A 64,756-nucleotide genomic window follows, 5' to 3' on the forward strand; every position below is an offset into this window, starting at 1 on the left:
AAGCCACTGACCACTAATGCTGGGCCGGCCAGTGCCCTCTCTGAGATACCTCTCCTGAATACACACATCACAACGTAATTGTACACAGTGAGCTCGGACACCTCAGCTCGTAGGTCCCTAATAAACCAGGACAGAGTGGCCCAAAAGAGGAGACCCTCCAGGGGATAGAATTTAATTATTTGTCCACAGAATAAATTTATTCTTTTAATGAACATGTATCCAGGATTTGCTTTTTCCCCACACCCCAAACATCACTGACAATAATCGTGCCCCAGCTGAAAGAGAGACACATTTCTCTGGTAAATGCTAATCAAGTTTTCAACTCTTACTGTGCAGAGTAGCTTAGTGAGTGGCACTTAGATACTATATGTGTAAAAATGCCTTCAGAAGAGGATTTCAGGCAGCGTTTAAGGCAGCTGGTGGCCCTTTCACACTGACTCCTTGACCAGTCTGACAGTGCCACTAATGTACTGTATAGTTAAATAAGGAAACTATAAAAGGAGTAATGGCAAATAAAGGCATATTGATCATATTTGATTAACTGGCACGGAAGAGGCAGGCAGACAGAGTAACTATTAAAGTAACCATTCTGAAATTGGCAGCACTGGATGACTTGTACCCAAATGTATTAAAAGAATTGGCTGAACAACTAATGATGATTTTTAACAAATCTTGGAACATTGGAGTAATTCCAGAGAAATGAAAAAAAGCCAATGTTGTGCCAATATTTAAAAAGGATAAACAAGATGACCTGGTTAGCCCAGGGAGGCTCGAACAATTTGTGTAGTGGAGGTGCTGAGAGCCATTGAACTAAACTGTAAACCCTGTATATGATGGAAATCACTTCAAGCCAGGGGTTGCTGCAACATCCCCTGCACCCCTAGTTCCGGCACATATGAGTTAGCCTAACATGGATCCCAGGCAAAATCATGGAAAAGCTGGTATGGAATGCAGTCAGTAAAGCCATATAATTAATTAATTAAGATTCATTAATTCCAATCAATGAGGTCTCATGGAAAATAGATCTTGCTAAACAAATGTGTGATTTTTTTAAGAGATCATGAATTTGGTTGATAAAAGTTACTCTGTTCACATAGTATCCTTAGACTTCAGTAAAACACTTGAATTAGTCCCACATGACATTCTGATAAAACAAAAAAAGCATTAAGAAATAAAAACTAGTTAACTAATAGATCTCAAGAAGTGATTGTAAATGTAAGATGATCATCCATTGGCAGATTTCTAATGGAGGCTCAGGGGGAGCTGCTTATGGCCCTATGCTATCCAATCTCTTTATCAATGCTCAAGTTTTCAGATGACACTAAAATTGGTGAAGTGCCAAATGATGATGACAGGTCAGTTATATAGACTACACTGGATCACTTGTAAAGCTTAGCTCATTTGAACAACTTGTGTTTTAATATAGCCAAATACAAAATCAAATACAAAGAAGGGAGGTCATACTTATAAGATGGAGATTGGAATCCTGAATGAAAAGCTTAAATTATATCAAAACCAGTATCTTTATTATTCAATGCAAGAAAGCACTGACAATAGCAGCCTCTATCTTGTCCCTCTCCCCACGCCCACTTTCCAGTGCTCCCAACAACCCTTTCATTGTAACCACAACACACAGTCTAAAATGTACCCAGGAAAGAGGACCTAAGAGGGCTTTCAAAATTCCTGCTTTGTTTTTGGCTCTTCCTGGTCCCTCATATAGGGATCTACTTACGTTGTTGCTATAAACAATGGTGTGCATGTGGACAATGGCTGGGTGGACAATGGTGTGCATCCCACTGGAACTGCAGGACCTCTGGTTCTATAGATTAGGAAAGGTATAAATAAATTAACAGTGTGATAATAGAGGCCCAAAATTAGAGTCTGGATCTAAATGGCTGGGAAAGCCTCTCACTCAGATCTCAGGAGGGGCAGTTGGTAGTGACGTGGCCAGTTAAACAAGTGTAAGAAACTGACACGGCAGAGTATTCAAAATGAACAGCATGTGAATCAATGTCACACATTTTCTCCCCAACAGAACTCACTGCTGAGCTGCCCTAGATAAACCGCAGCCATGTCGTCGGATGCTGAGATGGCCGTCTTTGGGGTGGCAGCTCCTTTCCTCCGAAAGACAGAGAAGGAGAGAATTGAGGACCAGAACAAGCCTTTCGATGCTAAGAATTCAGTCTTTGTGGTGCATCCCAAGGAATCCTATGTGAAAGGCATAATCCAGAGCCGGGAAGGAGGGAAGGTCACAGTCAAGCCTGAAAAAGGAGAAGTGAGTAAAAACAAGGAATAAGGAACAGCATTTTGTTCCTCCTCTGTTCTTAGCTGATAGAAATGGGTCTCTTCTTTCCTTCCAGACGGTGACTGTTAAGGAAGATCAAGTCTTCTCCATGAACCCTCCCAAATATGATAAAATCGAGGACATGGCAATGATGACTCATCTCCATGAACCTGCTGTCCTGTATAACCTCAAAGAGCGTTATGCAGCCTGGATGATCTATGTAAGTACAGGCTGATGTCTTTCCTGGACTTCCAAACTAACAGCTACACTAAATCATGTGGAACCCCATCACGTTATCTCCCTTTCTTTCAGACCTACTCGGGTCTCTTCTGTGTCACTGTCAACCCCTACAAGTGGCTGCCAGTGTACAACCCAGAAGTTGTGTCTGCCTACAGGGGCAAAAAACGTCAAGAGGCCCCTCCCCACATCTTCTCCATTTCTGACAACGCCTATCAGTTCATGTTAACTGGTGAGTGGCTCAACTCCTGAAAAGTGATTATAGAGTGAAAATTTCATATGAGGAATCACAATCTTCTTTCCGGGAAATATGACATGCAGCTAAAGACACCAAAAACATTCAAAACTAGCAATGTGCAAACACGAATTCATCCAAAGACAAACTGAACCTGACCCAAACATTAGCCCAGCTCTCAGAGAACTTTTTGGAAGTTCACAAGCGTGTGGTTAATGGAAAAAAGTACAGAATGTCCATATCTGCGTCTGCACATTCTGGCTCTAGCTGGGCCCAAAGAAGAACTGTAAAAAATCATGACACTGTTCTCAGGAAGCCTGATTCTTCCTGACTTTGCATCGTGTGTGTCATTTACACTTGTGCAAAGTGGTGCATCAGAATTCTCCACTCCCTTACACCTTGTGTGATAATTCACATGCACTTTGCACTCTTTTTGCACTGATGCTATGCAGATGGTTATAAATTGAGGATCAGGTCGTTATTCTGTATAACTCTTCGCTGTCCAGAGATATAAGTAGCTTCATCAGATTTCTGTAAGAGGATATTCTGTGAAAGGGAAGTGGGTATAAGTATCCTGTGATGGCTCTATTGATCTGCATGAGTTTATATTTATTATTTATTATGGCTAGGATTTTCAAAGAGGCCTAAGGGAGGTAGATGCTGAATTCCTATGGACTTTTAGTTAGTTGCCTGATGCCCTGAGGCCCCTTTGCAAATCCCAGCACTTATTTGTTTCATTCAGTTTTCAGTGAGTTCAATGTTACACAGTAACTCTTTTAAGTCACTTTGCTTCTGTCTCTTTCACAGATCGGGAGAATCAGTCAATCCTCATCACGTATGTATATTTCCCTGCTCCGGTTTTTGCTGGCTTTGCTGTGCATTACAGGAAGAAACTCTTTGGTGATGTGTTCTCTGCTTCTCTGTTTGATTTGACAGTGGAGAATCCGGTGCTGGAAAGACTGTGAACACAAAGCGTGTCATCCAGTATTTTGCAACAATTGCAGTTTCTGGGGAGAAAAAGAAGGAAGAGCCAGGCAAAATGCAAGTGAGTTGGTCACTAGAGAAGGGATTAAGTGTTCTGTTCTGAAGCTGCCATTTGGTTTAAAATGACCTTAATTTGACAATAATTGTTACTTTGTAGGGGACCCTTGAAGATCAAATCATCAGCGCCAACCCCCTGCTGGAGGCCTTTGGGAATGCCAAGACCGTGAGGAATGACAACTCCTCTCGTTTTGTAAGTCTTTTTGACAAAATTGTTCCTAGCCACAAGAGCAATGATGGGCCATATATGTTCCTACCATTAGACTGACAATATAAATGTTGGCTGAGTTTTCACACCTGCGGAAGAGACCCCAGGGCAGCTTTGCAAATCCCACTTCTGGAGTCTGTCTCTGAGGGTTTAAACGAAATAACCTTTTTTTCCTTTAAAGGGTAAATTCATCAGAATCCACTTTGGCACCACAGGGAAACTGGCTTCTGCTGACATTGAAACATGTAAGGGACCACCCTTTAAGGGTCACAATTCTCTGTCTCTCTTTCTTTCTCATGGTGTTTTCTTGTGGCTAATTATACTTTACCTGCCTTGCCAGATCTGCTGGAGAAATCTAGAGTCACTTTCCAGCTCAAGGCGGAAAGAAGCTACCACATATTTTATCAGATCATGTCCAACAAGAAGCCAGAACTAATTGGTAAGAAACGTTTTAACTCTTTTGGTGGAACTGATCACTGAGTAACACCAACTGATGAGCTTTGTTACATGAGCAATTATGGGCATGTCTACACTGCATTGTAAACCCAGGCTCAGACTCAGATTTGAGCCCAACCCCTCCTCTACAGTTCACGCTCAAATCTATCTGACTCGGGTCAGTAAGTCCTCAGGGCCAGATTCCTAGGACCCACATGGGGCGGTAGGTCCAACCTCAAATCCTGCTGTGACTTGAGACCAAGCTCGGTCATTTTGCAGTGTGGATCCTGCACAAGCCTGGGTCCCCAGAAGCAGAAAGTCTGACTCGGGTCTTTGAGCAATATGGAAGCATCAGCATGGTTCTGAGAACTAGGTCATTCAATTGTAAACCTGGGTTTACTATGCAGCATGATGCATATGCGTAAGCTTGGAAACACTGAGTCTGTAGGCATGGGGCCCACAGACCAGGGTTTACAATGGAGTGTAGGCATACCATTAAAGCCCTGTGTTACCCTCAGGCAAGTTCTGGAACAAAAATGTGACCAAAGACCAAACTGCAGCAGGGAAAAATTGGGATCTATTTTTGTTTTCAGAGATGCTTCTGATTTCCACCAACCCATATGACTTCCCCTTTGTGAGTCAAGGTGAGATCACTGTAGCCAGCATCGATGATCAGGAGGAACTCATAGCCACAGATGTGAGTAGCACAAAGAAATTAGCACAGGGATTAATACCAGAGAAGGGGTAAAATGTCTGAGTGCTTTAGGAGCTGAAATCCCATCATAAGTCAATGGGGCTTTGGCTCCTAAATCACCTAGGTGCTAGATCTTTTATGATTGTGTTGACAGAGCGCCATTGACATTCTGGGCTTCAGTTCTGATGAAAAAATGGCCATATACAAGCTGACAGGGGCAGTCATGCACTATGGGAACATGAAGTTCAAGCAGAAGCAGCGTGAGGAGCAGGCGGAGCCGGATGGCACAGAAGGTATTAGCAGAATCTGAGCTAAACTCTCAATAATACAAGCAAAAAAATGAAGCCTTAGTCATCACTTGTGCTGAGCTGGGTGTTGGCACAATCTAACTCATGGGGGAGGTGGCTATAAGGGCTGATCTAAGTTATAGCATATCTACTATAACATACCTGCTACACATGGGTGTAAATGACACATAAGGTGTAAGCATCTCAACCTCCCCATCTCTAAAATGGCCATCTTTGTAAAACAGCTTGGCTTCGCATATGAAAGGGGCAATGTAGGTGTTTTATTGCCTAACCAGCCCCAGGATTGTGCTATGAGATGAGACAGGCAGCGGGGAAGTGATGGCAGGAGAGGGCCAACATTGGGTAGTCATACTAGTTTAACATCATGAAGTTCCATTCTGTCCGAGAAGGCATGCACAGTTCCTGCCTATGCCAATGGGAGCTGCATGTTCATTCTGTGGACACAATTTGGGCCATGGTTTGAAACTGAAGAGAGACATTCTAATTTGTTTCTAGGCCAAATGCTGCACTGAAATACATCCCTTTGTAATCCTGTTGAAGCCAGTGGGGTTGCACAGCATGGAATATGGCCACTAACCTAAGTCCTTTATTCTGATCATTCAGAAATCAGAATCTCTAGACAGGCTGCACAGTAAAGTGGCAAAGAAAGAGCTTCAAAATCATCTTTTCATTCTGGCTGTTCATCTGCTTCTTTCTCCTTTAATATTTGTTATTCAGACCATATGGGATTTTTTTTGACAAATTCTTTCAATCACTTGATGTACAGACCCTCTCAATCAAATGCAAAACAATTAATCGAGAAATAAAGAAATAAAGGAAACTCTAAACTCCATAATTACTGGAGTTATTAATAGTATGTGGTAGCTGGTGAAACACGAACAGATCTCATTGCTCTTTTCTAGTAATTATAAAAGACACCAAAGTCTATTTTTGAGCTACTGGTTCATTCCTCTAACTCTTTGTTTAGTGGCTGACAAAGCTGCCTACCTGATGGGTCTGAACTCAGCTGACCTGCTCAAAGCCCTATGTTACCCCCGAGTCAAGGTTGGGAATGAATATGTGACCAAAGGTCAAACCGTGCAGCAGGTAACTATAGGTGATCTAGAACTCCTGGTTTGAATTAACACATCCGGGTTTCTTCTTCTGCTTTGTATGGTAACTCCAGTCCCTCTCGTACTGGTTTAGGTGCACAATTCGGTGGGTGCTCTGGCAAAGGCGGTCTTTGAGAAAATGTTCCTGTGGATGGTCATTCGTATCAATCAGCAGCTGGATACCAAGCAGCCCAGACAGTATTTCATTGGTGTCCTGGACATTGCTGGCTTTGAGATCTTTGATGTAAGGAGCAGAGGTTTGACAGCAGGTTCTTGGAAGGGATGCTCAGGGGTTCTGAGAACTTTGAGGATTATTTAAAAATTTAAATAATTTCCTGGAAAAGCCTGACTTTTCTGTAGAAACAGGTGTCTCTTGATCTTCTCCCACAGTAGTATGACCCTCCAATGATTTCATTTTTGGGTAGATTTTGTTTGGTACATGCAGAAATGGCAACTACACTGAAAGTGCATTCAAATTGTTAACAGGTGGTGCCTAATAGCAAAGAAATTATCGTCCACCTAATGCAAATTATTGTAGGTGTTCATGGCACCTAGAGGACAGCTCACTAACTCCCAGGCAGGCTTGCAGCCGAGTATCTGGAAATGTTTTAGTAGGCCGGAGGGCTGAGAGCTCAGAAGGATCTGGGCAAGCCCAGACTCTAATATATGATCATGATCAAGAGCATAAAAATGGCTAAGTAGGCCTGGGCCCCAGAGCACAGAAATAACTGGACAAGCCTGGGCCTTACATTCAGAAATGTCTATGAAGAGCTGAGGATCGAATCCCAAAACATCTGGCTAGTTTTAGGGAAGAGAACTCAGAATCCCACTGAAGCCCAGGTTAGTTACACAGACATGATGAGTTGAAAGAAGAGTCATTGTTAGGTATATCAGGTGTGCACAGAATTTTACAAATAGGTATATCTCCGTTTTTGCCTTTGTGTAGTACAACAGCCTGGAGCAGCTGTGCATCAACTTCACCAATGAGAAACTGCAACAGTTTTTCAACCACCACATGTTTGTGCTGGAGCAGGAGGAGTACAAGAAGGAAGGGATCGAATGGGAGTTCATTGACTTTGGGATGGACTTGGCTGCCTGTATTGAGCTCATTGAGAAGGTTCTTATGCTTTATGTGTTGAAGGGTTCTTTAGCGTCTAAAGGATTTTGCTATACTTAAGATAATTAATAAATGCATGCTCAAGTGCATGTAAATTATTTAATATACTCTGAATAATTAAATAAATATATTGGACATTGGTTGTGAAAAGGCCTCAATCCATAATTTTGGGATAGGGTCACAAGGCAGCCACACATAACTGTATGGCAACAATCCCTGTCACTGTTCACTTCCACAAAGAAAAGGACAGAGTAAGTTTTAGAACTCTTTTCAGTTACTTGGACACAGTAACTATTTGAAGGACATCTAAAGAACTGCACGGCCTCACCCCTAGACATAGAAGTTTAGAATGATTCCTGTTTCATTCACTTTAACTCTCTAGCACACAGAAAATCTGTCTAGGACTCGCAAGATGATTTTCCATACGCTATATCTTTATTATTTTCAAACCTACAGATAGATACCATAGGTAGGTTACCCTAATTTTATCTTGTTGAAGGCACATTCACTGACACAATATCCCTTCTGAACGCAACGAAGAGATGCTCACATTGTCTAGGAGGCTGATTTGTAATATCTCTTTTTCCTCTCTCTCCTCATCTGTTGCTGTGTCTTTCAGCCAATGGGTATTTTCTCCATCCTGGAAGAGGAGTGCATGTTCCCCAAGGCAACTGATGTGTCTTTTAAGAACAAGCTCTATGACCAGCATCTTGGCAAGTCCAACAACTTCCAGAAGCCCAAGCCTGCCAAAGGAAAGGCTGAGGCCCACTTTGCCCTGGTGCACTATGCTGGCACTGTGGACTACAACATCACTGGCTGGCTCGAGAAGAACAAGGATCCCCTGAATGAAACTGTCATTGGGCTGTACCAGAAATCATCACTGAAAACATTGGCTTTGCTCTTTGCCGTGTATGGTGGAGATGCAGGTAATTTCTGTGAAATCAGTATTTTCTTTGACACACAGCAGGTGGCTCCTATAGAAATAAAAAATATGCAAAATGTTCATTATCATGAGATCCTTACATTTTAATTGCATCCTTTTCTTGTATTACTCAGAGAGTGGTGGTGGTGGCAAGAAGGGAGGCAAGAAGAAGGGTTCTTCTTTCCAGACCGTCTCTGCTCTTTTCAGGGTACAGTACAGTGGTCATTATAAATCTCTTTTCTATGTGAAGGAGGAAAGAAGACCCCCTTTAATTCTGCAAAGCCTGGTTTCCAGTTAGTTCTGACATGCACAAGCTTCCTTGCTCATAAAGAGCAAAGGGCTGCAGTCCTCAATCAAACAAAACTTCCAGGCAGGTCACTAGGAGTTTTGCCTAATTAACGACATGAGAATAAGGGCCAGAGTCACTGTCGCCTCTGGATGATGTCAGAGTCACTGTCTCCTCTGGATGATGTAAAAAATGATATAAAACAAAATCATTCTCTGATATGGGGCTTAACATGTTCCTTCCCTCTACTTACCCTTTCAGAGGAAATTGATTCAGGGCCACACACTGTGCAGCCCCTCCCCCAAAATGTGGATGTTGCAATGGGGTCGGGTCTGTAGGCGCCCTTCATGTCTCTGATTATAACTGAAGAGCTGACAAGGTTACGAGTGTGTCACTTGTGTCTCACTTTCCTTCTGCCTCTCACTCCCTTCCTTTCTCATCCTCTTAAGCGTCCTGAGTCTCCCCTGCCTGACACCTTGGGTGTCACTTTCACTGGTGCAAAGGAGTACAAAAAGGGTGTACAACACTCCCAATTCAGAATTCCTCCCTCCCTCCCTCGCTCCCTCCTGTGAGTGGCAGTTTCTGACACCCACCTTGTACTCACTTTGTTCAGGTGTCAATGACTAGATGAGGTGGTGGGCAGTGGAGAGTCTGCATTCAGGGCTGTATTTTATCCTCACATGCAGTCCATTAAATTTTAAGTTCAGGATAAACTTCTGATGTTTGTCTCAGATTTTTGAAAGTTGCCTTATGTTTCAGCAATTCCAGTGTCTCTTCTACCAGTCATAATGGCCATTTCCCATAGGCTCAGTTGTACTATTTTTAATTATTTAATTTCAGTTTATTAACAAGTTTCAAAATTACAAGAAGGAGGGAGATACAGGTTAGAATGTCTCCAGCTGGTAAGACCTGACAGCTCATTTGTCTGAATTTCAAATACTGGTCAACAGTTTGCTACAAATCATGATCCCATTATAAACATTTTACTGTATTTATCAGGGCACAGATCTGCATATATCTGCATAGGTGTAACATTGGTTAACTTAAATCTTTGCTTACGGTCTCACAGGAGAATTTAAACAAGCTGATGAGCAATCTGAGAAGCACTCATCCTCACTTTGTGCGATGCATCATTCCCAATGAAACGAAGACACCCGGTAAGAAGAGCCAGTGTACAGAGATCTTAGTGAGATGCAGCCATTCCCTCTGGGCTGCACAATAAGGTACTAATTCATGCTGTGATTTATTAAGGTGCAATGGAACATGAACTCGTACTACACCAGCTAAGGTGTAACGGCGTGCTGGAAGGGATCAGAATTTGCAGGAAAGGATTCCCCAGCAGAGTCATTTACGCAGACTTTAAACAGAGGTCAGACTCCTCCAATCTCTGTTCCATTCTCTCTCTGTGTGGAATAGCTTGCCTTTTCTAACTACTTTAACTATTGTAGTCACTGCAGTGCCCACACATGCTGTGTGTATAGAAGAAATTTAGGACCAAACTGGTATACTCCCAAAAGCAGCAAAAATGCCACACTTTTCCTGTGTGTGGGGAGGGGAATGGGCTGGGTGAGCCGTGGAGTGGCCATGTCAGGTGACTATGTAGCCCTTTAAATATCATAAAGCTGAATTTCATGATGGGTCTGTCTGTGGGACCTCAGGGTAGGGGCTTCATGGGAGGACAAAGACAGTGACAGAGACATGGCCAGTGTGGCCAGAATTGTGAGCAATGTGAGCTTCTTCATATTTTGTTTTCTCCCACAGATATAGGATTTTAAATGCAAGTGCCGTTCCAGAAGGACAGTTCATGGACAGCAAGAAGGCTTCTGAGAAACTACTTGGGTCCATTGATATTGATCAGACCCAATATAAATTTGGTCACACCAAGGTACAAACACTCTGATTCAAACACCGTCTCTTTGTATTTTGTACAGAATGAAAGTGATTGTCTTTAACATTCTCTTCCTCAAGGTGTTCTTCAAAGCAGGACTTCTGGGTCTTCTAGAGGAGATGAGAGATGATAAACTGGCACAGCTTATCACCCGTACACAAGCCATGTGTCGTGGCTTCCTGATGAGAGTGGAATTCAAGAAAATGATGGAAAGAAGGTAGCAATGTACTGTATGTCTGCTGAGTCTGTGTCACCCCACAGGGGTGAAATGAACAAAATTATAGGATGGACTCCGTCTGATTTAGATCTCATTAATCCACTGTATCAAGGTGTGAGTGCTTGGGAGTAGAGCTGGATGAAAATTTTCAGACAAATAATTGATTTGTTGAAAAATGCAGTTTTAGGTCAACCAAAACAATGAATGAATTTGCTGGTAGTTTAGGCCCAAGAAAATGTCCGATCAAGATTCACAAGGGGACTTATGTGCCATTCACAAAACAACCATAGGAGGAGCCCCAGAATACCTATCAGTTAGTTTTGGTTCAACATTAGTTTTGGTTCAACCCAAACTGATTTTTTTAATTTTATTTTTCAGAACTGCCAGTGAACCAACGAATCAATTATTTGCCCAGCTCTATCTGGGAGTGTAAATCAGTCTAACTTGTATACCAAGAAGCAAGAAGAAGGTGTAATAAAGTGTGTGTTAGACTAGGGGTGGCCAACTTTAACTTACACCTTCCAGTTGGGTACTTTTATGCTAAATTCTCTTTGGCTCCTCAGCATGTGAGTTACACCAGTTCAGAGTCCCTTAGACTCCAAAACACTCATCAGAGGGAGTGGGTCAGTTACAGATGTGATGTGTAAAGAGGGAGCAAAAGTTCATTCCGGTTTGTGAGCGTGAGTCAAGACTTTAGTTCAACATGCACATTGAGGAGACCGACAGTGGAGTTTTACTCCCCCTAGACTTTCTGAGGCTCAAGCAGGTCCAGAGTCTGTAACCCTTACAGTAGTATGTTTTCATGTGAGTGGCCCCATTTGAACTCAAATGAGGCTGCTGGCTGAATAAATGGTACTCACAATATTCACAATGCATTGCAGAATCTGGCCTTTAACATTGACCACATATTCTGATTACATTATAGAGAGTCCATCTTCTGTATCCAATACAATGTTCGGTCGTTCATGAATGTCAAGCACTGGCCCTGGATGAAGCTGTACTTCAAGATCAAGCCCTTGCTGAAGAGTGCTGAATCTGAGAAGGAGATGGCCAACATGAAGGAAGAGTTTGAGAAAACGAAGGAAGAGCTTGCTAAGTCTGAGGCAAAAAGGAAAGAACTGGAGGAGAAAATGGTGACCCTCCTGCAAGAGAAAAACGACCTGCAGCTCCAAGTGCAGTCTGTGAGTATCACCAGTGCATTCGACCCTTATTGCACAGTAGAAAGGTCCAAGCTGAAGGTTCCAAATGCAACTTTCCCATGAAGCATCCTATTAATAGCACTGGGATCAGTGTTTGGCCAAGATAAAATATTCCCCGTGTTTAAAATATAAAGTATTGAAAAGAAAGTACAGGTGTATAAATAAATAAATAACAATACTCCCAGTCACGTATGACAGGTCATGCCCTAAAACAAGGTGAGAGCAAGCAAATTCGGAGAAGCAAAGTTATGCTCTTTAAGTACACCTGCCTCATCCAGGGCAACTTAGTGTGACAATGCCAGTGTATTCACAAGCCCTGATGAATTTACACATCTGCTGTACCCTTTAAATGTATTATGCCACTGATGTTGCCATCCCAGGCTGGATTAAGGCAATCTGGAGCCTCAGACATACCATGACAAGGGGCTGTCTGTGGCTCCACCCACATAGCCGCAGCCCTGTGATGTGGTCCCCCCACTCCTCCAACACACACAGTTGAAATGGCAGCGGCAGAGGGCTCCTCCCTTCCCAGAGAAGCAGTGGCCGCAGCATGAGGTCCTCTTTTCCCAGAAGAAGAGGCAGAAGGGGCCTCCTCTCCTCTGGAGCAGCAGGGGTGGATGTAGGGCTCCCTCTCTCTCTCCACAGAAGGAGAGGTGGCAGCACCCCGAGCACTTGCTTTTTGAGCCAGGATGCGCGCACGGCGGGAAAAGCAGGGGCACAGCCCCCCCGTAATTGGTGAGGGCACAGAACTCCTCTGGTGGCCCCAGGGCAGTGGAGGGACAGTGAGCTCCTCCGCCCCCAGGGTGGAGTGGGGACCTGCCCTCTGAGTTTCACGCTGGAGGGCTGCTTGCAATGCAGAGCTCTTTGCTGCAGCGCTGGGCAGCCAGATCCCCTCTTCCAGGAGCCGGGGTTCTCTGGAGCTCATTCACCCCACCCCCTTCTCTGCCTCCACCAGTTAGCGCTGAGATGGCACGCAGTGACAATCCTCTTATCCAATAGTGAGCAGTGCCTCTGGGGGTGGGGCAGGCAAGGAAGGGATCAGTCGAGGGGTGAGCACAGTGTTCCTGGATGGTGGCGGTGGGAGCACAGGGTACCCCGTGGCCGGGCTGGGTAGGAGGCGGGAGCACAGGGTCCTCAGTGGTGCCCCAAGGGGAGGGCGAGCTCCTCTGGCCCAGGGGCAGTGGGGAGGAGCACAGAATGCGCCCCCCCAAAAGGGTCAAATTTTTACTCCTGCACACGCCCCTATCCAGGGTGTCTATCCATGCACCCTTCCACTCTGGCCCCACACAGTCCTCTGCTAGGGCGGTGTCTCTGTAGCCCATCAAAACAGCAGGGCTTGGAGCTCAAACCCCAAAGAGATGACTGGGGCCATTCTGCCCTCTTGGGCAGGGCTGTCCTCAGGCATACGCAGCATACGACACTGCATAGGGCACCCGAAAATTTGGGGCACCACCAGGACAGCAGGTAAGAGCGGGTTGGCACCTGCACACCCAGCGCACGCTGCAGTCTCCTTAGGCAGGGGCCGTATTCACAGAGCCGAATGCACCGGGGCGGCGCGTTCTGTGTGAGGGAGAGGGTACAGGGGTCTCTGAGGGGAACTGTGACTCTCTGCCACTGTGAGGCAGGCCGGGCGGCTCAGTATCCTTTGCTGTCCCTCCCCTACCGGGCTGTGAGCCCAGACTACCGCAGCATCTCCTGCATACGAATGGTGGGAGAGGGGGGAATCTTCTGGGAGTCCGCGGGTGGGGGTAGTGGCTGGGCCCCAAGTCGGGCATAGGGGCACCAGCTTAATAATACTGCGTGTGGCCCCATAAATCCTAAGGATGGCCTTGCTCTCGGAACTATTGTTTTAGGCTGTCTGCAAACTCAGGCAGTTGTCACTGCATCACTTAGACTTGGCTCACATTCTCAAACTGTTCTTCATAACCCCATGGGCTAGAAACGTCCTTTTTTTCCAGACTGTTTGCTGAGGTTTTATTGCAGCCACATGACTCCAGAGTTGAAGCCCTACATACAGGCTTTTAATGCCTATGCCTTAATCTGTCCCTGTGAAAATAATGACTTTTAGAGAAAATTTTGGAGCATGAGCTACAGGATGTATATAAAAAGTTAAGGACATTTCAGTTTTTTCTTTAAAAAAATCACTCAGCAGATGATTTTGCACTGGCTTAACTCCACTATTTCTCAGCCAGGCCTGTGAAGGATTCGGCCTGAGTTTGAACACTATGTTGATGCAAAGGCTAGACCTTGCATACAGATCTGCCTCCAGGGAGCCTCACTGACGTCAGCGGGGCTCTGTGTGGATGCAGAGTCCAGCTGTGTGGAGTCATATGGCAGACATGGGCTCCATTTGCAGGATCTAGCCCCAAATTTTATATTCTCAGTTAAGCCATACTTGAGGTACCTGAGCACTAAAAATGTTTGCCAAAAATATGAACTGCTGAGAGATGCTTCATTTATGGCCAGAAATTGAAAAATATTTGTTTTTCATTTCTGAGTTGTATTGAAATTAGAGAAATTTCAGGCCAAATGGTTGTTTTTTTTTCCAGAAAATTTTAAGTGACTGATAATATGAACTACAAGTGGAAGTGTCATCAAAACCATAACTATAAAATACCTATTCCATGCTATAAAACATGCAGTAAAAGTCATTATGAGATAAACACCAGTTAAAAAAAAAAACCTTTTAGAAAAGATCCTAATAATGGATTCACTGTAGGAATCTGATGGCTTGGCTGATGCTGAGGAAAGATGTGACCAGCTGATCAAAACCAAAATCCAACTTGAAGCTAAAATTAAGGAGGTGACTGAAAGAGCAGAGGATGAGGAGGAGATGAACGCTGAGCTGACAGCCAAAAAGAGGAAACTGGAGGACGAGTGTTCAGAGCTGAAGAAAGACATTGATGACCTTGAGTTAACATTGGCCAAGGTTGAAAAGGAAAAACATGCCACAGAAAACAAGGTATAAGGCAGAATCTCTAACGAACTTTCTAAAATATGACACTGCTGGTTCACAAACAATAATGTTTTGTATCCATTTTCTTTAACTACCTTTGTTCAACTCTGCAGGTGAAAAACCTCACTGAGGAGATGGCAGTTCTGGATGAGACCATCGCTAAACTGACAAAGGAAAAGAAAGCCCTCCAGGAGGCCCATCAGCAGACCCTGGATGACCTGCAGGCAGAAGAGGACAAAGTGAACACACTGAGCAAAGCTAAAACCAAGCTGGAGCAGCAAGTGGACGATGTAGGCACAATAACATATGGAGAGAACAAAACCAGTGTGATGTTAGGCTCTTGTTCACAGAGAATTTATGGCCTTTTTCTGTTTAGCTTGAAGGGTCGCTGGAGCAAGAGAAGAAGATTCGCATGGACCTTGAAAGAGCGAAGAGGAAACTTGAAGGAGATTTGAAGCTGGCCCAGGAATCCACAATGGATTTAGAAAATGATAAACAGCAGCTGGAGGAAAAACTGAAGAAGTAGGTATGGTTTGCAGGGGGTAAACTGCAGATCCATTTTGTTCCAGCACTAACTTTTTTTTTTCCGTGTGAAAAGGAAAGACTTTGAAATCAGTCAGCTCCAAAGCAAAATTGAGGATGAGCAAGTCCTGGGCATCCAGCTGCAGAAGAAGATCAAAGAGTTACAGGCTAGTCATTAATTCTTTCTATTCTGGTCTTCAGAACGAGTTCAGTTAAAAGGAAGCCATCTTTCTTAGGCTTGGTCTGAGTTAGGTTGACATAGTCATGTTGGCCAGGGGTTTGATAAAACCACATCCCTGACTGACAGAGATTTGCCCCAGTGTAGATGCACACGAGCTGTGTTGGTTGAAGAAAGCTTCTGTCAATGTAGGTGGATGAGAGTAGGGAGAAAGGAGGGACAGTTGTATCAGGGCCCTGAGCTCAAGGGACCCCCAAAACATCTTTAACATCTGTGTAAGTAAAGTGAAATGGAAAGAGGTGGACCCAGTGAACATGATGTACCAGGGACCCAGATTTCTCTCAGTGGGTTTGGACGTAGCTACCCTAGTTCAGGGAGGTGGTGTTTCCTTGCCACCAGAATCCCCTGTTGTCAGTGTAAGCTGCATCTATTCTACGGTGTTATGCCAGCAGAACTCTGCTGACAGCCATACTGGTATAGACCCCAGAATGAAGCCACAGTTTTAGTGTTTCCTGTTGTTCTCCAGGCTCGTATTGAGGAGCTGGAGGAGGAGATAGAGGCTGAACGTGCCTCTCGGGCGAAAGCAGAGAAGCAGCGGGCTGATCTCTCCAGGGAACTCGAGGAGATCAGTGAGCGTCTGGAAGAAGCTGGTGGAGCCACAGCGGTTCAGATTGAGATGAACAAGAAGCGTGAGGCAGAATTCCAGAAAATGCGCCGAGACCTTGAGGAGGCCACTCTGCAGCACGAAGCCACAGCCGCCGCCCTCCGGAAGAAGCACGCAGACAGCACGGCAGAGCTTGGGGAGCAAATCGACAACCTGCAACGCATCAAGCAGAAGCTGGAGAAGGAGAAGAGTGAACTGAAGATGGAGATTGACGACCTGGCTAGTAACCTGGAGACTGTCTCCAAAGGCAAGGTACAGAGCTGTGTATTGAAAGTGCTGTCTTTATCCTAAGTGTTATTGCAGCTGAAAAGAACAGAGGATTTATATTTAATTATATCAAACTTTACATGTAAGCAGGGTGTAAAAGAAGGGTAAGAGCTGTACATGTATTACTATGAGTTGGTGTTTAGTAATTTTGGCACTAATATAATGATAACTAACGGGTACTTTTGGTTTATAAGATAAGAACCAAAGGCAGGGTTGAATAAAGTCTAAGGCTGATGGTCAATGTTTTGATAGGAAAGAAACTTGGAATGCAAAGGCCTCTACCTTTATTAGTCCAGGTTAATACCACGTTAGCAGGAAAGACCTTCACAATTATTATTACACTGAAACTTTAATTAAATGATTAAAATTTAAATAATAAAAGAAAAACATTAAAAACTTCTGACAGATCAATTATCTCAACATCACTCTTTTTTGCTTTCCTGTCTTTTTCTCTTTTGCCCTTCCTTCCCTCCCTCTAATCACTGTAAAGTGATGAGTTTTGTGAATAGTAAATACACAATAAATCATGATTTAAAATAAAAATCAAGGACTCTGCATCTCAACTGACAATCTGTTCCTTAATTTAAACAAGTGAGATAATATTTGAATGATTTATGACAATACATTATCACACACTACTACCTATTGTTGTGCATATCTTCTATAATCCTGCAGTCTTAGTGATATAAATCCTTACTATAGAACTGTTTTCGCTCTTAAATGCTGGCTAGCATTTTGTGGTCCATGAGAGTTGCAGATCGTGTGATCTCAGAATACAACAGAGCCAGTTGTGTAGCCTCTTTCCTTTTGCCCATTTCACATATTGCAGGCAAACCTTGAGAAGATTTGCCGCACTCTGGAAGATCAGCTTAGTGAGGTTAAGACAAAGGAAGAGGAGCACCAGCGCTTGATCAATGACCTGAGCACTCAACGAGCTCGTCTACAGACAGAAGCAGGTAAGACACTTATAAGTGTTTGCTTCAAGGTAGAAATTTGACCAGTCTATGCCTGAGAATTGGGATACTTCTGACAATGGTGAACTTATCTCTCTATGGCTTAGACTCTACCTGCCATTCTATGTGATGCCTATAAACACTCTAGATTACCATATGTCAGATCATTACCAAGTAGAAATCCCTTCTTGAATGCTTCATGCTAATAGAATAAAGACTGAAAGATTTTTGTTTTATTTTGAACACATCACTGAATGCATTGCTACCGCTGCTACTGCTAAGAATAATAAGGAAGAGAGGGGAAATGACACACTAATGACATTTGCAGAGGATACTTAATGGGGAGAGTTGCAAAACCCAGCAAGGATAAAAATAATAGAAAGGAACCCAGAGAGATTAGGAAGATGAGCAGGAAAATAATAACACAAGATGCTTTTTGGAAAGATACAACTAATAGATCTATGGGGAAATGAACCAAAGTACATGTACTTGATGGGTGGGGGAACTCTGAGAAACAGGAATGTTGAGAAAGGTCTGGGAGACACACTGGACCCCAGGCTAGATTTACGTTTGCCAACTAATATGACAACAAAGAAACTCAGTGCAGTTTTGTGTGCTGCATGGGCAAATGCATCACGTCACAAAACAGGGCGGTTCTAAACCCTCTCTGTTGAATATTGTGGGGATCATTTTTACAGCAAAGGGTTAATTTGGATGTTCCTTTGCACGTCAGAGCTAGGACTACACTTTGGGTTTTTTAAAAATAATTTTAGGCTTCAACTTTTTAATGTCAATACATGATGTAGACCTTTATTAACTACATGCAAGGCCTTTGAGTATATCAGATTCTTTTGGCATGACTATTGTCAAGGAAATAAAGACTTCCCACAATTCCATGCAAATTGTCCAGAGTCCATAGGCCTTAAAGCACTGCATTCTTTAGTCTGCAAGCAGGGAGAGGTAAGGAGCAGAGACCAAGGTGGGGTGGCAGGGGCTCTTGGGAGGGTAGAGTAAGCTACCTGTTTGAGGCTTCTAGAAGGGGATGGGTCTAGGGGCTCATGGGCTAGGGAGGTCAGGGTGGTATGGTGGGGGGCACCTTGAAGGGGAAGAGGAGGGTCCGGCTGGAGGGGGTGTCTGGGAGGGGAAGAGGAGGATCAGGCTGACTGGGGGAAGCCTGGGAGGGGACGAGGGGGGTCAGGGTGCTGGGGGATACCTGGGAGGAGAAGAAGGGGGGGGTCAGGCTGGTGGGGGGTGTCTATATGAAGAAGAAGAGGGACAGGCTAGCGTGTGTGTCCAGGGATCGGAGATCAGTGGCCGGTGTTTCTGACTCTCAGAGGTGGCAATCCCCTTTGGGTCCCATTAAATCTGGCCCGGCTGTCCCTGCTGTCATGACGGGGGCGGGGGAGGCGGCTGGGCCAGACTTCAGTGAGTGGTGTAGGTGTATGGGGTTGCAGGCTACCCAGGTTTGGCACCGTGGGCAGATAAACTGGCAGGTCTGGCGCCCTAGGCACTGGGTCTCTTCTTAGTGCTCTCCGAATGGCCATGGCGATCAGAGACACCTAAGAGGAGGGGGCTTCTGGGAGGAGTCTGGTTTCTTGGGTCACTTTTTGGACTTCAGCTTGTTCATGTCTCCTTCTGCCTCTTTGTCATCTTGGGGTTCTGGGAGCTGGGCATCTTGGTACTCAAGTCCACCTTTCTTCTCAGGGGAAAAGAACCAGTTTGCTTGCTTGCTCGGCTGGTGAAGCCCAATCCCACAATTGGTGTCTCAGAGTCAGTCCCTTATTTATATAGATTTGGATCCAACATGTGTCCAGAGCCAGCTGAGGCTCAGAGCCCCTTTCCCTGAGGAGCTGGCAGAGTTCCTCTCTGAGCCCTGCCTGTTTTTCAAAGGCAGCGAAGCATCTGTGGCTCAGGAGGCTCACTCAGTTTCCAATGCACTAATGTACTTGCTCTTTTCTGATTTGTATGGTCTCTGGCAAGTTTTGCTTTCATCGAGAACTTTCCCCCTGTATCTGGAGAGCCAACTGGGCACTGTCACGTTAATTTCTAAGTCCCATTTCATAAATCTACCCCAGCAAATTAGCTTACTTAGCAAATGTTTTCCAGAGCAAAAGAAGAGACAGAGAGTTGGTATTAAATTTTAATAAATGGCCATGTATATTTAAATTAAATATTCTAGATCTATTGATACTAATATATTTCATATTCAATTTTTAAAAAGTCTTCTCTGAACTTTCTCTACCAGTTTAGAATAGTTATCTCATCTGGTTATTTTGGGAAAGTCCTGGTGGCAAGATCCAATCTCTCAGGGTATGTCTACACTGAAAGGAAGCCCAGGGTTCAAGCTCAAGCCTAACCCCCTTTTTGTTTACACACAAATCACACTAACCATGGGTTCAGACACAGGGTCCCAGGACCCCACGGGGATGGAGGGGCCAAGCCTGAGTCAAGCCAGGACTCAGGGTCCAAGCCCTATTGCTTTGCAGTGTAGACATTGCCCCACAGGACTCATGCTCTGGGAGTTTTCCAAAAGTACTGCACAACTCCACAGGCTGACTTCCTTTGTTCACTGCACCATGAACAAAGGGCTAGAGTGGCCACATTTTGGGATGGTGCTAAGAAGTCTGGGACATGGGTGGCTGAACTCGGTCCCGCACAATGTAGCATAGACGTTGGAGCCCCAGGTTGGGACCCAGGATTCAGCAGTTCCTAACCTGAGGTTACAAATGAATGTAGATTCTCAAACCTTAGGTTAACAGGCCCAAGGTCTTCTAACTCGAGTTCTACTAACCTTGGGCTTACATTGCAATGTAGACAGACCCCAAAGGTGGATAAGTTATTATTCCTGATGTCCAGTATGTGAAAAAAACAATGCTAAGTCCTAAGTGAGGTTATGAAGGCATCTTTATTGTCAAGAGTGAAAGGAAGCAACCAAATCTCATTGCAAAGCTACCATGTTATTGGGCTTGGCTGGCACAGACATTCATTTTAGTTCTGGGAGACTGAGCTCAAACTTGTGTGGCTGTACAGTGAGCAGAAAACTTCCACTCTGAGCCCGGAAACTAAATCCATGGTCCTACTCTGAAATCAATAGGTGCAAGAGGAAAATGATTGGGATACAGGTGCTCTCTCCCTGATTCTCAGAAGGCTGTCTATATCTCTCCCTCTATAGACACATTTGGATCATTCGAGTCTTGGCACAATGCCAAGTTAACTGAGCCACGCTGCCATATTTACAGACTGTATATCACATGCTGTGTCTAGGGTTTAAGGAAGATAAGGGGCTCCCGATTTCCACAGTGCACAAAGCTCCAAAATTCTTTAATCCAACCCTGACCAAGGGGATGAAGGAACTAGTAATGAAAAATGATTTAATAAGATAATAACAAACAGTGTGGCTAAGTGATAACTTAGTTTATTTTAATGGAAATACGAAGGGTGGAAGACTGTGTTTAGTGTGATGCACCAAGGGTATAAGTAGGACTATTGGAATGAAACTAAGAAAAGAAAATTTAGACTCAATATTAGGGAAACCTTCCTGACAGTGAGATGTATTAGACTTCCACAGGTGATGAGTCTATAAAATTATATGGGACTAGAAAAGTGGATTAGAAAATGTACTCTAGGGAACAAGAGATTGGCAGAGAGATAGACTGGATGATGTAACAGGAGTTTCTCACAGCTAACATATGATTTTGTCTCATTTGTGAAAAAACATTGTTTCCATCATTTTTATTTGAGTCTCATTAAATCCCTCCTATTTCACTTTGTCCTTTTCAGGTGAATTTTCACGCCAGGTAGAGGAAAAAGATACATTAGTTTCTCAGCTCTCAAGAGGCAAGCAGGCTTTTACCCAACAGATTGAGGAACTGAAGAGGCACTTAGAGGAGGAGATAAAGGTGAGGATTTTTCCAACAGTATTGTCTTCATCTGAAGGTTGGCGGTTTCATTTGGTGCCTGATTCATCGTCTACAAAGGATGCTTTAACCTCATATAAAATCATATCAGTCTGGAAACTAGACAGTGTATTTATATTTATCCAGATCAATTTTAAATGCCCCCTACAATGGGGTTTCTACCACTCCATCGGCTGACGGAGGACACTGTCAGAAGGATCCCCAGGATATTTAACTACATCACTGTGCTACTCCTGTTGTGTCTCCAGGCTAAGAACGCACTGGCCCACGCCTTGCAGTCTGCTCGCCATGACTGCGACTTGCTCCGGGAACAATACGAGGAGGAGCAGGAAGCGAAAGGTGAGCTGCAACGTGCCCTGTCCAAGGCCAACAGTGAAGTTGCCCAGTGGAGAACCAAATACGAGACGGATGCCATTCAGCGCACAGAGGAACTGGAAGAGGCCAAGTACGTGCTGGGATGGGGGGAGGGCTGGAAGAAACCAAGAATGTAATGTGGAAATGGGAAGAGGCCAACGATATGCCCAGAACATGGAGTATATGGGGCCCAGGTGTGATGGTAGAGAAAAAGAAAAACTAAAGTGTATATATCTCCTGGGAAACAAAAGGGGGACAGTCCAAGTGCAGTAGTGTCTCCAAGATTAGGAGAGGGCACATATTATGTATGCACTCGGGTCACAGCCCAGAAGAGGTGATTCTGCTCTCACAAATCCCAGAGCAGCTGCACACAGATTTCTTCCCATACTGCTCACTAAATGGGAGCCGTATTTACTCACTAAGTGGGAGCTGTATTTACAATCTTCCAGGAAGAAGCTTGCCCAGCGTCTGCAGGATGCTGAAGAACATGTTGAAGCTGTGAATTCCAAATGTGCTTCCCTTGAAAAGACGAAGCAGAGGCTGCAGAATGAAGTGGAGGACCTGATGATTGATGTGGAAAGATCTAATGCTGCCTGCGCAGCTCTGGATAAGAAGCAGAGGAATTTCGATAAGGTATTTCAGCCTTGTGGGTGTTGGATGGAGCATCCGCTAGTGATCTCCGTTGCTTAGACTAAGGTCTTGTTGTTCTTTAGGTTCTAGCAGAATGGAAGCAGAAATATGAGGAAACGCAGGCTGAACTGGAAGCTTCCCAGAAGGAGTCTCGCTCGCTCAGCACGGAACTGTTTAAGATGAAGAATGCTTATGAGGAAACCTTGGATCAACTTGAAACTCTGAAGCGTGAGAACAAGAATTTGCAGCGTAAGTCCCCGGATTTCTTCTCCTAACATGGGGCTTCTGGAAAGCTTGTCAACACTCTAAAGTGAAAAGAAAAGGAGTACTTGTGGCACCTTAAAGACTAACCAATTTATCTGAGCAGCTGATGAAGTGAGCTGTAGCTCACAAAAGCTTATGCTCAGATAAATTGGTTAGTCTCTAAGGTGCCACAAGTACTCCTTTTCTTTTTGTGAATACAGACTAACACGGCTGCTACTCTGAACTCTAAAGTGAATCTGTCTGTGCCTGTGGCATTGCTAAGGAGCCTCTCTCTCTTTGGGCCCTTTGTCTGATTGCGTTATTTGTCTGTAACCCAACAGAGGAGATTTCTGACCTCACAGAGCAGATTGCAGAAGGGGGAAAGACCATCCATGAGCTGGAGAAAATGAAGAAGCAGATTGAGCAAGAGAAATCAGAAATCCAGTCCGCTCTGGAGGAAGCTGAGGTACACATGCCATTAGTCACTGCTTTACAAAGAGAGAGTCAAAAACCTTGGAGCTGTATCCTGTTGTAAACACGGTGGGATAATTCACAGGGACAGGAGGACAGCACATGCTGTGCTGGAAGCTATGTACTCAGTGCCCATGCTACCCACAGCACTACAATCCAGTTTGTGGGAGCATCTAACACTTTATGTGGAAGGAAAAAACTATTTTTGTCCCTTTATTGACCCTTCACTTGCTCTTGTTAAGGCTTCCCTAGAACATGAAGAGGGCAAAATCCTCCGCATCCAACTTGAGCTGAACCAGGTAAAGTCTGAAATTGACAGGAAGATTGCTGAGAAAGATGAGGAAATTGAACAGCTGAAGAGAAACCATGTCAGAGTTGTGGAGTCCATGCAGAGCACCCTGGATGCTGAGATCAGGAGCAGAAACGAAGCCCTGAGGCTAAAGAAGAAGATGGAGGGGGATCTGAATGAAATGGAGATCCAGCTGAGCCATGCCAGCCGCCTGGCTGCAGAGGCACAGAAGAATCTGCGAAACACACAAGGAGTGCTCAAGGTACACTAAGCCACACATGCCTAGTGCGATAGTTCAGCTGGTCTTTTCAGCATGCCAAGGAGTCTGTGCCTCCAGGTAATTTCTCTCACTCGTTTTACAGGATACCCAGATTCACTTGGATGATGCTCTCCGAAGCCAAGAAGACCTGAAGGAGCAGGTGGCCATGGTAGAGCGCAGAGCTAACCTGATGCTGGCCGAAATTGAGGAGCTGAGGGCAGCTCTGGAACAGACAGAGAGGGCCAGGAAGGTGGCTGAACAGGAGCTTCTGGATGCAAGTGAACGAGTTCAGCTCCTGCACACCCAGGTCAGGGTCTAGTGTGAAAAGAAATCCCACAAACCCCTAAGCAGGCGACTGCTCTGTAGGTATCCTGCTCCAAAGAGCAGCGCTAGAGGGTGTTTAGAAGATTTTTGTTCCTGAAATGGCCTTTACGCTAATGTCCATAGGATGGACCTTTGTTAAACAGAAAGCAAGAAGCTGCAAGGCCCTCCTTGGTTTCCCTCATGTTGCTTTGTTGAAGGCGACACAGGGATGACGAAGGTTATAATTGCAGTGATGTGATGGAGGGGGCAAGTGTCTCAGAGGCTCTGGGAGTGGCTTTCCTGCCTCTTATACAGTTTCCATCATTGGATACTTTTAAGTCATCTCTGCCATCCCCCTGGGGCTCAGGAGGTATTTCTACACAGTGATTATTTTGTTTTGGAATGGACCAGATTTACAACAATTGGCACATAGGGTTTGCCACAAGCTATGGAGGTAACGTTTGTGAGAGCTCTTAAAATATTCACAGCACATTCTCCAAAGAGCAGAGATAGGCAGTGATAAGAAGCAGTAAAGACCTTGTCTGAAATGAGCATTGTGGCAATATTCAGTAGGATAGACCATTGCTGAAATGGAAGCAGAAACCTGCAAGTCCATGCTGAAGGCTATATGGGGGTTGTGAAGGTCAGAGGCAATTACAGCAATACTTGAAGTTGAGTGATGGAGGGGGATATCAGGGGCCTCAGGTAGCCTTTTGGAATCATTCTGAACCAGTCCGAAGGGAGAGCTGGTGGGTTTCCTGCCTCAGACGTAGTTGTTGTTGATGGATACTGTTAAATCATCTTTACAGAGATGATATTTGGGGCTCAGAAAGTGTTTCTAAAGGGCAATTATTTTGCTTTTGGAGCTGACCAGATTGCACCACCTGGCAGGTATTTCCAACCTATTTTCACAAGGGATGATATCACCAGTAGACCTTAAAAGATTATCTTCTTTTTGTACCCTTCTGTAATGACACACGTTGAAGTGTGTGCTATACTAAATTGTCAATACATGGCAATATAATCAAATGTGTGTGAGGTGCTTTCTGTGTTTATTTGCCAAGTACTCCTTACTGCTACCTTTATTAAGGCAATGAGAAAGATTTTTCTTTGTATTAATATATTCTTTATTCACTCACTACTTCTGTCCTTCCTGCAAGCACACCGCCTTGGTATACAGGGTTTGTCACAGACTGGGTGGGGAGGGGTAATGTTTTTGAGAGCTCTATCAAAATATTCACAGCACGTCACTATCTGCCAATGTTCTGCAGTGATAATTCATTTAGAGGAGAGTTCTGTTTTACAAAATGTTAATAGTAACCTGTACATTAAACACAAATATTCAGTTCATGCTCCAGAGTCAATATTTTGGGACTAACTGTAACCACGTCTTATCTATTGTTGTTAAACAGAACACCAGCCTGATCAACACGAAGAAGAAGCTGGAAACAGACATTTCCCAAATCCAGAGTGAAATGGAGGAGACAATTCAGGAAGCGCGTAATGCAGAAGAGAAGGCCAAGAAGGCAATCACTGATGTGAGTTGAAGGCACCTTTCTTTGGAGAACATGGCCGTGTTTGCACCTGAAATGGCTGGTTTTCTGGACCAGTTTCCTTTCTTTACTCACTAGGCGGCCATGATGGTGGAGGAGCTGAAGAAGGAGCAGGACACCAGTGCCCACCTGGAGAGGATGAAGAAGAACCTGGACCAGACGGTGAAGGACCTGCAACTCCGTCTGGATGAGGCAGAGCAGCTGGCACTGAAGGGTGGCAAGAAGCATATCCAGAAACTGGAGGCCAGAGTGCGTATTCCCCATATTTGTGCATTTAGGAGCATTTCCTATGTCCAGTCACAGTGAAACTCAACGATCCATTTCTCATTCCAGGTGCGTGAGCTGGAAGGTGAGGTTGACAATGAGCAGAAACGTAGTGCTGATGCTATCAAGGGTATGCGCAAGTATGAGAGAAGAGTAAAGGAACTGACCTATCAGGTAAGGAGGGAGGCCCTTTGTGCTGTCACATCCTTCTCCGGGGAGCACGAATTGTTTGCATGTGAACCTGCAGCACAGAATTTTTATTGCCATTCTCAAACAGCAAGACTGTTAACAGTAATACTATGGAAAAACAAAGAGTTCATCAGGAAATCATTTGAAAGACTATTAAAATATCCATGTTATAATCTTTATTATCCTACTTACCAAAACGTTTTATTCGCAACATTGCTTTCACTGTGTAATATGAAGGAAATAGACAAATAATTTGGAAATGAAATGACTTTTTTCCATTACAAACTGTTCCTAGACCGAGGAGGACCGCAAGAATGTTTTCAGGCTCCAGGATCTGGTAGACAAACTACAACTGAAAGTGAAAGCTTACAAGAGACAAGCTGAGGAGGCTGTAAGTATCATTCTGAGGTGGGCGAATATTCATCCTCTGATGGGATAGAAATTCTGTTACTTCGAGGAGAATGATATTAAGTTTTTTTCCACTAATTGTCTGTCTGTATGTCTGCCTATCTAAGCCCCTGGAATTTGTTCGATGCCTTGTGGCTGTTTTTTGCACAACAGCTCAAGTACACAGAGAATTAGTTTGTGTTGGTCATGATAACATCCCTTGTGGACACCTGGATGACTTCAGAGCAACATCGTTGGGAGAGGGCTTCCCACAACACAGTGCCAACCCAGAACAATGGATCTGGGAGGCTGCAGTAAACACAATTTCATTCAGATACAAATAATTCCTTTAAGTTGCAATTTTGCCAGAGCCAGAAAATGCTGTCACATTATCAAAGAATGTTTCTTCCCCTGGGGCAATGGCTGAGGGACTTTGGTCTTGGAACAAATCAGGATTTGTGTACATCGTAGCAGAGCTTGCACATCCTTTGGCCTGTACCTGCTCAGTTTACCACTCTTCTACATTCTTTAGCATGGTGTTATCAGTCTGGTGGAATATTTACACTCCACCTGTTTTTCAGGGGTGCTTGTACATTTCTTGAAAAGAATTTGTAACAGAAGCTTATGAGCAACTGAGAAAGGGGTTAGAATGGAAGCTACCTGACCTACAGTATACACTACCTACTCAAATATTAAGTACATACAGTAAATACCACTAAAGTCTTTTTAATATAAAACTCCCTCTTGTCTTGTCCCAGAATGTAAATCACCTGTCCAGTAGCACTTCTCATTATTTAAATCCCCACTATCTATCAGAATACTTTTGATTTTCCTGCAACAATACACATAAATAAGGAGCCACTCCGTGTGTGTGTGTGTGTTTCACACAGATAGATAGATTTGCACTAGGGAACTAAAACTTTTTTGAGTTTTTTGTGACAGGTTTATAGTGCTTTTGATATAACACAACTGATCTGTTCCTTTCATTCAGTTCTGTCTTCCTCTTCCTTGTAAGATGCATCTCGCTAGAAAGTACCAATTGCCCTTTTCTTGCAAAACCATGAGCACACATTCTAATTGTATGAAAGGTAATTTTTGGGGAATCTAATAAAAAATCAGCAAATAGGAGATATTTTAGACTGCTCAGCTGAAGCGTTCCCCTTAAAATGCTTATGATCTGGAATGGTGTGCATCTGGCATTCGGATTTCTTCACTGTCCCATCCACCTATGAGTCTATGAGTCTAGGTACAAGGAACCTACATCCACCGTAAGATAAACTTTTAGTAACAATCATGTTTACTGTCATTTTGCAAATGCAAAAGACTCCAGAATTATCAGTGAACATACACAGCTAAAGATACATAACTCTTAAATGTTTGCAAAGGTATTTCAATTAGTTTTAAATAAATTTTCTAAATTAGAAAATGATGAGGTAAGACGTGGTCAGTGGGTGACAGAGTCTGGGCCTTCCTCTCAGCAAACAATTGCATCCAATCAAGTCCCAAATGTGGGAGAAGGGAAACTATTAGCCTTTTGGTTTTCACAACACTTTCTCACCATCCTCAGGAGGAACTATCCAATGTCAATCTCACCAAGTTCCGCAAGATCCAGCACGAGCTGGAAGAGGCTGAGGAGCGGGCTGACATTGCAGAGTCCCAGGTCAATAAGCTCCGGGTGAAGAGCCGAGAGGTTCACAAGAAGATTGAAGGAGAAGAGTGAGGATGTCTCCATGCTGCAAACTGACTGAAGAAATGCACAAAATGTGAATCTCTCCGTCACTTTGCTTTGTAATTATTGTTTATTCTGTCCTCAGTGTCTAGTAAATAAAGATTATAGACAGCTTTGCATACAAAGAACCAGAAGTGGCTTTTGTGTTGTATTCATTAGCTCTAGAGTCTTATTAAGGTTTGTGCACTTATATTTTCCTAACCAAACATACACTAAATATTTGTAAACTGTCATCCCTACATTTTTAAAGAATTTGGGCCACCATTAAGATAATCCAATCTGACCTCATGCAAATACAAGGCCACAGAATTCACCCAGGAATTCTTGGAGTAGAGGAAGTTATTCTTCTATATGATGTAAGTGAATGCTGTCAACCCATCCAGTCTTGATTCAAAGCCACCAAGCAATGAGGAAGTTACCACATCCCTTGGTAATCTGTTCCACTGGTTAATTGCTCACACCGTTAACAAGTTGTATCTTATTTCCAATTTGAATTTTTCTAAATTCAACTTCCTGGAAGTTGTGTTACATGAAATTGATCCCACAAATCAGATCTGGCCGTGCTATTATGGTAGGTCCCCTGCTTTCCCTTCGTATGATGAGTGAGGGCGCTGCCTGTTGCCCCTATTCTTGGGCGTTGAGGGCTCCGCTAGTGCCCTGGTAGGAGAGAGAAGGGGAGCGGGGAAGGGACCCGGGCCCATACTCTGCTCCGGGTCCCAGATCCTTCAGCTTCATGGGCTTCCTGCCCTCTCCCCCGTTGGGCAGGTTTTCTCTCAGTCCTGTGTGCTGGGCAGTCCCTGTGCTTTGCTTGAGCAGGGTTTCCCTTCCTCTGGTTCTCCGATCCTCTGGTTAACAACAGTACTCCAAACTACAGTCAGCTCTCCTTCCCGCTCCCTGTCTGACTGAAGCAGGGGTTTTTATTAGGTCTCTGGCAGGGCCTTAATTGTTTCCAGGTGCTCTAATTAACCTTTAGTAGCCTCTCCTCAGTCCACAGGGATTAACGCTCTGATCATCCTGAGGCTTATGCATCTCCCATCTATCATTCTCCTGCTTCCCTCTGGCCCTGCTGTATCACATATCTTCCCTCCCGCTCCCAGCCCCGCTCACCACCACAGGGTTGGGCTACTTGGGATCAGAGGCAGTGCTGTCGCAACAGGCCATCAGCATTGCCGTGTTGGTTTCCGGTCCTATGCTGTACCTGGACCTGGAAATGGAAGGGTTGCAGGGATAGGAACCATCTAGTCACTCTCACATTCTTCTCCTTGTTTCTGTGCATCCACTGGAGTGGAGTATGGTCTGTGATGAGGGTGAACTGCCGCCCCAGTAAGTAGTATCAGAGAGTTTCTGTGGCCCATTTAACTGCCAGACATTCCTTTTCAACAACGGTGTCCCATTGCCCCCTGGGGAGGAGTTTCCAGCTGAAGTACAGGATTGGGTGCTCCTCCTCTCCCACCATCTGCGAAAGGATGGCATCTGTCTGTAGGATGAATTCCTTCTCGAAGGCTGGGGCTATGAGCACTGGATGACTGCAAAGGGCCATTGATAAATTTGTAAATGCATCTCGGTCTTCCGCCACATTGGTCCACTTTACTATATTTGGGCCCCGAGCTTTTATCAGGTCCATCACAGCCATGCCCTCGTGGCGAAGTGAGAGATGAATCTATGATCGTACCCCACTATCCCTAGGAATGCTCTGACTTGATTTTTGTGGACTGGTCGGGGCCAACCCTGTATTGCCTATACCTTTTTCCATTGAGGTTTCACCAAGCCCCTTCCTACTACATACCTGAGGTATCTGGCCTCAGCGAGTCTGACCACACACTTGGGAGGGTTGGCGGTGAGGCTGGCCTGACTAAGGGCATCTAGCACCTCTTCTTCTTTTTAAGGTGCATCTCCCAGTCAGGGCTATGGATAACTACGTCATCTAAATAGGCGGAGCATAGTTGGCGTGGGGTCATAGTAATTCATCCATTAGTTGTTGGAATGTTGCGTGGGCCCCATTCAGGGCTGGCTCCAGGCACCAGCAAAGCAAGCACGTCCTTGGGGTGGCACAGTTCCAGGGGCGGCCTTCTGGCCACCCTTTTTTTTTTTTTTTTTGCTTGGGGGGGGAAAAAACCTAGAGCTGGCCATGGCCCCATGGAGACCAAAAGGGAGGATGATGTATTGGAAGAGTCTGTCAGGTGTAGAGAAGGTGGTCTTCTCCTTGGCGTCCTCAGCCAGCGGGATTTGTCAATAGCCTTTGGTCAAGTCCAGAGTTGTCAAGTATCGGGCCTTGCCTAACTGATCAACTAGCTCATCGATGTGTGGTATTGGGTAGGCATCAAATTGGGATATTTTGTTCAACTTCCGGCAGTCGTTAAAAAACCTCAGGGTGCCATCAGGCTTGGGGAGTAAGACAATAGGGCTGGACCACTGGCTGTAGTATTCTTCAATAACCCCAAGTTCCAGCATCCTCCTCACCTCCACCCTAATTTCTTCCCTTTTGGCTTCTGGTACTTGGTATGGTTTTATCGTTATCGTTGCCCCGGGGTAGGTGATGATATGGTGTTGGACCATCGTCTTACGGCTGCATGGAGAACATGTCTTGGTTCCGCTGGATCATATCAATGACCTCTGTTCGTTATTCTGGGGTTAGTTCAGGGGATATCCACACCTGCCCTTCTGAGCCATCTATCTGTCTCCCAGTCGCACCAGGGTTTCAGTAAGTTAACGTGGTAGATCTGCTCTGGCCTTCAGCGGTCTGGTTGCTTTACCTTATAGTCCATCTCCCCAATGGCTTCCACTATCTATATGGCCCATGCCAGCTGGCCAGGAGCTTGCTTTCTGCTGTTGGTACCAGTACCAGCACCCATTCTCCTGCTTTCTCCCGGTAGTTGTAATAGGACCACTGGGCCTCTTGTGCTTTCTCCAAATGCTCTCGTATTATGGGGGTCACTTGGGCTATTCGCTCTCTCATCTGTGCCATGTGCTCAGTGACATTCTTCCCTGGGTCGGGCTATTCTTCCCAATCCTGCTTGGTGATATCTAATATGCCATGTGGGTGGTGTCTGTATAGTAGCTCGAAGTGGGAGAATCCAATAGATGCCTGGGAAACCGCCTGTATCGCAAACATCAGGTACTGGTAGAAAGGCATCCCAGTCTTTTCTGTCCCAGGCCACTACTTTCTGGATCATGCTTTTGAGGGTACAATTAAATCGCTCAACCAGGCCATCTGTTTGAGGATGGTAGACTGAAGTTTGCAAGGCCTGGATGCGGAGTAGGGTACATAAGTCGCTCATTAATTTCAACAGGAAGGGAATCCCTTGGTTGTTCAGGATCTCCTTAGGGATGCCCACTCTCGTGAAAACCTGGAGCAGTTCTTTTGCTATTGCTTTGGACGTGGGGTTTCTTAGGGGACTGGCTTCTGGGTACCATGTGGTGTGGATGACGAGTATGCTTCAGTGGCTCTAGGACGATCTTTCTAGAGGGCAAACTAGGTCCAGGGCTATCCTTTTGAAAGGGACTTCAATAACAGGCAAGGGCACCAACGGAGCCCGTAAATGAGGTCAGGGACTGTGCATCTGGCATTCTGGGCAGGAGGTGCAATAGCATTAGACTTCCACCCATACTCCCAGCCAGTAAAACCTCCTTAGACTCTATCCAGGGTGTCCTCCAAATAAATGGCTGTGAGCTAGCTCTAACACCGCCCTTGAGTGCTTCCGTGGTACTAAGAGCTGCTCAACTTTTCCCCCCTCCACCATATTTGGGCTATGTGGTACAACAGATTGTGTTTGACCACGTAGTACAGCCCTGGGCCTTTGGTTTTCCTCTCTACGGGCATGCCGTTTACCTCCACTACCTCCTCCCTCATGTTTGCATATAGCAGGTCATAGGCTTGGTCCTGCCCAAAATTCTCACGTGCAGAACTGATCTGGCCTAATTTTACGGGATCAGTTTCAACTCTGCCCCCTGAGTTGCTCCTACTGGTGCTGGGGACTGCCTCCAGGTCCTCACTGGCCTCCTGAGTAGGTTTGCCACCAGGGTGGCTTTCTGCTTCCCCACCGAAATCCTGGTTCTATAAAGACAGGGGATCTGAACCTCAAATGATAAGCAATTGAATCAACTGATTGTAAACAATATTAGTGTGTTTTAAAAGTATATTGAGTAAGGTCTTCTATGAAAGCCTGTGACACACAAGTGGTTAATGTCATTGTGAAATGTCTGTATTAACTTTCTATGAGAATTATGGACACTCGATATTATGTTTTAAAGTCTGTGACCGTTTTTCTCTCAGACAGGAGGGAAGGCAGCTATCTATGTGTCTCCAATGTAAATTAAGCAGTGTGGAATCAAAACAGTGGAAGCCCTATTTACATACGAATCAGCAGAGAGGAGGAAAGTAAACAGGAAGAGAAGAGCAGCACGAAGCCATCCTGCTGCTTGGAGCAGGGTCAGTGAACTATGGGAAATGTAAACAGAAACAGAAAGCCTTTTTGGTATCCATCATTGGGGGATTAAAAAGGGCCAGAGCTCTTGAATTCACAGAATGTTGGATCCTTCAACCAAGGTGGTTGCAGTCTCTGGAAACTGACTACAGGTGATAAACCTGCTTTGTCAAAGATTGTAACTTGCTGAAATTAAGTTTTAGCCTGAGAAGCATATTTTTACTTTTGTTTGCTTGTCTCCCTTTCTATCTTTATTCCTTCTACTTGGTGTCACTTAAATCTACGATTTTTTGTGTAATAATCTTGTTTTACTTTATTATAAACCAAATCAGTGCTATGATTGAAATAAGAGTGTTTGTCAAACCCCAGTCAAATTAATGAGCTGCAGTGTAATGTCTCTTCATAGGAGCAATGAATTTAATAACTTCAGTAAGTGTTCAGTGAAAGGGCTGGACGATTTGGGGGAAATTCAGGACTAGGAGGGTGCTGGCATCATTCTGCAAAGAGTAACTGGGCAGTAGAAGCCTTGCTGTGACTGAAAGCTTGTCTGCTGGCTGTTGCTGTCAGGAATGTGAGCTGCAGCAGCATTGCATTGAAGGTACCCAGAGTTGCAGGGCAGGTGGCGACATGATCCTTTACTGCTCTGTATTGAACCCCAAAGCATCACAACTACTTCTATTCAATATTCTCTTTTTGTACATCCAAGAATCTCATTAGCCCTTTTTGCCACAGCATTGCACTGAGAACTCATGTAGAGGCAATTATCTACAATGATCCCTTCTCTGAGGCACTGTTTTCCAAGACAGAGTCTCCCATCCTGTAGGTATAACCTGTGTTCTTGGTTCCCAGATGTATTATTATTTGGCTGTATTAAAAACCCATTTTGTTGGATTATGACCACTTAACTAGGTGATTCTGATAACTCTGTAGCAGTAACCTGTCCTCATTATTTGCTATCCCACCAATCTTCATGTCATCTGCAAACTTTACCAGCAAAGGTTTTATATCATCATCTAGATTGTTGATAAAAATATTAAATAGTGTCTAAATAGAATAGACCAAGAAACAATCCCCGTGAAACCATGCTAGAAACAGCCAGACATATTGATGTCTCCCCATTAACAACTACATTCTGAGATCTGTCAATGAGCCAGATTATTTTTTATCAATTTTATGTGTGCCCTGTTAGTTTCATATAATGCAACCTTTTTAATCAAAATGTCATGTGGTACTAAGACAAATGCCTTGCAGAAATCCAAATGTACTATACCAAGACAGTTACCTTTATGTACCAGACCTGTAATCCTGTCAAAATAAGGTTAGTTTGACAAGACGTGCCTTCCATGAAACCATGCTGACTGGCATTAATTATATTTGTAGCTGCAGAGAGGCAGAGTGGCCTCCCTCTGGATTTAAGAGTGAGAGACACTACCCTCCCCCTGATGGGTGGAGCCAAACTCTCCCCCCTCACCGGAAGTTCTGGGATGGGACAGGAAGTATAAAGTTCAGTGGACCTTGCTTCTAGGAAGCCGAGCCTTCTGCAGGACCTGAGCAGACCAGCGCCCTACTGCCTGAAGAGATGGAGGACCCTGAGGCTCCCACCCTGTGCATCTTGGGGAATACCTGGGGACCTAGACATAGTGGGGAAGTCTCAGACCTTGGGTGAGCCAATGCACTTGCCCAACTCCAAAGACAGGCTTAGGCGGCCAGAAATAGTTTTATCTGTTTGGGCACCTATGACATGACTGTCCCATAATGTACTACAGCTTTGGCCAAGTCTGAACCGGGGAGTCTAGGGCCTGTAAGCAGCCCTTGGGTAAGGTGACGATTCCCCTCGATGTGAAGTGCTGAAGGCTCCCCTTGTCCTGTTGTCAGTGATTAGCACCTCATTCAAGAGGTTCAGCACGGACCTCGTGGGGCTCTTCACAAAGAGCACAGTGGAGTTCAAATATATCCTGGTGGTTTTAGATTATGCCACCTGGTTTCCCCCAGTGATCCCCCTCTGAAACATCCTGGCACGAACCATAGATGAAAAAACATGAAATCAGGTTTTGGTCCAACAGGATTCAGTCAAATCACTGCTGATAAAGTCTGTTGAAGACACAAAGATCATTGGGGCCCTAAATAATGATGAGAACAAACCTCTGATGCAGAACAATCTGGATCACTTTGAAAGCTGGGCAGTTAAACAACATGAATTTTAAGGCAGCCATACACAAGGTTATAGATCTAGGAACAAATAGAGTAGGTCACACTGAAAGGCTGGGGACCTGCATCCTGGGAAGCAGAGACTTTGAAAAGAATGTAGGGGTCATGAACGCCCGGTGCGATACTGTGACAAAAAGACTTAATGTGCTTCTTGGCTGTATAAACGGTAATATCAGCTAAGAGAAGGGAGGTGATATTATCCTGTATGCAATGCAGCGGATGTTATTGCTGGATACTGTGTCTAATTCTGGTATGCACACTTGAACAAGGATGGTAAAAATCTGGAGAGGGTCATAAGAAGAGCTGCAAAAAACCCTCTAGCTTCTGGAGAATAAGCCTTATGACAAGCGATTTAAGGCATTCAATCTATTTATCAGAAAAAAAGGTGCTTACCGATTGCTTGCTGTTCATAAATTGCGTAGTCAATTGCTTGGCCAGACGTTGGTTTGTTATAAAATATATTCATGAGACCAAATAACCAACATCAGTCAGGTTTATTGCTATAAGTCAGTAATAATATAGTACAGGGAAAGGTCCTATATGACACCAGTCTCCAGGAAGCCGTCTTATGCAGCAATGTTTCATTCACCTTACAGAGTCGGGGTGCACCTAGAGATACACATTTCAGTCGGTATTATTTATATAATGTTTTTACAAGTTACACGTCTCTTTACACATCACTAAAATCCAACCCAACAGTTTGTCCCAGTTACCTACATTGTTGTTCCTTTCTTTTCTTTGTTTTGAATACTAGCATTCTAGGTACTGGTCAATGTAGCTGTGATTCACTGAGGACCGAGGACTTTTGCTGCTGGATAGGGATAGTTGGCGCAAGGAGGGTTTTGCTTCCTTGAATGACCCCACTTGCTGAGGCACCAGTCAGAAGGAATGTGTCAGGCTAAGCATCTTGGCGTTATTTCCAACCACATCATTTCAATGGACACCGACAAGATACAAAAAAGTGTCAGCTGCAAACTTTGTGCACTTGTTTGTCCTACAAAGCCATTGCCCTTGTGGGCAAAAGAGCTGATCATTCACTTCCCGGTTTACAGGGCTGTCAGCAGGACTCCACAGTTGCTTGAAGATGGTGCAGAGTACAGCAGCACACCTGCTCGTAGCACGGAGCCGCTTTGATCACATTACAGCTAGCCAGTATTTGCTACACTGGACTCATGTGATGAGCGGGCTGCTGGACTTTAAGTTGACCTTTTTTATTCTGAAAGTGGGCTCTGGCACTGTCCAAGGCCTTCTCTTAGAGCTTCGTCCTGGTGAGTATCTGCATTCCCCCCCCCCCCCAACCTTTCAGGTGTGTCACCATTCCGCCATCGCAGGTGCTTGTGCGATTACTGTGATGACGCCTGAGGGTAGCCCTGCCCTCCGCCACATGTCCTCCTCTGCTTGCATCCCCCCTGCCCAGGTTTTAACACAGTTGGAAAATCACATTTTTTCAGAGGTGTTTTCCATGTTCAGTGCTGTGGCCTCTGTGTCGGAATCCCCCCCCCCCACCCATTTTTAACGATGCAACATTTTTGGCCTTTTAAATAATTTATCTCTGTTATTTGTATTGTATCTAGCACTGCTTGTGCATGGACCTGAGTGCCTCAGGGCACGCGCTTTATAAAAAACACCATTGTTTATGGGGCAGACCAGTGCACCGTGTAAAGGAGCCGTGTGCTGGGGCTTCTGTAGGATGGGCTCAGGAGAAAGAACTCCTCCCCGCAGAACGCAGGCCAGAAATATGACCTGGCTGTAGCTTCAAAGCTGCAGTAGTCCTCACTGTACCACTTGGCAAAGTCCTGCCTATTGAAGCCTTAGAATCCTAGAACTGTCAGGCTGGAAGGGCCCTCGAGAGATAATCCAGCGCCCTTTGCCAAGAAAGGACCAAGTGTGGCTAGGGAGGCACAGTTTCCAGAAGGGCTGAACACCTGCAGCTCCTGTCTGGGGCTTTGTATAGAGTTGTGGGTGCTCAGCATAAATGAAAATCAGCCCCAAATATCTGTTGTTGAGCACCCAAAATCAGCAGCATCTTTTGAAAATTTGAGTCCAGATATTTGAGAGAGACAGGTGAAGAGCAGAGGGAATGGCAGATTAGCCTCTGGCTCTGTGAATGGACAATTTAGGGCCTAATACAAAGCCAACTGTAATCAAGACTCCCAGAGGTTTCAATGGGGTTTGGATCAGGCCCTAAGACATTTTAACCTCTGTTCTTAACTGCTATAATGATATATTTATTTATAATGCTACTTGCCTTCTGCAGCCATGGGGTCATGAAATCCTGACCCAGAGTAAGGAAGACAGAGAATAATGTTTATCTCCCCTGAATGCAACTCATCCTGCAGCCGTCTGCCAGAGGGAAGATTGGTAAGAGAAGAGGAACCCAGACAGAGATGTAGTTTTTGCTTCTTCTGTTTCAGTTTCTGTGCTATGGAAAGCAGTCACCCTTTGGAGAAACAGGAGACACTGAAAATGAGACGTGTCCATCAGAACATATGGGCAGAGCCAGAGAGGTAAGGAATAATCCAGGAACCATTTGTACTGTCAGATGTCAAGAATGACCCATTAACTTTTTAGCTGCTAGTTAAACTAGCTAGTTAAACTGACCTAACTTGAGTAGGGGAAAAGCACCTTTTGTCCCAGTCTAGACAAGACCTAAATGACTATATGTGGTGGGGAGAAGAGGTGATTTAGGGCCTCACTCTTTACTTTGGTCAGCATTTTCAACCCCAATCCAGCAGTACGACTGCTGAGGCTCCCATGTTGTTTCTTTCCCTCTGGATAACTGCATTGACGGGCCTCTACATCAACAGACCATTAACTTGAGTCTTTTGTCTAAAGCCATCCCTGACAGATGCTTGTCCAGCCTGATCTTCAAAACCTCCAATGAGGGGGATACCACAACTGCCCTTGGTAACCCCCTTCTAGTACTTATCTAGCCTTATGGTTAGAAAGCTTTCCCTAACGTCTAATCTTGGTGTTGATTAAAGTCCATTACTTCTTCTCCTACCTTCAGTGGACATGGAGAACAACTGATCACTGTCCTCTTTAGAACAGCCCTTAACATATTTGAAGACTATTATCAGGTTCCCCCCTCAGTCTCCTTTTCTCAAAACTAACCATGCCTAGTTTTTGTAACCTTTCCTCACAGGTCAGGTTTCCTCAGCTTTTTATTACTTTTGTTGCTCCCCTGGAGTCTCCCCAGTTTATCCACCTCTTTTGACACCCAGAACTGGGCATGGTGTTCCAGCTAAGGCCTCACTAGTGCCAAGTAGAGCAGGACAATTTTCTCCTGTGCCTTACATAAAGCGTTCCTGTTAATATACCCCAGAATAATGTTAGCCCTGGCTGGGATGATTTAGTTGGGGTTGCTCCTGCTTTGAGCAGGGGTTTGGACTAGATGACCTCCTGAGGTCCCTTCCAACTCCAATCTTCTATGATTCTATGATCCTATGCACCCAGGACAGACCACTATGGGACTCCACTAGATACGTCCTCCCAGTTTGACAGTGAATCATCAATAAGTACTTTTTGAGTATGGTCTTTCAAGCAGTTGTGCACCCACCTCATAGTAATTTCATCTAGACCACATTTCCTTAGTTTTCTTATCAGAATGTCGTGTGGGATTGTGTCAAAAGTCTCACTAAAACCAAAATATATTATGTCTACAGCTTTGTCCCTATCCACTAGGTCAATGATCCCATCAATGAAAGAAATTAAGTTGTTTTGGCATGATTTGTTCTTTACAAATCCATCTTGACTATTCTTTACTACCCTTTTATCCTCCAGATGTTTACAAATTGCTTGCTGTTCATAAATTGCACAGTCAATTCATAGAATCATAGAATATCCAGGTTGGAAGGGACCACAGGAGGTCATCTAGTCCAACCCCCTGCTCAAAACAGGACCAATCCCCAACTAAATTGCTTGACCACAGTTTGGTTTGTTATAAAATATATTCAAGAGACCAAATAACCAATATCAGTCAGGTTTATTGCTATAACCCAGTAATAGTATAGTACAGGAAAAAAGTTCTATATGATACTCGTCTCCAGGAAAGACATCTTATGCAGCGATGTTTCATTCACCTTACACAGAAGGGGTGCGCTCAGAGTTACACATTTTGGTCGGTATTATTTATATGATGATTTTACAAATTACGCGTCTCTTTACACATCACTAAAATCCAGCCCATCAGTTTGTCCCAGTTACCTACGTTATTGAACTACGTTTGAGTGCACAATGTCCGGGTTTGGGTCTGCAAATGTTCATTTTCAGTAGGCACGGTTATATTTTTCAGGGACAGTTGTATTCAGCTTTGAAAATGTGGTGCTCAAAATTTTATCTGACATGAGAAAAGAATCTGTGTGTTTGACTTAAAATTATGATCTTTTTTCTTTCTGAAATAGTATGTTAAATTGCTCAAAGTTGGAGAGAAAATTAACCAAAACATGAACAACATAAATTTCAAGAGAGAGACCTCTGATCATTCTTGCTGGTTCTCTGCACGGGTTCTCTGTTTTTGACATTCCTATGAAGGGCAGATTGACTTCATAATACACTTTGATAGATTCCTTTCTAAAAATATAATTCCCTTTATAGGGAAACTTTTGTAGTGATAATCAAGGTGGGCCATTTCTAGCAGTTGACAAGAATGTCTGAGGAACGGTGTGTGGCAGGGGAGGGGGGAATAAACATGGGGATATAGTTTTACTTTGTGTAATGACCAGTCCTTGCTTACAGACAGCCCCCCAACGTGAAGCAAATACTCATCAGCAACCACACACCACACAACAGAACCACTAACCCAGGAACCTATCCTTGCAACAAAGCCCGTTGCCACCTGTGTCCACATTTCTATTCAGGGGACACCATCATAAGGCCTAATCACATCAGCCACACTGTAAGAGGCTCATTCACCTGCACATCCACCAATGTGATCTATGCCATCATGTGCCAGCAATGCCCCTCTGCCATGTACATTGGTCAAACTGGACAGTCTCTACGTAAAAGAATAAATGGACACAAATCAGATGTCAAGAATTATAACATTCAAAAACCAGTCGGAGAACACTTCAATCTCTTTGGTCACTAGATTACAGACCTAAAAGTGGCAATTCTTCAACAAAAAACCTTCAGAAACGGACTCCAATGAGAGACTGCTGAATTGGAATTAATTTGCAAACTGGATACAATTAACTTAGGCTTGAATAAAAAACTGGGAGTGGATGCGTCATTACACAAAGTAAAACTATTTCCCCACGTTTAGTCCCCCCACCCCCACTGTTCCTCAGACATTCTTGTCAACTGCTGGAAATGGCCACCTTGATTATCACTACAAAAGGTATCCTCCCAAATACGATAAAATCGAGGACATGGTGATGATGACTCACCTCCATGAGCCCGCTGTCTTGTATAACCTCAAAGAACATTACGCAGCCTGGATGATTTAAGTAAACGGATTTTTAAAACTTCTTTTCTGAATAAAGATATTTAATTCTCATGGGCACATGAGAACTAACAGTCCTTCCATTCTTCTTTGTACAGACCTACTCAGGCCTCTTCTGTGTCACTGTCAACCCCTACAAGTGGCTGCCAGTGTACAACCCAGAAGTGGTGGCTGGCTACAGGGGCAAGAAGCGTCAAGAGGCCCCACCCCACATCTTCTCCATCTCTGACAACGCCTATCAGTTCATGTTAACTGGTGAGTCATTTATCTGGAGGGGAAAAGCCTAGTATTTTGCAGCTTTGTGCAGGGCTGGCTGCCCAGTTAACAGAACTCAACATTTAAGCATAAAGATTTCAATATTCATTGGACCAAAGTGAGAGACCATAGCCTGGTGATGAAGGTACTCAGCTCTGAATCAGGCAGCAAGATGATTTGACTCCATATTTCCTACCTTCCTGAGGAGTCACTTAATCACCAGGGTACAGAGCCATTCTCTTTCCTTCTGGCCCAATAAACATTTAAGAATGTATTCAAAGTTGAACAGCTGCAACAGGCAAGATTAAGAGGTCCCAACCCCAGTATAGCCTGCTGGTTAGGCTGCTCTCTTGGGAGGCAGAAGCTGTGCACTTAAGTCTCTGCTCCAGAGTGGGGATTCAGACCTGGGTCTCCCACATTCTAGGAAACTGCTGTAACCACTGGGCTAAAGGTTATAAAGTGGGATCAATTCATGGTTTGAAAACCTTTTTCTAAGCTGAAACTATCAGGTCAAGTTTGTGACTAGCTTGGGGTCCACCAAAACTGCATTTTTGGCAAATTATTTGTCCAAAATTTTCCCCCACCTCTAGTTTCTAGGCTCAGCTTTTCCAGTAGCTCACTGAGTCAGCTTGGACAAGTCACTTCCCTTCTCTCACCTTTGTCTCTCCAGCTATAAAATGGGGAGACAAATAATGGCTTCCCTCATGAGGAGTTAGAATCTTGGCTCATCTGTGTTTGGCTGCTGCCTGGGGACTCCTAGAGGCAATGGGCTTGAGACCATGCTAATATCATGACATTAGCCATCCCCTCTGCCAGAAAGTTTAGCTTTTCTGGGAGTTGTCAAGCTAATACAGGCTAGGAAGGATATTTTCTGCCTAGAGCAAGAAATCCTGACTTCCTAAACAAATACTGAAGTCTGCGGCATATCCTGACAGTTCAGACTTTGGCACTGCTCTGCATATCTAAGTGAGGCAGAATCAGGGCCTGAGGGGTTAATGTTCAGTGCCGCAGAGAAGGGGGGCATCAAGGAACTGGTTACAGCTCCCCAATTCTCTGACCAGCCCTAGCTCCAGTGTAGGTTAGAACAGCTTGGGGACTACTCGAACAGCACCAGTTGGCAGCGGTCCCGAAGAGCCTGCCCTGCAACTGAGCACAGAGACGTGTCATATTCCAGATGGGAGCTAGGGACAGAGCAGGGCAGGGAATTTGACTCTAAGTCAATAAATATTTTAAATATTGATAGAAAACCCAGAGTCCTGTGAACAACTAACTCCAGCCCAGTCAGCTCTGCAACTGGCCCCTTCTGCACATCCAAGCTCCAGCCAAGTGTGGTGTTTCCTCAGCTTCGACCACAACTTTGGAAACGAAACATTAAAATCACTCCCACAGCCAGAGTCTCTTGGTTTGGTGGAGCCTGTGGGGGTGGAGATAGAACAGAGTTTGGCTTTCGGATGCAATGTGCACTACAGCCCATTTGATAGCTCTTTGTACCATTTTATTTTCAGACCGTGATAACCAGTCAATCCTGATAACATGAGTATATTCCAGTATCTGTGAGTAAGATGGAAGGATAGGAAGAATAGATTTAATTTTTTTTACAAGTGCATACTTTTTTTCCCCAACAGCGGAGAATCTGGTGCTGGGAAGACTGTGAACACCAAGCGTGTCATCCCGTACTTTGCAACAATTGCAGTTGCTGTGGAGAAGAAGAAAGATCAGCAGCCCAGCAAAATGCAGGTAGATCTGTAGCATCCCCTTCCCGTGCTTTGTTTCAGCACACGCCTGTCCAGGGAAAACAGAAGAGTTGGGGCTTGGGGGCCAGTATGGACTCTCTAGTGGCTGCATTTAGCTCTGAATGTGCTGAGGTTAGTGGCCACTCTTATTTCACCTGGCAGTGAGTTCTAGTCATGGAGGCTCTGTTTCCCAAGAGCATCAGGCGCCCTCTGTTGGTCGACGATATCTATAGTCGAGCAAAACGCAGCTGCTCTGGGAGCTTGTGGTTGTGAAGGGAGGGTTGTGAGGTAGATGGCAGTGGTGTCAATTCAGATATTTCAGGGGTGGGAGGGCGGCAAATTCTGGTCCCTGTCCCCTGCTCCTGGCAGGGACCCTGTTTCTGTCCCCGCTCATCCACCTCCTTGCAGAGACCCCAAGTCTCCCTTGGATGGGGAGTCTCCCCTCTTACCCGCATAGTGCATGAGCCAAGGCTGCCTGGAGTCGAGGTCTCAGCAGACGCCCCAGGCTCTGCCCTACGGGAACAGACTCCCCATGTGCCAGGTCACAACACCATTTGGATCAGTCCCGCTCTGCTGCAACGCAGGGGTGGCTGGGCCAACTTTCCACGCGGCGACGCTCTGGACTGTACCAGGAACAGCTGTACTGCTTTAGTACGGGACCTTGTGTAAAAGTGGTCGGGCCCTGGCCCCCCAGCTCTGCGGCCTACAGGACTCTGAACAGGGCATGGGCATTTACCTCCCAACTGCCCCTGATGGGCACCACTGGTAGCTGGGACCATTCCATGCAGGGTTTCAGACATAGGCGCCAACTTCCCCACTGTCCACTGGGTGCTAACCCCCGCCCCCACCCCCACGGAATCGGCGCCTGTGCAGAGCACCCACTAATTTTTCCCAGCCCCGGAGCACCCACGGAGTCGGCGCCTATGGTTTCAGAGTCAGGACATCAACCACAAACTGGATTTTGTTCAGTGAGGAGCCAGTGAGGGAGCAGCGTATTAGGAAATACAGAGAACAGCATTAACCAGGCCCAGGTGCACCAGGACGAGGATTGCCGTGGTCAGAGAGAAAGGGGCTCAGACCAAAGGGGTTTTGGCTCCACGACTATTTGAGTGTCCAAAGGCAGGGCAGAGTCCAAGGAGACTCTTAGCAATCTGAGGCCGATGCCTTGGATTGTCAGGCTGTTATGAGGTTAGCGAGTTCTTCAGAAGCACTTCCCACTTCCCACCAGCATCTCTGCAGGCCTGCCTGAGCTCAGCTTTCGCCAGCTGCTCTCCAGGTAGGTGCTGATCTCAACTCGAGCTGGAGGCTGTGCAGCATGCACTGAATGTAAAGGAGAAGTAGGAGCCTCTCAGATGCACAACAACCTGCTCTGCCCTCTGCTGAGTTTATTCCGGTCTGAAATCTTCCGGTTAGACGGACTGGAATACTGGCTCCGTCTCAACAATACCAGGGCACCTGGTAGCATAACAGCATCTGACAAGTAGCTTGCAAATGGGCTTTTCTGTTCAGCCTGCCTGCCGCTCTCTACTGAGCACTATTTCTTTACCCTGATCATGTTTTATATCTTGTTTATCTCCCGTCTCCAGGGTCAGTCCATTCTTTGCCATGTACTGCTGTGCTGCCCCAAGAGTAGCCCAAGAAGCAGCCAGTGACGATGCCTGGTGAAGAATGTACTGCATGGGGCAGGGGTTCAGAGGAGGCTACTCTCCTCCCCCAGGCTTCCAGCTGCAATGCAGGTAGCTGGCACCAGGGAGCCTGACACCTTATGCCCTTGGGGAGTCATGGCCACCATCTGGCCCTCAGTTTTCTTAACAGGCTAAGAGTGTCTTGTGAGGGACTTTGACAAAGGCCTTGCTCAGCTGATACCAGAGTAACATTTCCTGCTCTGTAATTCCCAGGGGCACCCTGAGGCCTCTAATTCTAGCAACAACATTTGCTACCCTCCAACACTCCAGCAAAGGAGCTGAGGTTAATGAGACTCCAAATGATTCGTTAGCAGCTCAGGTGTTTCATTGTTAAGCTCCTGGTGACCTGGTGCTCTTTAATGTATTGGTTTGTTCCAACAAATCTTCTTTTGAAACCTCCATCCCTGAGCGAACCTCATCCTTATTACCAAAAGGAGCAGGTATCTCCCTGTATCCTTTGTGGTGAAGGCTGATGCAAAGCAATTATTTAGCCTCTCGGCAATATCTTTGTCCTCCTTAATTGCTCCTAGGCGGACCAGTGGACCCAAAGCTTCTCACAGAGGCTTCCTGCTTCTGATGAAGAACAGCAATGCTTGAAGTCCGATTTTATATCTTTGGCATTTGCTCCTCAAATTCCATCTGAGCCTCCTAATTTCCTTCCTACCAGTGCCTCACTTAGGGCTGCATTTCCATTGTCAGAATGGCCTCTCTTCAGTCAAACACCCTCTTCAACCTTGCCCTTTGGCCACAGCTAGGTCACTCCTTGCCTTCCTAGTCCCTTTTCAACTTGGGGCGAGGAGGTACATGCCTGCTTGGACTCTGTTGAGTAGCCTCTGGGCCACATACAGATTTTCATATATATTCTTTTGATGTGAAGGCCTTAGTGACCAGCAGCCCCACTGGTTAAACAACCCTGCCTCCTCTCCACTTTAGGCTCACTACATTAGTGCATTATTCCTGTGCCTTCCCAACGGTTTTGAAATTTCTTCTGCTTCTAATATTTAAATTCACTGTTTAGTGTCTGAGGGTTTTTTAGCCTAAAGTCCCTGTGGGATATAGCACGCCTACAGGACAGCTGTGTGCATGTGGGGTACAGCATGCCTATGGGACTGCTGTGTGTGGAGGGGTATAGCATGCCTACAGGACTGCTGTGTGCGTGTGGGGAGGGTAACGCACACCTGCATGACTGCTGTGTGCATGGGGGGGCAACGTTCACCTTTGGGACTGCTGTGTCCTGGGGGAGGGGATGAGGCACACCTGCGTGACTGCTGTGGTTGGTGGCATCTGGGATCGTGAAAGATGCCCACCTTCCACTGGACATCAGCAAGTGGGAGTGGGTAGCCTGATTCCCCAAGGCAGATTTGAAAATCCCAGCATAACCCTGAACTTCCCATTCATTAATGGCAGTGAGCATGTGGGTACGTAATGGCAAACGTCCATAGTGGGCCCTGGTTCAGCTAAGATGCTTAAGGAAGTGGCTGGTTCTCAGCAGGTCTCCACTGAAGTCAGTGGGACTACTTGCAGGCGTGCTGTTGGGTGTGTACTTAAAGACCTCACTGAGCCAGAGCCAAGAGGGATGTCATGGAATCTGCAGGTGCTTGGTTTGTAATATTTCCTTTCCAAAGTTCCACCTGAAGTGACTACAAGGTTTAACGGGAAGTCTTTGTACTGCACCTAGGGAACCCTGGAGGATCAAATCATCGAGGCCAACCCGCTCCTGGAGGCCTTTGGCAATGCCAAGACAGTGAGGAACGACAACTCCTCGCGCTTTGTGAGTTCATTTCAATTGTTGGAGTGTAGGCAGAGAACATATCCCACATGAAATACACTGATTACTGTAGCTGCTCAGTGCACAGCATGTGTGTTGGTATAATTGTATAAGTTGGGTTTGTATAATTCAATAGGGCAAATTCATCCGGATCCACTTTGGGACCACAGGGAAGCTGACTTCAGCAGATATTGAAACTTGTGAGTGGCAGCAAGCTCTTATGGGCAGTATTTGAACAGTATTGGTAACGAATTCGCCGGGGACAATAACTCTGTCTGACTTTTTGCCCTGTTAGATCTCCTGGAGAAATCCCAGGTAACATTTCAGTTGGCTAGTGAAAGGAGTTATCATATTTTTTACCAGATAATGTCCAGTAAGAAGCCTGAGCTCATTGGTAAGTGCTGGCCATGCTGTGTTTAGTTCGTTGGCATTCGAACCGTGTAGCCATTCTGCTGGGCCTGTGACTCTGAAGCTAATGACACGTTGTTTGTTTGCAGATCTGCTTCTCATTTCTACCAACGGCTACGACTTCCCCTATGTGAGCCAGGGTGAACTCACTGTCGCCAACATCGATGACAGTGAGGAGCTGATGGCTACAGATGTGAGTATCACAGCGGGACAGGGAGCATCACTTCTCTCTGTGGCTGTACAGCACCTGGCAGAGGCTCCTAGGTGCTTGGTAATACAAATCATTAACAATATGTATAGCAGGGGAATTAGACATATTTGGACCATCGGGCCGAAATGCTGACCATTGACCCCACCTTCCTGCCCCCATCAGTCCTGCTCCTTGTACTACAGACCACTCATGCTCTTCACAGGTGCTGAGGGCACATGTCTCCCCTGGCATATAAGTGGGGTAGAAGGCACTCAGCACCTCCCAGACCTAGGCCCTTTGGGGCATGATCCTGTTCACGCTTACACACAAGAGGAGTTCCACTGACTTCACTAAATGGGAAGATCCATCGATGTTAAGGCCAGAAGGCCCCCTTATGCTCACCAGTCTGCCCCCTCTGGCGAAGCACGGTCTGGAGGATGTAACCATGGTGCCTGCCTCCAGCCCAATAACAGGGGAGGGCACTAACACAAATGCAGCCCCCTCTCCTCCTGGTGACCCATATGGATACTCTGTCCCTAGATCTGAGCACTTCTTTGGCTGTGGGCAGGGGCGGGGAGAGAGGGGGAGATGGCCCTTGCCCCACCCAACATTATCAGACCTTTTCATAATATTGAAAAAGTTGCCCCAGAGCTTCCCCTTTGCTACTGAGGTGAAAATCAGCTCATGCACAGATAGGAAGCAACAGGGTCTAGCAAGCCCTTTGGCATTGCATGGGGTCAGAGCTATCCCTTGCAGAAATCCGGCGAGCACCACAAAGTCACACGAGGAATGGATTTGGCCCAATAGCAGTGTAATCTTTGGTTCTGCCCCTTTGCAATCCAATCTCGTACTCTGTGTGACTTCATTACTGCATTTGTGTTGTGGGAAGATGGTTTCAAAGGGATTTTTCCTAATAACTCCTAAACCCTTCTCCTGGTTCATGTGCTGGACTACCAGGGTTTTGTCCCCTTTCTGCTGCACTGATGTGCCATAGATCTGCTGCCCAACCAGCTCAGAGGACAAAACCCTTTTCAGCCTGGACACATTGTTACTCGTTTGCTGTTTGGCCTCCAGTTTTATCCAAAAACATATCTTGCTCACCAAACTTTTGTCCAAGGCCCAGCACCTGTTAATATGACACATGGGACCAAGCTGCGAAGCTCAGGTCAGGATCCACATGTCTCCTAACTTCCAGGCAGATCTGATCTGGGCTATCGTAGTGCCTCAGTCACCAGGCTATAGAGTCATGCTCACTCACATCTATAGCAATGAATATTTCTGTACTTGTACAAAGTGGAACACCTGCAGGAGGTGAGACGGAGAGGACCAGAGCCTACGGTCTTCTGGGTAGGTGCTCCCAGTGGGGAAAGCTGAGCTCCAGTTGCTGCTTTAGAGTTAGGGTTTGAACGCTGGTATTCCACATCCTAAGCAAGTGCCTTACCCATGGGCTAAAGACATCCCTGACATAGCATGTGCACAAGCCCTTGGTTTGCATCACAGCTCCGCACGGCCCCTGAGTTGAGGGAGGAGTTTGACTAAAAGACATTTTACAAGGTGCATGAGACTGATGGATTGGAGAAGTGAGAGCTGGCCCAAAACTGCAGGGGCTGCTAGGTCCTGGGAAATGGTGCCACCCAGCCCTCCGGTTCCCTATCTTCCACACACCCGCTTTGCAGTCACACACAGGACCCTCAGCAACATGTGGAAGAGAGGCTTTCTGTAACCTGAACGGGATGGAGCTGCATGGTCTGAAAGGCAATAACAGCACTAGCAGAATGCAGGTGCAGATCCATCCTCTTCCTGCGCTGCCAGTCGTTGTGATTTGTATTACCAAAGCACCTCAGAGCCCTGTCCTGACCAGGATCTCCCTGTGCTAGGTGCTGTAGAAACGCGGAGCAGATGGTCCTTGCCCCAATGGGCAGCTTGCATCTGCTCCATCCACAGTGCAGCCTGCAGTACTGCTGCACCTGGCAGGGACACAGGAAGGGGAGGGCTGTGATGTTGGGTCTCTGATTCATGGAGGGGAAGGGCTGCCAGGGTCCCATACATTGCTGCCTTACTGCTTAAGATGCTATTTCAGCTGCAGTGGAATCTCAGAGTTACAAACACCTCCGGAATGCAGGTTCTTCATAACTCTGAAATGTTCGTAACCCTGAACAAAACATTACGGTGGCTCTTCCATACATTTACAACTGAACACAGACTTAATACGGCTTTGAAACTTTACTATGCAGAAGAAAAATGCTACTTTCCCTTTTTTTTAGTAGTTTACGTTTAACAGAGGACTGTTCTGTATTTGCGTTTTGTGCGTGTGTGTCTCTGCTGCTGCCTGATTGTTTACTTCCCATTGCAAATGTGGTATGCGGTTGCCTGGTCAGTTCGTAACTCTGGTGTTCATAACACTGGTGTTCGTAACTCTGAAGTACTGCTGTATTACCAGGGAAAACCTGGCTGCGAAGAGCCCCGGACGTGGTCTTTTTTGCCCCCCAGTGGCATCTAATGATCATTGCAGTCAGAAAATTATATCTCGCCCTTACTGCTGATTGACAGTAGTCCCTGCTGTCTCTTGACAGGGCAGAAGTGTAAGGAGCTTGGGCTACTTTCACCTGACCACAAGGAGAATTGGAATTAAAACAAAAGATATTTTTAGGCTTGCCGCACTCCCTCCCTCACAGCTCCTGGCAAGCACCAGGACAGGCATTGGCCAAGCAAGATGCTGAGGGTGGTTGTGTGCAGGGAACCCAACCTAGGGTAAGGCCCATTTTCCTGTCAAAGCCCTGCCCCAAGTGGTTTACTGTGCAACTGTCTATTTGAACCCTTGTGCTGTTTGACGGTCCTGGTTCCTCTACACAGAGTGCCATTGAAATCCTGGGCTTCAACCCTGAGGAGAAGGTGGGAATCTACAAGATGACAGGGGCAGTCATGCACTATGGGAACTTAAAGTTCAAACAGAAGCAACGAGAGGAGCAGGCGGAACTGGATGGCACAGAAGGTAGAGTTGTCAGGCAGTGTGGCACCTGGGTTGACATACTCTGGGGGAATGTTCGCAGCAATGTTCCCCGCCTGCTGTCAGCAGGGGCCATGGGGAATACCTTTCCTCTCACCTAGCCGTGGCCTCTCCAGGATGTGGCTGATGCATGGGAGAGAAGCATATTGGTGCTGTCCCTGCTTCCTGTTCTATGGACAGAGGATGAAAGTCAGGTCCTAGGGCTGTCAATAGGTCAGGTCCCAGGGCAGTCAATGGGATCAGGACTTGTTATGGACACCTTGTTCATGGTAGGTTGCAGGGCTGCTACTAGAAGGTCAGTTTCTTGTCCAAGATATGGACTGGTTACACGGCTTCCTTCCCAGAGAGATATACCAGAGGTATGGTCGGTATAAGACATTTTAATGCACCGCCTTGAATGGCTGCTGTGAGATATTAGAACGACAAGGTGGATGAGGTACTATCATTGTAATGGACTGTCAAGGTTCTTTCCCCACTCTGAACTCTAGGGTACAGATGTGGGGACCTGCATGAAAAACCCCCTAAGCTTATTTTTACCAGCTTAGGTTAAAACTTCCCCAAGCTACAAACTATTTTACCTTTTGCTGCCACCACCGAGCGTCTAACAAATATAACAGGGAAAGAGCCCACTTGGAAACGTCTTTCTCCCCCAAATCCCCCCAAGCCTTACACCCCCTTTCCTGGGGAAGGCTTGATAAAAATCATAACCAATTTGCATAGGTGAATACAGACCCAAACCCTTGGATCTTAAGAACAAGGAAAAAGCAATCAGGTTCTGAAAAGAAGAATTTTAATTAAAGAAAAAGTAAAAGAATCCCCTCTGTAAAATCAGGATGGTAAATACCTTACAGGGTAATCAGATTCAAAACATAGAGAATCTCTCTAGGCTATACCTTAAGTTACAAAAAGACACAAAAACAGGAATATACATTCCATTCAGCACAACTTATTTTATCAGCCATTTAAACAAAACAGGTTTCAGAGTAACAGCCGTGTCAGTCTGTATTTGCAAAAAGAAAAGGAGTACTTGTGGCACCTTAGAGACTAACCAATTTATTTGAGCATGAGCTTTCATGAGCTACAGCTCACTTCATCGGATGCATACCGTGGAAACTGCAGAAGACATTATATACACACAGAGACCATGAAACAATACCTCCTCCCGCCCCACTGTCCTGCTGGTAATAGCTTATCTAAAGTGATCATCAAATTGGGCCATTTCCAGCACAAATCCAGGTTTTCTCACCCTCCGCCTCCCCCACACAAACTCACTCTCCTGCTGGTAATAGCCCATCCAAAGTGACCACTCTCTTCACAATGTGTATGATAATCAAGGTGGGCCATTTCCTGCGCAAATCCAGGTTCTCTCACCCCCTCACCTCCCTCCAAAAATCACACACACAAACTCACTCTCCTGCTGGTAATAGCTTATCCAAAGTGACCACTCTCCCTACAATGTGCATCATAATCAAGTTGGCCATTTCCAGCACAAATCCAGGTTTTCTCACCCCCCCACCCCCATACACACACAAACTCACTCTCCTGCTGGTAATAGCTCATCCAAAGTGACCACTCTCCCTACAATGTGCATGGTAATCAAGGTGGGCCATTTCCAGCACAAAACAGAATCTAACAAAACAAACAAAACAAAACAGAATCTAACGTATATCTAAAATAGAGTATAACGTATATCTAACTAGATTGCTTACTGACTTTTTACAGGAGTTCTGACCTGCATTCCTGCTCTGGTCCCAGCAAAAGCAACAAACAGACAGAGAGAGCCCTTTGTTTCCCCCGCCCCTCCAGCTTTGAAACTATCTTGTCTCCTCATTGGTCATTTTGGTCAGGTGCCAGCAAGGTTGTCTTAGCTTCTTAACCCTTTAGAGGTGAAAGGGTTTTTCCTCTGGCCAGGAGGGATTTAAAGGTGTTTACCCTTCCCTTTATATTTATGAAATGGACCGACTTCTGTTGGTGAAAGAAACAAGCTTTTGAGCTTACATGGTCCTGAAGCAGAGCTCTGTGGTAGCTTGAAAGCTAGTCTCTTTCACTAGCAGAAGTTGGTCCAACAAAAGATAGGACCTCACACACTTTGTTTCTCTAATGTCCTGGGCCCAACATGGCTACAACAATGCAGCAAACAATGAAATTAAGTATGTTATACAGGCTCCACCCAGTGGCTGAACATTATAATACAGCTTAACATTCGTTTACAGCTCCCTCCAAATTTTTACCATTCCTACCATTTAGAACTGTTTGGCGGGTCGCTTTCTCAAACACATTCCAATCTGGGATTACTTGAAAACTCTGGTTATGGAAGTCACATGGTGTTTCTGTTCCCTGGTCAGTGAGTTTCATCTTTTAATGGGCTTTGGCTTTCACCTGAAACAAATTCCATTTAGGCATGCAACATATTTGGTTTCTTGATTTAAATTAAGCTCATCTCTAGGCCACAAATTAGCTCCCTGGGAACAGTCACATGTGCAGAACCTGTGTGAGTGGCTGTGGAATGGAATCAAAAGGAGGAAAATGTGGCTGAATGCTACAGTTGGTCTCCAATTGAGCCTTAGGGACAGGATTATCCCTTTTCTTCCATCTTTAAAAAAGAGAAAAAGGAGGATCCTGGGAACTACAGGCCAGTCAGCCTCACCTCAGTCCCTGGAAAAATCATGGAGCATGTCCTCAAGGAATCAATTCTGAAGCACTTTAGACGAGAGGAAAGTGATCAGGAACAGTCAGCATGGATTCTCCAAGGGCAAGTCATGCCTGACTAATCTAATTGCCTTCTATGACGAGATAACTGGCTCTGTGGATGAGGGGAAAATGGTGGACGTGTTGTTCCTTGACTTTAGCAAAGCTTTTGACACGGTCTCCCACAGTATTCTTGCCAGCAAGTTAAAGAAGTATGGGCTGGATGAATGGACTATAAGGTGCATAGAAAGTTGGCTAGATTGTCAGGCTCAACAGGTAGTGATCAATGCCTCCATGTCTAGTTGGCAGCCGGTATCAAGTGGAGTGCCCCAAGGGTTGGTCCTTGGGCCGGTTTTGTTCCATATCTTCATAAATGATCTGGAGGATGGTGTGGATCGCACCCTCAGCAAGTTTGCAGATGAGACTAACCTGGGAGGAGAGATAGATATGCTGGAGGGTAGGGATAGGATACAGAGGGCCCTAGACAAATTAGAGGATTGGGCCAAAAGAAATCAATGACGTTCAACAAGGACAAGTGCAGAGTCCTGCACTTAGGACAGAAGAATCCCATGCACCGCTACAGACTAGGAACAGAATGGCTTGGCAGCAGTTCTGCAGAAAAGGACCTAGGGGTTACAGTGGACGAGAAGCTGGATATGAGTCAACAGTGTGCCCTTGTTGCCAAGAAGGCCAATGGCATTTTGGGATGTATATGTAGGGGCATTGCCAGCAGATCGAGGGACGTGATCGTTCACCTCTATTTGACATTGGTGAGGCCTCATCTGGAGTACTGTGTCCAGTTTTGGGCCCCACACTACAAGAAGGATGTGGAAAAATTGGAGAGAGTCCAGCGAAGGGCAACAAAAATGATTAGGGGTCTGGAACACATGACTTATGAGGAGAGGCTGAGGGAACTGGGATTGTTTAGTCTGCGGAAGAGAAGAATGAGGGGGGATTTGATAGCTGCTTTCAACTACCTGAAAGGGGGTTCCAAAGAGGATGGCTCTAGACTGTTCTCAGTGGTAGCTGATGATAGAACAAGGAGTAATGGTCTCAAGTTGCAGTGGGGGAGGTTTAGGTTGGATATTAGGAAAAACTTTTTCACTAGGAGGGTGGTGAAGCACTGGAATGCGTTACCTAGGGAGGTGGTGGAATCTCCTTCCTTAGATATTTTTAAGGTCAGGCTTGACAAAGCCCTGGCTGGGATGATTTAGTTGGGGATTGGTCCTGCTTTGAGCAGGGGGTTGGACTAGATGACCACCTGAGGTCCCTTCCAACCCTTATATTCTATGAGGTGCCAGGGGCTGGAGCAGTGTACCACAAGGGGTGCGTATATACGGAGGGGTATCTGGCCAGGAGTGAGCAGGATGCGTATGTGTGGGATAGGGGAGTGGGTTGAGTATGTCACCGTACAGGGCAATGACAACTGTATTCCCCCTCTGTGGTCCAGCAAGGGATCCACTCTAGGCTTTCAGATCTCCAGCCTTCACATCTCCTGGGCAGACCCTACTGACCGGGTATTTCCAGGCTGCTTAGCTCCCTCTCTATACTGTGACCTCCCCAACAAAGTCAGACTGCCTAAGCCAGCCTGCTCCGCTTTGCTTTCTCTTTGAAGGCTACAAACAGGGTAATTGCCACAGTTAAGTTACCACCCAGCTGTGTCTAAGAAAGCACATTTATTCTTGAGATAAAAGCATTACAGAGAAAATATATTAAAAACAATAAAAGAACCTACACACATGCTAATAAACTGACCAGAGATCACATATTGTCACACTCCACTAGTGACCAAATCTTACACATTCACACTGGCTGCCATGGCCCCCACAGGCCCTTCCACTCTGTGGAGGATTCCCAAGGCACAGTGTACCCCAGTCATGCCCCCTTCCCCACACAACCCTTATTCCTGACACACCCTGTACGTTAAGGCACTGAGCCAGCTCTGCACACCAAATGGGGATACCCCAATGGTAGGTAGGGAGATCTCAGCTGGCCTCTTAGGGCAGTTTCTAGGCTAGGCCTGGTTCTGCTATCTTTGAGATGAGCTCCCTCCCCATTAATTTGCAGCCAGTGGAGATTCCTAGCCACTCTTTGCAAGGGGGGGTTGTGCCAGCCCTAGTGTCCTGTACAACTCGCACCTTGAGCAGTTGCTACTCAAACTTTCCTCTGCAGCTTCAGTGTGATCCTCCCTTCATCTTCGCTTCCTGTCCTAGGCATTGTGCAGTCTCATGGTTAGACAGCTGCTGTCTTTTGCCCTTGAGGTGGCTGCATTTCAGTAGAAGGAGAGATTTCTGAGTGCTGATCAGTCTGGGATCCTTTGGAATGAGAAGCGCCTGTGTGCACGTGTTGACAGTCATTGCTGTTTTATCTCGTTTAAGGTATAATGGACCATCACCTGGTGATGCACCAGCTGCGGTGTAGCGGTGTGATGGAAGGCATCTGGATTTGTAGGAAGGGGTTCCCAAGCAGAATCCTATACGCTGCCTTTAAACAAAGGTGTGTCTTTAATTATTACTATGAGTGACAGTATGGCAGTGCCTATAACCCAATCGAGGATCAGGGCCCATTGGGGTAGGGCCCAACACAGCTGACAGTCCCTGCCCCAGGGAGTTGACAATGTACATGTCAGACAGGATGTAACGGGTGAACGAAACAGACAAGTTTTTATCCTTATTTGGTTTTAGCCTTAGATTATTTCTATTACTGCTGTGTCTAGAGACCGCTCCCATTTGGGATGAGAGGTAAATAGGATCTGTCACACCGCTTCAGACTCTCCCTCGTCTGGTATCCCATCTCCTGTCAGACTAGATCAGATTATTGGTCCATCCAAGCAGAAATGGCCAGTTACTGATGCTTCAAAGAAAGGTGAAAAAAGGCTTAATTTATACATTAATTTGATGTATAAATAGCTCTTATCAAACATCTCTGAGTGTGTATGCAAAAATACACACGCATTACATAGCACAATAACAGCTGGCCAGAATCAAACCCAGAATCAAAACTCTGCCTCTGAAAATGCCCTGTCCTCTGCCCCTGATGTGTGATCCAGCAAGTCACGGTTTCCATGCCAACCGCAGAGAAAACTTTGTTCCAGTAGCCAATTGGCTACTTAAATGCAGTTGGGATCTAGTGGGACACCTAAACTGCACTTCAAGGCAAGCACTTTCTTTGGTTTTGTTAGCAATTAAAATAGGCAAGTCAATCCAAGTATGCAAAGATTCCATAGATAATGGAGTAATGCTGTATGTGCGGGAAATCCCTCAAAATCCCTGCAGAGGAACAACCTGCCCTTAGGCATGAGACAGGACTACCCCAATCCAGCTGTTATCTTGCAGAATGCACAGACTATTAACAGCAGTCAGACAATTATACAGGCCATTTTTTATCCAAGCCACAGTATTTCCCTGGATCACTTTGTGGGCGAGAGTTCCGCAAGCTACGTATTCATTCTGGAAAGAAGTATTTTCCTTTAGTGCTTTTACATTTACTTCCCTTTTAAAGTCATCGAGTGTCCCCTTGTTCTGGTTTATGTAACAGGGTGAAAAAGAAAGGACTGGACAGTTCTCACTGTGTCCTTCCTAACTGCTGGTGCTAATGACCCACATAATAACACAGCCAGCGAATTCCAGTGGAGAATGAGTGAATTATATGTGGTCCCTGTCATAATGTTCAGTTCACCCACAGTTCGCATAATCAAAGCCCTCTTGATGTTAGACAGCGTATTCAATGACCTCCAAGCAGCGCACCTTCCTGTCGCTCTGCAATGTCCTGCTTATTATTAGTGTCCTCCTGACCCTGTCTAAAACCTGCTGCTTCTTTCCCCACAGATACAAAATCCTGAATGCCTCAGCCATCCCCGAAGGCCAGTCCATTGACAATAAGAATGCTTCAGAAAAGCCTCTCTCCTCCATTGATGTCGATCACAGTCAGTACAGATTTGGCCACTGTAAGGTAATGCTCATATGTAGAGGTGAGCATGTACCTCCACCTGGGGAGGGGCAGCGTGACACATGACAATAAACAGTGGGGAAAATTCATGAATACTGCACCGAACTGGAGCCTGGGATTTGATTTGCTATTTTCACACCCCTCTTGTATTCATTTCTTATAAATGTTAAGGTAGGAAGTCCAGTTCTACAAATGTTCACAGAAAAGGAAACTCAAGTTCACCATCAAAAGAGGAAACAAAATCCAGTAGGGGTGAGAGCAAAAGCAGAAAGCAGCCACCTGGAGGGCTGCGCGTGCAGCTGGTCTCCGAACTCTGCTGCTAACAGCAATGCCATATTGCCACAACAGAGCCATGCTGGTTGTGCCCATGTTAGATGTGGTGCCCGGTGCCTGCACTGAGCCCAAACATGCCTTTCTGGGCAGACTTGTTTCTCCCTTCACGGCTTCCTCTCTCCTTCACTGTGTCTGAGCTGGTGCTCAGGAAAGCAGCGACACACCTGACACGCAGGCTCATGGCTTGGATGTCCCAGACTCATGAGGAACAATGCCTTTTAATGGGCGAGAGAAACCCTAGTCAATTTCAGAGGGGGTAGCTTAATTATTGGGAGTGGACTACATCCAACCTGATTAAATTGGCCTCCAACATTGGTTCTCCACTTGTAAGGTAACTCCCTTCTCTTCATGTGCCAATATACATTTATGCTGTATCTGTCATTTTCACTCCCTGCATCTGAAGAAATGAGCTTTATACCCACAAAACTTATGCCGAAATAAATCTGTTAGTCTTTAAGGTGACACTGGACTCCTAGGTAATTTGCAGAAAACCTGCTTTGCTTTCCCTGCAAGAGCTCATAGGCGGCAGGAGCAGGAGCCTTTGGCCACAGGGCACTTTGATTTTTGGAAGAGCCTCCCATGGTCCATGGTAATTGCTTTGATATGCTGCAAAGATTGAAAATAAACCCTGGAAAATGGAACATTCCAGCCCCACACACTCTCATCAGCATCTTCTTGGGATGCAGACAGCATCTGCACTGGGGGGAGGACAGGTGAGGGGCACGGGGAGCAGTCACGACTACAGCTAACAGCACTTATGGAAGGCGCCGCTGTATGTTTCCCTGGCAATGTGCAGTCCAGGTTTTTGTGTGACTGCTCAGCTGTCGTGCTGGGCTGCAGAAGGGTAGCGTGTGGGTGAGCAATAGAACAGAAAGGGCTGTTACGAATTCGTGAGCATTGCTGTAGTAATAGCACCCCTCTCCCCCTTTGCTTACCATGGTCATTGCTGGCTTTGAACAGAGCCGGAGAAAACTACTTGGCCGGCTCCTAGTCACCTTGCTGCCGGGGGATGCAAGAGCCCTACCCTGATGGCTCATTAGTGGCTGTCAGCTTGAGCTCCCTAGCCAGATGTGGCATTATCATAGGGCTTTGCTTTAATAATTTGAGTTTGTCATGAGATCACGGAGGGCGCTGAGTGACTCATGCTGTTCTGAGAGCATGCCAGCAGGGCTAGGGTGACATGGGGAGCAGGCTCCAACTGAGTGACATGTGCTGGTGTCAGTGCACACTCAGGGCTGTCAAGGTGATCCAGCATGCCTCCAGCTCTTCAGGTCTTCACGCCATGGGAACCCTTTCTTTGCTGCTATGTCCTGTGTCTTCTCTGTTGGCTGCATGCCCGCTTTGACCCCAGACTAATACTGTATCTCTCCATGACGCTGCAGGTATTCTTCAAGGGTGGTTTCCTGGGTCTGCTGGAGGAGATACGAGATGAGAAGCTTGTGAGCCTCATCACCCATACGCAGGCTGTGCGCAGAGGGTATCTTATGTGTGTAGAATTCAAGAAGATGTGTGAGAGAAGGTAACAGGCAACTGCCTCTCTAAACCTGTATTCCCTGGGCAGGCGGAGTGCTGCAGCCAGTTCTTCTCAGTAGCATTAGCCTGAGCAGCATTGAGATTTGGGGAAATCACATTCTAAAGGCCCCACAAGTTATAGTCCAGAAGTGTTTTTTCTGTTCCAGAGCATTTCTTTGTGTTCTGTTCAGAGAGTGCCCATGATTGCAGCTCCACGGGGACTAGAAGTATCTTGTTTGCACCCAGTAATGTAGTGGTTTCAACATGAATCTCCCACAAAAGCTGTTTAGATGGTACTTAGAAACTGTCATTCTAATATCTGGAATTCATTCCTAACCCAAGTCCCATTGGCTCCATACTCTGCATTCTTTAAGCTGTAGTTTAATGGATTTTCAGGGAATCCATCTACACTCTGCAATGCAACATTCGCTCATTCATGAACGTCAAGCACTGGCCCTGGATGAAGCTGTACTTCAAGATCCAGCCCTTGCTGAAGAGTGCTGAAGTTGAGAAGGAGATGGCCAACATGAAGGAAGAGTTTGAGAAAACGAAGGAGGAGCTTGCTAAGTCTGAGGCAAAAAGGAAAGAACTGGAGGAGAAAATGGTGACCCTGCCGCAAGAGAAAAATGACCTGCAGCTCCAAGTGCAGACTGTGAGTAACTTCCACTCCTTCAAATGTAATGAACTGCCCCTTTCCTGCCTGCTTCCCTCCCTACTTCACAACACTCATAGACTAGCGGCCAGACTCCCCACTGCTCTGCCCCTGCTCTTGTCACTTACACCTCAGCAAAGTGAATACAAAATGGGCATAAAATGCTCCCACCCAGCAGCAAATAACCCCTGGAGCATCAGCCATGCATAGGTGCTGGAACTAGGGGTGCAGAGGGTGCTGCCACACCCCGTGGCTTGAAGTGGCTTCCATCTTATACAGGGTTTACAGTTTGGTTCAATGGCTCACAGCACCCCCACTATACAAATTGTTCCAGCCCCCCTGCAGCCATGGCACATAGACACAGCATACTCCCCACTGGGGTCTGTGAAATGTGAGATAGAGCACAAGTTGCTCCCACATCTGCTAGTGCAGAACCTACAACAGGTGCTGGAGGGGATACCTTGTTAGAGAAGGGATGGGGCAGAGACTGATCCTCATCAGCTGGCAGGGAGGGACTCTACAGCAGAGACTGAATCTTCATGAGCCAGGGAGAAGGTTGTGAACGTGGACTTGAGAATAGTCACAATGTGGACCAGTCCCCCTCTGTACAGTCACCCGTCTGTCGCGAATGTACCCAGTCACTGGGTCCCATGTGCTTCCAAGCCTGCTAGGTCTGGGCAGAGTCTAGTCACTGTTATAGACTCATAGACTCAGACTTTAAGGCCAGAAGGGACCATCGTGATCATCTAGTCTGACCTCCTGCACACTGCAGGCCGCTGAACCTCACCCACCCACTCCTGTAATAGACCCCCTAACCTCTGGCTGAGTTACTGAAGTCCTCAAATCATGATTTAAAGACTTCAAGTCATAGAGAATCCACCATTTGCTCTAGTTCAAATAGCAAGTGACCCATGCCCCACGCTGCAGAGAAAGGTGAAAACCCCACAGGATCTCTGCCAATCTGACCTGCAGAAAAATTCCTTCCCGACCACAAATATGGCGTTCAGTTAGGGTGTGTCAGCAATACACACCAGCCAGACATCTTTGAAAGAATTCACAGTAGTAACTCAGAGCCACCGTAGTAACTCAGTAACCTAGAGATAGTGTCCCATCTCCAGCCATGGGAGATATTTGCTACCAGCAGCTGCCAATGGGCCATATGCCATTGTAGGCAGTCTCATCACATCATCCCCTCCAGAAATTTATCAAGCTCAGTCTTGAAACCAATTAAGTTCTTTGCCCCCATTACTGCCCTTGGCAGGCTGTCCTAGAACTTCCCTCCTCTGATGGTTAGAAACCTTCATCTAATTTCAAGCCTAAACTTGTTGATGGCCAGTTCATATCCATTTCAGCATTGACCCTTGACTTACATAACTCCTCTCCCTCTCTGGCGTTTATCCCTGTGGTGGATTTATAGAGAGCAACCATATCTCCCCTCAGGCTTTGTCTTGTTAGGCTAAACAAGCAAAGCTCCTTAAGTCTCCTCTCATAAGGTAGGTTTTCCATGCCTCAGATCATCCTAGTAGCCCTTCTCGGCACCTGTTCCAGTTTGAATTAATCTTTCTTACACATAAAAGACCAGAATTGCACATCGTATTCCAGATGAGGTGTCACCAGAGCCTTGCAGAAAGGTACTAAATACTTCAGAGGGTCTCAGTTCACAGCCTTACCAGACAAGCCTGCAGCCAGTAAAGCTGAAGTCTGTAGCAAGGAGAAAAGAACCAGGTATTGGGAAAAGCTTTTCAGCTGTCACTCGCAGATCAGTACCTTTAGTAGAGTGAAGAGCCAGTAAAGCAGAGTCTTTGTAGTTATTTCCAGAACAATTATTTGTTAACGTTATGAGCCCTGGCCTCTTGTGCACATGCCCAGGCTCAGAAATCTTCACTGAGCACCTCCTTGGGCCATGGGACTGCGCAGTCAAGCTGCCCCAGGTCCTGAAACCGGCCTCTCAGACCTCCAGAGCCTCCCAGCCCTGTGGGCTATGTCTACACTACACACCACAGTGAGCTGCGTGTAGGGTGCACGTAGCTACTTGCTGCAGTGAAAAGCAGACCGTGACCGCGCTGCGGTGTGTAGCTACACGTCAGTGAAAGGCTCTGGCAGGGTGAGACAGTGGGGAAAGGCTTCAGCAGCTCCCCACCTTTCACTGCAGCGAGGAAAGGCTCTACCAGGGAAAGGCCCTGCTGCCTTCCCCATCTTGGAGCCTTTCCCTGCTGCATCCCCCCTCCCGGAGCCTTCCCCCTCCTCTGCCTCCCCCGTCCCAGAGCCTTTTCCTGTTGCTTTCCCCCTCCCAGAACCTTCTCCCTGCTCTGCTTCCCTGCTCCCAGAGCCTTTTCTGGCTTCCTCCCCTCTCCCAGAGCCTTTCCCCTCCTGTGCCTCTCCCCTCCCAGAGCCTTTCCCTGCTGCTTCCCCCTGCCGGAGCCTTTCCCCCGCAGAAGTCTCTCCCTGCAGCAGGAGGGCAGCAGGACACCACACAGCTCCAAATAGCAGTGCAGATGGGGAGGCCTGGCGTGGGTGAGTACAGAGCCTGTCGGCCATGTACAGAGCCCGTGGCTTCAGGCATGTCTGTACTTGCCCAAGCCGTGGCTCATCCTCTACACTGCTGTTATACCCATGCTCAAGGGACGGCAGGGGTATGTACGCTACGCATCGCACTGTAGACGCACCCTTACACACACTCCCTCAGAGTCCCACCTTGGCCATGGTCACTCTGGTCTTCTAGTTTAAGCCCTTCAGGGACAACATGGCAGTCACTTGACTCTTGAAACATGGGAGAGGTAGTGAGCTTTGAAAGTCCTGAAAGTCCTGAAACTCGGCCCCACTCCTGACCCGTCCCACCCTACGGTCTGGTCTCACCCTGCTGCATCCAAGGGTACTAGGCACGTCAGGCTGGGAAACGCCCCTCCTGCCTTCTCTTTCTGCTGCAAGTCCTGCCTAGATGAGGCGACAGTTGGCTCCCCCTGCACAAGGAGGCACCTCCTCGAAAACAGCCTCGCTCCTTTTCCCATGTGCTGGTCCCCTGAGCAGAAAATCCACTGTTCATGGGGCTGGGGCTGCAGCTGAGAGACAATCACAGCTGCTGGCCCTAGGCTGCCCTGCGATGGCTTCTTGCTCGGGCATGTCTGTACCACAGCAGCTGCAGCAACTGAGCTGCTCCCTGTCGCAGAGGTGGCTGAACTACATCCCTCCGCGTAGGAAGTGGCAACCCCATGACACAGACTTTCCCTTCCCCTCCACGGCCCCCGCCTGGGGGAACTGGCAGGCTAACTCACCAAGGTCCTACCTGATCACTGGCCCCAGCACCCCTGCAGCCTCCCTCCTGGCCCCCAGACACACCTGTTCCCCCTCAGCCTCCCTCCTGGCCCCGCAGCCTCCCCTCGGCCCCCACACACGCCTGCACCCCCTCCATAGATGCTGAAATTGGGGGTGTGAGGGGTGGTTTCTATTATATACAGGGTTTACAGTTTGGTTCAATGGCTCTCAGCAGCCCTACTGCACAAATCGTTCCAGGACCCCTGCCCCCCTCAGCCTCCCTCTGGACCAACATACCCTGCACACAGTTCAGCCCCCCACATCCCCTCGCAGACCCCCCCTCCGCAGCCTACACACATCCCTGCACCTCTCACAGCTAACCTCTGCCGCCGTGTCCGCTGCAAACCCCTCAGCCTCTCTCTGCCCCACCTTCCCTATCAGTCACACTCTGCCCCCTCCACCCCATGTCTCCCTTCATCCTCCTTCTGCCCCCCCCACACCCCTGCACTCCCCACATCCCCCTTCACCCCTTGCTGCCTCTTCCTGCCCCCACATCCCCCTGTAACCCTTCTCAGCCCCTAAGCCTCCCTCCTCCCCCCCCCACACCCCATGCATCCCCCTCAGCTGCCCCCTGCAACCTCTTTAGCCTCCCTCTGTCCCTTCCATCCCCCTGCACCCTTCCTCACTCTCCCCACCCCCCCCGGTCACTGGTCTCTGCTGCTCCTCCCTGTGCCCTGTCCACACCCTGGACCATAGAAGGGCAGCCATTTTGCTTGTGGGTCTGGCATCCAACAAATGTCTCAAGATTTACAAGAGATAGAGTCAAATCTCTTAACCCATTACAAAGGTGCAATGCTGGCTTTTTAATTATATAACTTCCTGCCATTGCAGGGGCCTGAGGCCTTGGTGGCTTCTTGGTTTCTCCTATTCTTTGGCTGTGGCACACAATAATTTAGTCTACTGACTGCTGGAATCTTTTAGTCTAACTAACGTCATTGCACTCAATATAGGAGTATCTGGGTGAAGTTTAGTGGCCTGTGTTACATGTGAGATGAGACTGGATGATCTAATGATCCCTTCTAGCCCTAAATTCTATGAAATCTATAGAGCGCCGATATGTAGCTTTTTGAAATATCAGGCCTTCAATCGGCCACTACTCCAGAATGCGTATTGTTTGTCCGAGGCCACAGGCCAGTGTAATTTCTGGTGAGGCCTAAAGGATGAACTTCATCCTTTGTGCCTACAACAATGGAAGTGTAAGTGCTGCTGTCCCCTAATACTAATTCCAAACTTCAGAACTATTGATTTCACAAATTAACCCTCACAGGCCCGCATGGAGGAGCTGGAGGAGGAGACAGAGGCTGAACGTGCCTCTCGGGCGAAAGCAGAGAAGCAGCGGGCTGATCTCTCCAGGGAACTCGAGGAGATCAGTGAGCGTCTGGAAGAAGCTGGTGGAGCCACAGCGGTTCAGATTGAGATGAACAAGAAGCGTGAGGCAGAATTCCAGAAAATGCACCGAGACCTTGAGGAGGCCACTCTGCAGCACGAAGCCACAGCCGCCGCCCTCCGGAAGAAGCACGCGGACAGCACGGCAGAGCTTGGGGAGCAAATCGACAACCTGCAACGCGTCAAGCAGAAGCTGGAGAAGGAGAAGAGTGAACTGAAGATGGAGACTGACGACCTGGCTAGTAACGTGGAGACTGTCTCCAAAGCCAAGGTTTGGGGATTTGGGGATCAGGGCCAGGCAGGGTTTGAGGAAGGGGATGGACCGGGTTTGAGGTTTCTATGGCCACTCCATCATGGCTATGCTAAGGTGGTGGTGGCAGGCCTCACAGAGGCCTCTGCTTGGGTGGGTAGGGGCTGAATTGTTCGGCCTCTGGGGTGAACTCTGGCCCACTTGGTGTTAGGGACTCCTAATCTCGGACACGATGCTCCAGCATGCCCAGAGGTGTGGGGTGGCCCTTGAGAGCCGCGCAGATGGATCTTGGGGGGAGCTCATGTGAATCCTATCTTAAGTGGGCATGAGGACATGGAGGTCTCTGCTGGGGATGTGTCCAGGCCCTTGGGTGGGGGCTGCTCATCCGGAGTGGCTGGGCTTGACGTTTGCTTTTTTCTGGCGTCTATTGGAACATACGTATCCTGTTCGGCTGCAGTGCGGTGTCAAAGCCTGAGTGCAAGAGGCAAATACAGCCTGAGCTCTCCCTGCCAGCACCTCGCCTCCTGCTCCCTCTCCTCCCCTGCCCTCCCCGGCTGCCGTAGAGCCACGGGCCCATCGCTGTCTTTGGCTGTAAGGTGCAAGCAGGCGTGGCACTGCATAACTGTGACTGGGCCAGACCCCATCGGCCCCCATGCCCCAGAGCAGCGGCCAGAGGATTCACTTGGCGTCACCAAGTCTCCTGGCCCATCCACAGGCTCAAGAAGTGTCTTCTACCCACGCCTTGGCCATCAGGGCCCAGGGCCGTTATGCACATGCAGCTCTTTCCTTTGCTGTTTGCTCTCTTCACCGTCTTACTGTGCTTAGGTTCAGGAGCTGGAGAATGAGCTTGATGCTGAGCAGAAGCGAGGAATAGAGTCCATTAAAGGGGTAGGCAAATACGAAAGAAGGCTCAAGGAAATCACTTACCAGGTACCACTGGGAACAGCAGCTCCCGTGGCACCTGCCTGCATCCCAGGCACATCCCAGACACTGGCCTCCCCAGCCGGACCGTATTGCTATTGCATTCCCCGCAGTCTGAAGAAGACAAGAAGAAAGTTGTCCAGCTCCAGGACTTGGTAGACAAACTGCAGCTGAAAGTGAAAGCCTACAACAGACAAGCTGAGGAGGCCGTGAATACAGAGTCCGCCAATCTGCTGAGCAAAGATTTGCAAAGCTGCCTTGGCCTCAGGACACCCAAATCCTTTCATGTGGACGAAATGGGGGTGGGGATCCAAACCCCCTGGCAGTTTTGGAAATCTCCGCC

The 64,756-nt window shown here is 46.5% G+C and overlaps 1 protein-coding gene and 1 pseudogene across 1 annotated transcript; both read left to right on the forward strand.

Moving 5' to 3' along the window:
* Positions 1 to 2,071: 2,071 nt before the first annotated feature.
* Positions 2,072 to 28,281, forward strand: LOC144274253 (myosin-1B). Its single transcript, XM_077832916.1, has 38 exons — positions 2,072 to 2,275; positions 2,361 to 2,504; positions 2,597 to 2,753; positions 3,564 to 3,591; positions 3,693 to 3,801; positions 3,898 to 3,990; positions 4,187 to 4,250; positions 4,346 to 4,444; positions 5,034 to 5,137; positions 5,289 to 5,427; positions 6,410 to 6,528; positions 6,628 to 6,777; positions 7,480 to 7,650; positions 8,270 to 8,576; positions 8,707 to 8,780; positions 9,928 to 10,015; positions 10,110 to 10,227; positions 10,620 to 10,743; positions 10,827 to 10,963; positions 11,889 to 12,144; positions 14,882 to 15,124; positions 15,232 to 15,408; positions 15,495 to 15,640; positions 15,717 to 15,807; positions 16,345 to 16,734; positions 17,579 to 17,705; positions 21,483 to 21,601; positions 21,868 to 22,064; positions 22,423 to 22,606; positions 22,687 to 22,852; positions 23,188 to 23,312; positions 23,560 to 23,868; positions 23,969 to 24,172; positions 25,581 to 25,706; positions 25,800 to 25,970; positions 26,055 to 26,159; positions 26,470 to 26,565; positions 28,129 to 28,281. The coding sequence occupies exons 1-38, from the start codon at positions 2,072 to 2,074 to the stop codon at positions 28,279 to 28,281; spliced, it is 5,814 nt and encodes a 1,937-aa protein (XP_077689042.1).
* A 2,579-nt stretch (positions 28,282 to 30,860) lies between these two features.
* LOC144274931 (myosin-13-like) lies at positions 30,861 to 59,838 on the forward strand (annotated as a pseudogene).
* Positions 59,839 to 64,756: the final 4,918 nt, after the last annotated feature.

The sequence above is a fragment of the Eretmochelys imbricata genome, chromosome 14 (assembly GCF_965152235.1).
Source record: "Eretmochelys imbricata isolate rEreImb1 chromosome 14, rEreImb1.hap1, whole genome shotgun sequence".
NCBI classification, from domain to species: domain Eukaryota; kingdom Metazoa; phylum Chordata; order Testudines; family Cheloniidae; genus Eretmochelys; species Eretmochelys imbricata.

Coding starts and splice junctions, on each gene's coding strand:
- LOC144274253 (XM_077832916.1), top strand. CDS start 2,072: ATGTCGTCGGATGCTGAGATGGCCGTCTTTGGGGTGGCAGCTCCTTTC. Junction 3,991..4,186: donor ATGACAACTCCTCTCGTTTT/GTAAGTCTTTTT, acceptor TTTCCTTTAAAG/GGTAAATTCATCAGAATCCA. Junction 15,409..15,494: donor TGGAGCAGCAAGTGGACGAT/GTAGGCACAATA, acceptor TTTTCTGTTTAG/CTTGAAGGGTCGCTGGAGCA.